A 58,223-nucleotide genomic window follows, 5' to 3' on the forward strand; every position below is an offset into this window, starting at 1 on the left:
AGTAGGACAGCACAGTGTAGCTAAAGTAGGACAGCACAGTGTAGCTGATGTAGGACAGCACAGTGTAGCTAAAGTAGTACAGCACAGTGTAGCTAAAGTAGAACAACATGGATTAGCTAAAGTAGGACAGCACAGTGTAGCTAAAGTAGAACAGCACAGTGTAGCTAAAGTAGAACAACATGGATTAGCTAAATTAGGACAGCACAGTGTAGCTGATGTAGGACAGCACAGTGTAGCTAAAGTAGGACAGCACAGTGTAGCTAAAGTAGGACAGCACGGAGTAGCTAAAGTAGGACAGCACAGTGTAGCTAAAGTAGGACAGCACAGTGTAGCTGAAGTAGGACAACATGAATTAGCTAAAGTTGGACAGCACAGTGTAGCTAAAATAGAACAACACGGAGTAGCTAAAGTAGGACAGCACAGTGTAGCTAAAGTAGGACAACATGGATTAGCTAAAGTAGAACAGCATGGAGTAGCTAAAGTAGGACAGCACAGTGTAGCTAAAGTAGGACAGCACAGTGTAGCTAAAGTAGGGCAGCATGAAGTAGCTAAAGTAGGACAGCACAGTGTAGCTAAAGTAGGACAGCACAGTGTAGCTAAAGTAGGGCAGCATGGAGTAGCTAAAGTAGAACAGTCTTATAGGCTTTTCCATTGGAGGAAAGAGATCCAGTTTACATCAGGAACCCCCTGTACTTAGGTTAGGCAGGGACCGGGATCTTGTAGTACTATATACAATGTTGTTGTACTGTTATTAATACTATTATTAATACTGTTGAGTGCATTCAGAATAAGTGGGGCACTTTTTTAATTTCCATCTTCTGCAACCTCTTCAGACATCTATCCAACATATTAGCCCGATACATTTCTGAAATCCTCAGATGTTTCCTAATCAATCACAAATTGAATTGAATTGTCATTGGGGTACACACCCATTTGCGTACGCTGAGTCAAAACCATATTTTCTGTTTTGCATTTGGTAGATTGGGACAACAGGTACATTATGTATGGATATATAGACACCCCAGACCAGGATGCAGGTACATTAAGTATTGAATTATAGACACCCCAGACCAGGATGCAGGTACATTAAGTATGGATATATAGACACCCCAGACCAGGATGCAGGTACATTATGTATTGAATTATAGACACCCCAGACCAGGATGCAGGTACATTAAGTATGGATATATAGACACCCCAGACCAGGATGTAGATACATTATGTATTGAATTATAGACACCCCAGACCAGGATGCAGGTACATTATGTATTGAATTATAGACACCCCAGACCAGGATGCAGGTACATTAAGTATGGATATATAGACACCCCAGACCAGGATGCAGGTACATTATGTATTGAATTATAGACACCCCAGACCACATTATGTATGGATTTACGGATGTGTGTATAGACATAGCCATCATGGGATTTCACCTCTGTTATACTAGCTGTGTGAACAGTTTTCCCATGTGGAGCTATTTACAGACTTCATATTGCATAAGGAAGCTATAGACATTATTTTCTCTCCAATTCTTCCACTATTCTTTGAAATTTGCAACAACAAAATAAATAATAATAAGTCTTTCACAAAGGACCCAACGGTAGTGGAAACTGCTGCAGTTCCTAAACTGCTGGTGAGGAGTACGCTTGTATAACAAAGATCACTCAAAGAGGAAGAATATTTTTTAAAGAACTGCAAATTCAAGCTTTTTTATTTTCTCAAATCCAACATGACTTTAGTAGATTTATTTTCTATCATAAATTAGAAAAAAAAGATTAGCAAAGGAAGATGTTAATATCTAAAAACCGACACACTATCAGAAACATTTAATAAACATTGAATTGCGTCTTAGGAACAATTATTTACATATAATCACATGAACTTTATTTGTACACATTTTTCTTTAACCTGAGTATAAAGTTAAAGGAGGACACACACGCTTTTCCCAGTACACAGTGAATTCCAGTAGACAGTGAATTCCCAGCCTAAACTCAGCAATCAAATACAAGTGGAATTACAAGGATAAAAACAACCCTATTAAATTAATTATTAAATGAATTACATTTAAAAGCGATATGTACTGTATACACTTGAGTGTACAAAACATTAAGGAGACCGTCCTGATATTGAGATGAAGGTAACATGTCTCCTCCCCTTCATCTACAGTGATTGAAGTGGATTTAACAAGTGACATCAATAAGGAATCATAGCTTTCACCTGGTCAGTCCATGTCATGGAATGAGCAGGTGTTCCTAATGTTTTGTCCACTCAGTGTACATTTGTAGATACAGTTTTTATACTGAACAAAAATATAACCGCAACATGCAACAATTTCTACGATTTTACTGAGTTACAGTTCATAGAAGGAATATTCATTAGGCCCTAATCTATGGATTTCACGACTGGGCAAGAGCACAGCCATAGGTGGGCCTGGGAGGGCATAGGCCCACCCATTTGGGAGACAGGTCCACTCACTGGGGAGCCAGGCCTAGCCAATCAGAATGAGTTTTTCCCCACAAAAGGGATTTTTACAGACAGAAATACTCCTCAGCACCCCCCCTCAGACGGTCCCTTGAAGAAGCCGGATGTGAATGTCCTGGGCTTGCGTGGTTACACGTGGTCTGCGGTTGTGAGGCCGGTTGGATGTACTGCCGAATTCTATCAAATGACATTGGAGGTGGCTTGTGGTAGACAAATTACCATTCAATTCTCTGGCAACAGCTCCAGTCGACATTTCTGCAGTCAGCATGCAAACTGCACGCTCCTTCAAAACTTGGGATTGTGCTGTGTGACAAAACTGCACATTTTAGAGTGGCCTTTTATTGTCCGCAGCACAAGGTGCACCTGTGTAATACTCGTGATGTTTAATCAGCTTCTTGATATGCCACACCTGTCAGGTGGATGGATTATCTTGGCAAATGAGAAATGCTCACTAACAGGGATGTAAACAAATTTGTGCACAATTTGAGAGAAATACGTTTTTTTTGTACATATGGAACATTTCTGAGATCTTTTATTTCAGCTCATGAAAAATGGCAACAACACCTTCACGTGTTGCAATTATATTTTTGTTCAGTGTACATGATGTAGGACAGTAGATACAACCTATAGTGTCTGTAGTATTTACACATGGACATTATAAGGTCTAAGAGCACACATTGATCACTGAAAGGCATCGCACCCAATTCTCCAGGGACCATAACAGTAAGTGCCTTCATTTTCTCACTCGGTCATGGCCTAGGTAGAGCTGTGTGAGTGGGGCATCTTCCTCACACCCGTCTCTCCTCACCTCGCCTGAAGGAACAAACAGTAACATGATTACGATGTGGTGTCTGATTTGATTCCATTTTAATATCTAAACTGGGTTTATCATCACTAACGTCTAGCATTAGGAGATCAGCTCAAACTGATCTTTTGGTAATGAGTTATTTATTGAACCCTTATTTCTGCAGTTGACAGTGAGTGTAACACCAGTGACTATGAGAGTCAGGGGTGTGTATGTACCATGTGGGGTTTACTGATCACTGGTGCTGCAATGGATGGCCCCCCCTTCAAGGCTGACATCAGTCCGAGAGGCTTTTGGCCGGTGAGCTGCATTACAGACAAAACATCACAAACAGATTTGAGTTATACAGCAGATCCTCCTGATCCCCAGAGCTTTATGGACTCGTCATAATACTTGTGACGTAGCCAAAAAATACATAGAAAATACACACAGACACACACACTTGAAACAGTGAATTTCTAAATCGGCACGAGACCTCCGTAGCCCGTAGCTACCGACAAACCATCGGTCAAACTGTGCTTCCTCCTCCTGACGTGTGGTTGTTATCGTCTGTCCATCCCTTCATTTATCTAGGCTGTCTGTCTCTTCCTGTGTCCCCCCCTCCCGACACCACTATTATGCTGACTGAGTCTTTCTCCTCAGCTATGCACCGGGACAACCATTATTGAAGGCTGTGTTTCCTTGGGTTACATTGCTCAACTGTTAACGTAGGGTTGTAGTGGGCTGGTAATGTAGTTCACTCAATACCATAGGGTCCCCACTGATAACAAGCTTCTTTGGTTGGATCTGCTTGCTATCTAAAGTTATTTACAGTTCTGGTAGTGTGCGCAATTATTATTCTCTTACCTTAGGGTTGCAGTTGGTTAGAGCGGTGGTGAGTGACTCGACATTCCCGTTGAGTGTTTTGACCTCAGCCTCCCTCAGAATCAGTCTCTCTCCCTGCAGGCTCTTCTCCTCCCTCAGCCGGTTCTGTTCCTTCAGCAGGGTCTCTACCTGCCTGTCGTGGTTCTCCCGGATCTCTAACAGCAGCCTGCTGCCCTCCGCCGCCATCGCGCTGCGGTTTTGGACACACTGCTGGAGGTCAAGGGTCAGATGGCTGTTCTGGACCTCCAGGCGACTGGACAGGGCCTGGATGTTTGCCACCTGGATGAAGAGGATAACATATTGTATCAAATTCTTGGGGTATCCCCAACAGGGACTTGAACCAGGGGTCCAGAGACTGTCAAGCCAACACCTTAACTGTTATACTAAGAGGTCCGAACCTCTTGAAAAGGTCGCTAGGTGTTGGCTTAATTAAGATGCTCTACAGAGCCAGGTTGCTGGATGTTTGTTTGTAGAAAGCGATATGCAAATATACTTGTATTGATTAATTGATTGATACTGTAGGCAGTTGGGTAGAGCAGAAACAGACTGGGAACACTGGCTAACCTGTAAACTCCATGCTAAATTGAACATACCAATACTTTCAAAGTTTGTTACATAAATATTTGACCCAGGTCTGGTTCTTCTACATACCTTGTTCCCCACGTTGTCCAGGTATCTCTGGAACTTGTCCTCAACCTCCTTAGACAGGTTGGAGCATCTGGCCCTGATGTTCTCCATCTGCTCTGTCTGCTTCTCACAGGTCAGGTGAAAGGTCATGGAGTGGGGGAACAGGTTGTCGATGCGCACCAGGAAGTTACTGGTCACCATTTGGATCCCCTCCAGAGACTTGGCAAAGTCCTCTTTACACTTCTGGGTGTAGAGTTTCAGGTGTTCCTTCAGGTTGTTGTTCTCCCTACGCAAAGAGATGGTCTCAAGGTTGTGGGCGTCACGGTCCTTGATGGCATTGTCCCTCTCGATGCGGATGTACTGGTTGGTCTGGGTGAAGTTGGCTTCGATCAGTTTGATTATTGCTGCCTGCTGGGAGTTCAGAGACTGGAGGGTTTTTACCTCAGCTGAGGAGAAAAGATATTACAGCAGAAATTGTTGTGACTTGTTGTTATTAGATTGAAATGTTTGGGTCAATGTACTGTGTCACTGTGTCAGGTCTCTATCCCAGTATTAGAAGAGAACGCTCTGCCTAAGCCTGAGGGACAAAGGGGAAGTAGTAACGTACTGTTAGGAGTGGCGAAGATGAAAGGGGTGGTGGGTCCCCGGACATGGGTAGCACGGCTCATCTCTATTTTCCTCTTGTCTGTTTCACACTGGCTCTGTGGAGGACAGAAAGTGTCAGGTTTATTCTTCATAAATGTTAGCTGTGCTCCTCTAATTGAAATAAACTGTCACTTTTTGGGAGAAATGTTAGTGTGCAGATATTCTTGCATTATAGTCATGTAAAAACATTTGTTTTTATCTAACCTTTTTATCTAACCTCTGAGATAAAACATAAATAAATTTCACAAGAGAAAACTGATATAATTTGCAGCAGAAACAGTTAAAAAAGAAATTCATAAATGTATAATTGTCTCTGTATAGTAATTATTTCTCAGATCTAATGTCAAAATAATTCCTGCACACTAAATGCTTCTAGTGCTGTACATCAGCTCACAAAATCAAAATGAACAAAACATGAGCTAGTATCTATTTATATTACATCATAATGTTACAGTCTCATCTCCTCACCGCTTTCAGTATGAGGGCTCTGATCTGCTCCCCGGAGGCATTCGCTGCTTTCTTTAGCATGGCCACCTCTCCCTCCAGGGCTGTCTTCTCAGCCTTCCTGGCCCCCAGCGCAGCTCCCAGGTCAGCTTTATCCTTCCTCAGGTTAATGTTGTTCTCGCTGATCCTGTTCAAACTCTGCTCCAGCTCCACTACCCTCCTCTCTTCAGCAGACTTCTCTGGCTGGCCGTAGACCAGGAACAGCACCAGGCTCACGATGATGAGGGACTGGATCAGAGAGGAGAAGAAGAAGACCACCCTCATGTAATAGCCGCAGCTCTTTCCCTTTGCCTTGTGGATGTCCTTGGCCTCCAGACCAAACTTGGCCTGTGAGTAGCTGTTGCCACTGTACATCGCTGCTGGATGTCGATGTGGTCAAGAAGAGGGTATTGAAAAGTCAATGGAGGTCTCTTTGGTTTCTCAGGGGAATTTCCCTCCTTCAAAAAGCTCTCTTGGTGCTCTCTCAAAAAGTGCTGAAGCCTCAAACTGAGTAAACTCTTAGGTTGCTAATGTTTAAAACGAACCAGAGTCAAATTCTCTTTGTCAGTAGTCCTGTATCTATGTAAAGGGTGACCCTGACGACCATGTTTATAAACGCGGAGGCACACTTCCTACACTGTGACTCCTTCCTGGCCCTCCCCTGGCCCCTGGGTAGCCCGGCCCAGCCAGCGCACCGCTCCAGAGGTTATCATAACTTCACCCTGCCCTGCGGGTCAGCAGGGACGTCTGGGCTGACATCACTTTCACATTGCTAGGACTGCACAGCCCTCCTACAACTGTCAGAGACTATCATTACAGAATAACATATCAAATATATTGAAATAAAAAACGACAATGTACAAAGACATATCAAATCCATATAGTAATGTCATGAGATATTTGCAGATGAGGCATGGCTGAAGGACTGATCCATCTATCTTGGTATGTTAGTGTGAACATCTATCTAATTGTTTTATGTCAACCCAACAGGAGCTGAGATACCAGTCGTTTCATTTGAAAATAAAAAGCATTACAAAATAAATATTAGAAATGAGGTTGAGATATCATGTTGGGAGATACTTTGCGTCCTAGACACCAGAGCAGGCTCTGTGTATTCTTCCTCTCTCACCCCTCCCAGACACCAGCCCAGGCTTCTCACAGGGACCTCTCTCACCCCTCCCAGACACCAGCCCAGGCTTCTCACAGTCAGACCTCTCTCACCCCTCCCAGACACCAGCCCAGGCTTCTCACAGTCAGACCTCTCTCACCCCTCCCAGACACCAGCCCAGGCTTCTCACAGTCAGACCTCTCTCACCCCTCCCAGACACCAGCCCAGGCTTCTCACAGTCAGACCTCTCTCACCCCTCCCAGACACCAGCCCAGGCTTCTCACAGTCAGACCTCTCTCACCCCTCCCAGACACCAGCCCAGGCTTCTCACAGTCAGACCTCTCTCACCCCTCCCAGACACCAGCCCAGGCTTCTCACAGTGACCTCTCTCACCCCTCCCAGACACCAGCCCAGGCTTCTCACAGGGACCTCTCTCACCCCTCCCAGACACCAGCCCAGGCTTCTCACAGTCAGACCTCTCTCACCCCTCCCAGACACCAGCCCAGGCTTCTCACAGTCAGACCTCTCTCACCCCTCCCAGACACCAGCCCAGGCTTCTCACAGTCAGACCTCTCTCACCCCTCCCAGACACCAGCCCAGGCTTCTCACAGGGACCTCTCTCACCCCTCCCAGACACCAGCCCAGGCTTCTCACAGGGACCTCTCTCACCCCTCCCAGACACCAGCCCAGGCTTCTCACAGTCAGACCTCTCTCACCCCTCCCAGACACCAGCCCAGGCTTCTCACAGTCAGACCTCTCTCACCCCTCCCAGACACCAGCCCAGGCTTCTCACAGTGACCTCTCTCACCCCTCCCAGACACCAGCCCAGGCTTCTCACAGGGACCTCTCTCACCCCTCCCAGACACCAGCCCAGGCTTCTCACAGTCAGACCTCTCTCACCCCTCCCAGACACCAGCCCAGGCTTCTCACAGTCAGACCTCTCTCACCTTTCCCAGACACCAAATGTGGACGTGGCCCGTGCAGCACTGTGGGGAATAGTTGTTATTTTGTGATCCCTGAGAGGAGGACAGTTCCTTATTGTTGTTCTGTTAACTCCTCTATCATAGCTGCCCCTGTGTCTGCGTGCTGCCTGGGGAACAGGAAATAGCATCTGCATGTGTGGATCACATTGTTCATTCATTTGTGGATGGAATGTGATCAGGAATTTGGCATTTGGGTTGTTTAGCATGATAGCACTGCGTTTTACTCCGAAATGGGATTTTCTTTTAATTAATCAGAAGTTACTGGAATTTCTGTTTTGTTATATATTTTTGTACGATTGTTAACATATTTTACAATATAAAACATACCAACTACAACATACAGATGCACATCTACATGCCCAGACCCACCTGCTCACAACCCCCATCTCCTCTCTGCCAAATGGCCTCAAACTGCGCAATTGTGTTTCTCTCTGTTGCCCATGCACTTTCAACATTTAATTTCAACATTTAATAATAGATAATAAAGCATTTGACTTTTGGTTGATTTCCAGTGTTTAAGTATATGTTATTTCAAGATGATTGAAGAGAATGTCTGTGTCTGGGGGGCTGCTGTGAACACTGTGAGTGAAGTGCCGAACGATTTGTTTTTAGAAGCATTGCGTACAGTCATTAAACTTGGTCTAATATACTCGAAAGTCTACTAAAGTGAGACTTTGTTCTTGTGTTTCTTGGTTATTTACATAGATTTGTTCTCAAGCTAGGTTGCTTTTCAATGTTTGAGTTTGCTTCCACTGCTAGCAGAAAGAGACCTCTACTAGTGAGACTCACTGGACGACCCAAGTGGCCCTGTTACCAAGGTAACATGTTTTATTTAACCAGGTAAAGTTGACTGAGAACACATTCTCATTTACAGCAACAACCTGGGGAATAGTTACAGGGGAGAGGAGATGAATGAGACAATTGTAACCTGGGGATGATTAGGTGACTGTATGAAGGCCAGATTTGGGAATTTAGCCAGGACACTGGGGTTAACACCCCTACTCTTACAATAAGTGCAACGCAATCTTTAGTGACCACAGAGTCAGGACACCTGTTTAACGTCTAATCCGAAAGACAGCACCCTACACAGGGCAATGTCCCAAAGTACTGCCCTGGGGCATTGGGAAATTTGTTTTAGACCAGAGGAAAGAAATAGTGCCTCCTGTTGGCCATCCAACACCACTTCCAGCAGCATCTGGTCTCCCATCCAGGACTAACCCTGCTTACCTTCAGAGGCCAGCCAGCAGTGAGATGCAGGGTGGTATGCCGCTGGCTCAATGCAGCAGCCGAAACATTTTGTATGGGACATTTTGGTTAGAAGACTCAGGTCACAGAATATTAAATTAAATCGAGCAATATAGCACATTACTTCTTACTAGTAATACATTTCATATTTTAGAAATATTGCTAAGCGTGCTCATTTATTTTTTGGAATTAATTATGGTGGAAACATATTTTGACTGGTAGATTATAGTGTCTGGTAGATTAGTGTCTGGTAGATTATAGTGTCTGGTAGATTATAGTGTCTGGTAGATTATAGTGACTGGTAGATTATAGTGTCTGGTAGATTATAGTGTCTGGTAGATTATAGTGACTGGTAGATTATAGTGTCTGGTAGATTATAGTGTCTGGTAGATTATAGTGTCTGGTAGATTAGTGTCTGGTAGATTATAGTGTCTGGTAGATTATAGTGTCTGGTAGATTATAGTGACTGGTAGATTATAGTGACTGGTAGATTATAGTGACTGGTAGATTATAGTGTCTGGTAGATTATAGTGTCTGGTAGATTATAGTGTCTGGTAGATTATAGTGACTGGTAGATTATAGTGTCTGGTAGATTATAGTGTCTGGTAGATTATAGTGTCTGGTAGATTATAGTGTCTGGTAGATTATAGTGTCTGGTAGATTAGTGTCTGGTAGATTAGTGTCTGGTAGATTATAGTGTCTGGTAGATTATAGTGTCTGGTAGATTATAGTGACTGGTAGAATATAGTGTCTGGTAGATTATAGTGTCTGGTAGATTAGTGTCTGGTAGATTATAGTGTCTGGTAGATTATAGTGACTGGTAGATTATAGTGACTGGTAGATTATAGTGTCTGGTAGATTATAGTGTCTGGTAGATACATTTTAATCTACCTCTGCCAGTGCCTGGTATACAAAAAAAGTTAGTTTTAGGCCCTGATTCCACTTCACAATACGTTGACAAATGACAGTGATTGAACCAGGTTGTGCCGAGCGGGTGGCTACTGACATATTTTATTTCTGTTCTTTAATCCGTTTTAGAGAGGCTGTTGATGTTTTTGCCATAACCTCTCAAGATAGATGCTTGTAAAAACATATATTTTTTGAAGCGTTATGAGATACAGGTCAGAGGGACTGACATCTCTGAAACAAAAACAGTCTAAGCTGCTTTTGTCTCCATAACTCTAAGATAAAGACTGTGGTCCTCGAGGGATGTTTATCCTCGCTTTTTAAATCAAATATTTAATTATACCTGGGTCTCTAATCTCAATAGATGCCCCTACAAAGCAGTATATTACCAGTGAAACATTAAAAAGAGACCGTAGCCCCACGAGTACGGGGGCTGTCAACCATTGCTTGACTAAACTTTCTAAAAGGACACATATATATATATACTGCCACCTAGTGGTGAAAAGACATACTGGGTCTGGGACACAAAAACAACATGTAGATTTAACCGAACATTTATCTTTTAATCATCAGATACAGATCAACGCAAGTACAATTGACAAGACAAGCAACATAAGTGGGAATATAGACAGCCGATCTGACAAGGCAAACGTACCCATCAGAGGGTGTACGGATGGAAAAACAAGAAAACGAATCAGTTTACAACCTTTCCCAAACAGCCCATGACAACAACCTTGCTCCTGACAGTGTATATAGCTATATTTAGTTATTTCAATGTAGGTTTTCCACAAGCCAGCCATGGAAATGGGTGACATCTATTGTGTAGGCCTAGAAGTGCCACCATGGATTTCACTCTTTAAGACTTGTAGGGAAAACACTGTCCCCAGATCAGGTTTAAAACAAAATGGAATACATACACACATGCTTCTTAATTTCCCCATTGTTATCTCCTAGCAACCCATCTCCTAGCAACCCATCTCTTTGTCCAGTTAGAGCAGTGTTCTCCAAGCCTGGTTCTGGAGAGCTACAGCGTGTGCAAACGCTTAGTCCAGCGCCGGGCACTAACACACTTGACTCGGCAGGCTTTTGCTCCAACCCTGCACTACTAACACACCTCTTGATTCAGTGTCAAAATAGCAAAAGCCTGCAGACCCTGTAACTCTCCAGGACCAGGGTACTCTGAAGACCCCCAAGTTAAACACTGGCCTCCCCTGGGGGTCCGTCGCTCTACCAGGCACCTCCAGTTAGACGGTGGCCTCTACGTCCTGGGGGTCATCTCCCTCTATCAGGCTGTAGGAGGCATGGCTCTGGAAGGGTCTCTGGAGGGGGTGGGACAGCAGCTTGGCCATGCAGTTGTGGAGCTCGATGGCCGGCCCACACAGAGATACCTCGAAGTGGTAACAGGTGCCTTTAGAGTCCAGGTTACAGAACGATGTGTAGATGTCCTACAGAGAGATAAGAAATTACAGTTAAAGTGAAACGATATCTCCTCTAGGTGGAACAGTTTTTCACGTTTCAGTGATAGAACAGGAAGTGAATTCGGAAAGTATTCAGACCCCTTGACTTTTTCCATTTTGTTACGTTACAGCCTTATTCTAAAATGGATGAAAAAAATAAATAAAATGTTTACGTTATATATATATATATATATATATATACACACACATACATACATACATACATACATACATACATAGATAAGTATACAGACCCTTTGCTATGAGACTCAAAATTGAGCTCAGGTGATTGTGTTGAGGCACAATCTGGGGGAAGGGTACCAAAACATTTCTGCAGCATTGAAGGCCCCACAAAACCCAGTGTCCCCCGTCATTCTCAAATGGATGAAGTTTGGAACCACCAAGACTCTTTTAGCTGGCCACCCAGCCAAATTGAGCAATCGGGGGAGAAGGCCCTTGGTCAGGGCTCCAGAGTTCCTCTGTGGAGATGGGAGAACCTTCCAGAACGACAACCATTTCTGCAGCACTCCACCAATCAGGCCTTTATGGTAGAGTGGCCAGACGGAAGCCACTCCTCAGTAAAAGGCACGACAGCCCACTTGGAGTTTGCCAAAAGGCACCTAAAGGACTTTCAGACCATGAGAAACAAGATTGAACTTTTTGGTCTGAATGCCAAGTGTCACATCTGGAGGAAACCTGGCACCATCCCTACGGTGAAGCATGTTGGTGGCAGCATCATGCTCTGGGGAGGTTTTTCAGAGGCAGGGACTGGGAGACTAGTCGGGATCGAGGGAAAAATAAAAGGATGAAAGTACAGAGAGATCCTTGATGAAAACCTGCTCCAGAGCGCTCATGACCCTAAGCACACAGCCAAGACAAAGCAAGAATGGCTTCAGGACAATTCTCTGAATTTCCATGAGTGGCCCAGCCAGTGCCCGGACTAGAACTGGATCAAACATGGACCTGGAAATAGCTGTGCAGCAATGTTATTTATTTATTTATATATTTGCAAAAATGTAAAAAAAAAAATGTTTTTGCTTTGTCATTATGGGGTATTGTGATGTCATTATGGGGTATTGTGATGTCATTATGGGGTATTGTGATGTCATTATGGGGTATTGTGATGTCATTATGGGGTATTGTGTGTAGATTGATGAGGAAAAAAAACATTTAAATCAATTTCAGAAAACTGCTGTAAAGTCAAAGTCAAGGGGTCTGAATACTTTCCGAATGCACTGTATATACAAAAGTATGTGGACACCCCTTAAAATGTGTGGATTTGGCTATTTCAGCCACACCCGTTGTTGACAGGTGTATAAAATCGAGCACACAGCCATGCAATCTCCATAGACAAACATTGGCAGTAGAATGGCCTTACTGAGAAGCTCAGTGACTTCCAACATGGCACCGTCATAGGATTTCTGCCCTGCTTTAACTGCCCCGGTCAACTCTAAGTGCTGTTATTGTGAAGTGGAAACGTCTAGGAGCAACAACGGCTCAGCCGCAAAGTGGTAGGCCACACAAGCTCAGAGAACAGAACCGCCGAGTGCTGAAAAACCGTCTGTCCTCGGTTGCAACACTCACTGCCAAGTTCCAAACTGCCCCTGGAAGGAATGTCAGCACAAGAACTGTTCGTCGGGAGCTTAATGAAATGGGTTTCCATGGCTGAGCAGCCGCACACAACCCTAAGATCACCATGCACAATGCCACGCGTCGACTAGTGGTGTGAAGCTTGCCGCCATTGGACTCTGGAACAGTGGAAACACGTTCTCTGGAATGATGAATCCCTCATTGTGATCAAGACAAAGGAGATGATTGTGGACTACAGGAAAAAGAGGACCGAGCACGCTCCCATTCTCATCGACGATACTGTAGTGGAGCAGGTTGAGAGCTTCAAGTTCCTTGGTGTCCACATCACCAACAACCTAACATGGTCCAAGCACATCAAGACAGTCGTGAAGAGGGCACGACAAAACCTATCCCCCCTCAGGAAACTGAAAAGATTTTGCATGGGTCCTCAGATCCTCAAAAGGTTCTACAACTGCACCATCGAGAGCATCACTGATTGCATCACTGCCTGGTATGGCAACTGCTTGGCCTCCGACCGCAAGGCACTACAGAGGGTAGTGCGTACGGCCCAGTACATCACTGGGGCAAAACTTCCTGCCATCCAGGACCTCTACACCAGGCGGTGTCAAAGGAAGGCCCTAAAAATTGTTAAAGACCCCAGCCACCCCAGTCATAGACTGTTCACTCTGCTACCGCACAGCAAGCAGTACCGGAGGGCCAAGTCTAGGTACAAGAGGCTTCTAAACCCTCAAGCCATAAGACTCCTGAGCATCTCATCAAATGGCTACCCAAACAATTTGCACCCCCCCCCCCCTTTTTAACACCACTGCTACTCTCTGTTATTATCATCTATGCATAGTCACTTTAAATAACTCTACCTACATGTACATATACCTCAATTACCTTTTTATTTATTTGAAACTGCATTGTTGGTTAGGAGCACGTAATTAAGCATTTTACTGTAAGGTCTACTACACCTGTTGTATTCAGGATTTCACTGTAAGGTCTACTACACCTGTTGTATTCAGCATTTTACTGTAAGGTCTACCTACACCTGTTGTATTCAGCATTTTACTGTAAGGTCTACTACACCTGTTGTATTCAGCATTTCACTGTAAGGTCTACTACACCTGTTGTATTCAGCATTTCACTGTAAGGTCTACTACACCTGTTGTATTCAGCATTTCACTGTAAGGTCTACTACACCTGTTGTATTCAGGATTTCACTGTAAGGTCTACTACACCTGTTGTATTCGGCATTTCACTGTAAGGTCTACTACACCTGATGTATTCAGCATTTCACTGTAAGGTCTACTACACCTGTTGTATTCAGCATTTCACTGTAAGGTCTACTACACCTGTTGTATTCAGCATTTTACTATAAGGTCTACTACACCTGTTGTATTCAGCATTTTACTGTAAGGTCTACTACACCTGTTGTATCCAGCATTTCACTGTAAGGTCTACTACACCTGTTGTATTCAGCATTTCACTGTAAGGTCTACCTACAGCTGTTCTATTCAGCATTTTACTGTAAGGTCTACTACACCTGTTGTATTCAGCATTTTACTGTAAGGTCTACTACACCTGTTGTATTCAGCATTTTACTGTAAGGTCTACTACACCTGTTGTGTTCGGCCCAAGCGACTAATAACATTTGGTTTGATGAATCACGCTTCAACATCTGGCAGTCCAACAGACAAATCTGGGTTTGGTGGATGCCAGGAGAAACCTACCTGCCCGAATGCATAGCACTGCCAACTGTAAAGTTTGGTGGAGGATTAATAATGTCTGGGGCTGTTTTACATGGTTCGGATTAGGTCCCTTTGGTCCAGTGAAGGGAAATCTTAACGCTACATCATACAATGACATTCTAGATGATTCTGTGCTTCCAACATTGTGGCAACAGTTTGGGGAAGGCCCTTTCCTGTTTTAGCATGACAATGCCCCCGTGCACAAAGCGAGATCCATACATAAAAGGTTTGTTGATATCTATGTGGAAGAACTTGACTGGCCTGCACAGAGCCCTGACCTCAACCCCATCGAACACCTTTGGGATGAATTGGAACGCCGACTGCGAGCCAGACCTAATTGCTCCAACATCAGTGCCCAACCTCACTAATGCTCTTGTGGATGAATGGAAGCAAGTCCCCACAGCAATGTTCCAACATCTAGTGGAAAGCCTTCCCAGAAGAGTGGAGGCTGTTACAGCAGCAAATGGGGACCAACTCCATATTAATGCCCATGATTTTGGAATAAGATGTTCAACGAGCAGGTGTCCATTTACTTTTGGTCATGTAGTGTATTTGTGGCCGTAAACACTATTGTGAGGGAGGGTGTCCATTTACTTTTGGTCATGTAGTGTACATGAGCTGTAAGGTGCCACTAAAAGATGGAATTGTGTTTTTTCAGCAGGCTTCACAATCTCACATAGTAACATTTCAGAGCTTGGATGAATGTTTGTGCCGTTGTTCTCCTTGAATCCCTCCCATCTCCTCGACCACTCACCCTCCAGCTGGCCTCATCCCCCTGCTCCTCAGCCCCGTTGTGAAGGTAAACCACATCAAAGAAGAAGTAGGGAGACAGCAGCATGCTCTGCAGGATGAGACAAGGATAGTTAGTGTATCTGTTCAAATAATACCACAAACACTGAAAGAGCTAGGTCTCACCACAGATATAAGACACGTGATACACAGCTGTACAAAATAGTATTCAGTGAAGTCAGAGCAGTAGACGTCTGATAAGGTGATGGACACAGTGGTGGTATAGTAGTAGAGTTAACAGTAGTAGGTTGATAGTGTTGGTATAGTAGTAGAGTTAACAGTAGACAGTAGTAGGTTGATATTTGGTATAGTAGTAGAGTTAACAGTAGTAGGTTGATAGTGTTGGTATAGTAGTAGAGTTAACAGTAGACAGTAGTAGGTTGATAGTGGTGGTATAGTAGTAGAGTTAACAGTAGTAGGTTGATAGTGGTGGTATAGTAGTAGAGTTAACAGTAGACAGTAGTAGGTTGATAGTGGTGGTATAGTAGTAGAGTTAACAGTAGTAGGTTGATAGTGGTGGTATAGTAGTAGAGTTAACAGTAGACAGTAGTAGGTTGATAGTGGTGGTATAGTAGTAGAGTTAACAGTAGTAGGTTGATAGTGTTGGTATAGTAGTAGAGTTAACAGTAGTAGGTTGATAGTGGTGGTATAGTAGTAGAGTTAACAGTAGACAGTAGTAGGTTGATAGTGGTGGTATAGTAGTAGAGTTAACAGTAGACAGTAGTAGGTTGATAGTGGTGGTATAGTAGTAGAGTTAACAGTAGTAGGTTGATAGTGGTGGTATAGTAGTGGAGTTAACAGTAGTAGGTTGATAGTGTTGGTATAGTAGTAGAGTTAACAGTAGACAGTAGTAGGTTGATAGTGTTGGTATAGTAGTAGAGTTAACAGTAGACAGTAGTAGGTTGATAGTTGGTATAGTAGTAGAGTTAACAGTAGTAGGTTGATATTTGGTATAGTAGTAGAGTTAACAGTAGTAGGTTGATAGTGTTGGTATAGTAGTAGAGTTAACAGTAGACAGTAGTAGGTTGATAGTGTTGGTATAGTAGTAGAGTTAACAGTAGACAGTAGTAGGTTGATAGTGTTGGTATAGTAGTAGAGTTAACAGTAGACAGTAGTAGGTTGATAGTGGTGGTATAGTAGTAGAGTTAACAGTTAACAGTAGTAGGTTGATAGTGTTGGTATAGTAGTAGAGTTAACAGTAGTAGGTTGATAGTGTTGGTATAGTAGTAGAGTTAACAGTAGTAGGTTGATAGTGTTGGTATAGTAGTAGAGTTAACAGTAGACAGTAGTAGGTTGATAGTGGTGGTATAGTAGTAGAGTTAACAGTAGTAGGTTGATAGTGTTGGTATAGTAGTAGAGTTAACAGTAGACAGTAGTAGGTTGATAGTGGTGGTATAGTAGTAGAGTTAACAGTAGTAGGTTGATAGTGTTGGTATAGTAGTAGAGTTAACAGTAGTAGGTTGATAGTGGTGGTATAGTAGTAGAGTTAACAGTAGACAGTAGTAGGTTGATAGTGTTGGTATAGTAGTAGAGTTAACAGTAGACAGTAGTAGGTTGATAGTGGTGGTATAGTAGTAGAGTTAACAGTAGTAGGTTGATAGTGTTGGTATAGTAGTGGAGTTAACAGTAGACAGTAGTAGGTTGATAGTGGTGGTATAGTAGTAGAGTTAACAGTAGACAGTAGTAGGTTGATAGTGTTGGTATAGTAGTAGAGTTAACAGTAGACAGTAGTAGGTTGATAGTGTTTGTATAGTAGTAGAGTTAACAGTAGTAGGTTGATAGTGCTGGTATAGTAGTAGAGTTAACAGTAGTAGGTTGATAGTGGTGGTATAGTAGTAGAGTTAACAGTAGACAGTAGTAAGTAGTAGAGTTAACAGTAGTAGGTTGATAGTGGTGGTATAGTAGTAGAGTTAACAGTAGACAGTAGTAGGTTGATAGTGGTGGTATAGTAGTAGAGTTAACAGTAGTAGGTTGATAGTGTTGGTATAGTAGTAGAGTTAACAGTAGACAGTAGTAGGTTGATAGTTGGTATAGTAGTAGAGTTAACAGTAGACAGTAGTAGGTTGATAGTGTTGGTATAGTAGTAGAGTTAACAGTAGACAGTAGTAGGTTGATAGTTGGTATAGTAGTAGAGTTAACAGTAGTAGGTTGATAGTGTTGGTATAGTAGTAGAGTTAACAGTAGACAGTAGTAGAGTTAACAGTAGACAGTAGTAGGTTGATAGTGTTGGTATAGTAGTAGAGTTAACAGTAGTAGGTTGATATTTGGTATAGTAGTAGAGTTAACAGTAGTAGGTTGATAGTGGTGGTATAGTAGTAGAGTTAACAGTAGACAGTAGTAGGTTGATAGTGTTGGTATAGTAGTAGAGTTAACAGTAGACAGTAGTAGGTTGATAGTGGTGGTATAGTAGTAGAGTTAACAGTAGACAGTAGTAGGTTGATAGTGGTGGTATAGTAGTAGAGTTAACAGTAGTAGGTTGATAGTGTTGGTATAGTAGTAGAGTTAACAGTAGACAGTAGTAGGTTGATAGTGTTGGTATAGTAGTAGAGTTAACAGTAGTAGGTTGATAGTGTTGGTATAGTAGTAGAGTTAACAGTAGACAGTAGTAGGTTGATAGTGTTGGTATAGTAGTAGAGTTAACAGTAGACAGTAGTAGGTTGATAGTGTTGGTATAGTAGTAGAGTTAACAGTAGACAGTAGTAGGTTGATAGTGTTGGTATAGTAGTAGAGTTAACAGTAGACAGTAGTAGGTTGATAGTGTTGGTATAGTAGTAGAGTTAACAGTAGTAGGTTGATAGTGGTGGTATAGTAGTGGAGTTAACAGTAGTAGGTTGATAGTGGTGGTATAGTAGTAGAGTTAACAGTAGACAGTAGTAGGTTGATAGTGTTGGTATAGTAGTCGAGTTAACAGTAGTAGGTTGATAGTGGTGGTATAGTAGTAGAGTTAACAGTAGTAGGTTGATAGTGGTGGTATAGTAGTAGAGTTAACAGTAGACAGTAGTAGGTTGATAGTGTTGGTATAGTAGTAGAGTTAACAGTAGTAGGTTGATAGTGGTGGTATAGTAGTAGAGTTAACAGTAGTAGGTTGATAGTGGTGGTATAGTAGTAGAGTTAACAGTAGTAGGTTGATAGTGTTGGTATAGTAGTAGAGTTAACAGTAGTAGGTTGATAGTGGTGGTATAGTAGTAGAGTTAACAGTAGTAGGTTGATAGTGGTGGTATAGTAGTAGAGTTAACAGTAGACAGTAGTAGGTTGATAGTGTTGGTATAGTAGTAGAGTTAACAGTAGTAGGTTGATAGTGTTGGTATAGTAGTAGAGTTAACAGTAGACAGTAGTAGGTTGATAGTGTTGGTATAGTAGTAGAGTTAACAGTAGACAGTAGTAGGTTGATATTTGGTATAGTAGTAGAGTTAACAGTAGACAGTAGTAGGTTGATAGTGTTGGTATAGTAGTAGAGTTAACAGTAGACAGTAGTAGGTTGATAGTGGTGGTATAGTAGTAGAGTTAACAGTAGTAGGTTGATAGTGGTGGTATAGTAGTAGAGTTAACAGTAGACAGTAGTAGGTTGATAGTGTTGGTATAGTAGTAGAGTTAACAGTAGACAGTAGTAGGTTGATAGTGGTGGTATAGTAGTAGAGTTAACAGTAGTAGGTTGATAGTGGTGGTATAGTAGTAGAGTTAACAGTAGACAGTAGTAGGTTGATAGTGTTGGTATAGTAGTAGAGTTAACAGTAGACAGTAGTAGGTTGATAGTGTTGGTATAGTAGTAGAGTTAACAGTAGTAGGTTGATAGTGTTGGTATAGTAGTAGAGTTAACAGTAGACAGTAGTAGGTTGATAGTGTTGGTATAGTAGTAGAGTTAACAGTAGACAGTAGTAGGTTGATAGTGTTGGTATAGTAGTCGAGTTAACAGTAGTAGGTTGATAGTGGTGGTATAGTAGTAGAGTTAACAGTAGTAGGTTGATAGTGTTGGTATAATAGTAGGGTTAACAGTAGACAGTAGTAGGTTGATAGTGTTGGTATAGTAGTAGAGTTAACAGTAGTAGGTTGATAGTGGTGGTATAGTAGTGGAGTTAACAGTAGTAGGTTGATAGTGGTGGTATAGTAGTAGAGTTAACAGTAGACAGTAGTAGGTTGATAGTGGTGGTATAGTAGTAGAGTTAACAGTAGTAGGTTGATAGTGTTGGTATAGTAGTAGGGTTAACAGTAGACAGTAGTAGGTTGATAGTGTTGGTATAGTAGTAGAGTTAACAGTAGTAGGTTGATTGTGGTGGTATAGTAGTAGAGTTAACAGTAGACAGTAGTAGGTTGATAGTGGTGGTATAGTAGTAGAGTTAACAGTAGTAGGTTGATAGTGGTGGTATAGTAGTAGAGTTAACAGTAGACAGTAGTAGGTTGATAGTGGTGGTATAGTAGTAGAGTTAACAGTAGTAGGTTGATTGTGGTGGTATAGTAGTAGAGTTAACAGTAGACAGTAGTAGGTTGATAGTGTTGGTATAGTAGTAGAGTTAACAGTAGTAGGTTGATAGTGGTGGTATAGTAGTAGAGTTAACAGTAGACAGTAGTAGGTTGATAGTGGTGGTATAGTAGTAGAGTTAACAGTAGACAGTAGTAGGTTGATAGTGTTGGTATAGTAGTAGAGTTAACAGTAGTAGGTTGATATTTGGTATAGTAGTAGAGTTAACAGTAGTAGGTTGATAGTGTTGGTATAGTAGTAGAGTTAACAGTAGACAGTAGTAGGTTGATAGTTGGTATAGTAGTAGAGTTAACAGTAGACAGTAGTAGGTTGATAGTGTTGGTATAGTAGTAGAGTTAACAGTAGTAGGTTGATATTTGGTATAGTAGTAGAGTTAACAGTAGTAGGTTGATAGTGGTGGTATAGTAGTAGAGTTAACAGTAGACAGTAGTAGGTTGATAGTGTTGGTATAGTAGTAGAGTTAACAGTAGACAGTAGTAGGTTGATAGTGGTGGTATAGTAGTAGAGTTAACAGTAGACAGTAGTAGGTTGATAGTGGTGGTATAGTAGTAGAGTTAACAGTAGTAGGTTGATAGTGTTGGTATAGTAGTAGAGTTAACAGTAGACAGTAGTAGGTTGATAGTGTTGGTATAGTAGTAGAGTTAACAGTAGTAGGTTGATAGTGTTGGTATAGTAGTAGAGTTAACAGTAGACAGTAGTAGGTTGATAGTGTTGGTATAGTAGTAGAGTTAACAGTAGACAGTAGTAGGTTGATAGTGTTGGTATAGTAGTAGAGTTAACAGTAGACAGTAGTAGGTTGATAGTGTTGGTATAGTAGTAGAGTTAACAGTAGACAGTAGTAGGTTGATAGTGTTGGTATAGTAGTAGAGTTAACAGTAGTAGGTTGATAGTGGTGGTATAGTAGTGGAGTTAACAGTAGTAGGTTGATAGTGGTGGTATAGTAGTAGAGTTAACAGTAGACAGTAGTAGGTTGATAGTGTTGGTATAGTAGTCGAGTTAACAGTAGTAGGTTGATAGTGGTGGTATAGTAGTAGAGTTAACAGTAGTAGGTTGATAGTGGTGGTATAGTAGTAGAGTTAACAGTAGACAGTAGTAGGTTGATAGTGTTGGTATAGTAGTAGAGTTAACAGTAGTAGGTTGATAGTGGTGGTATAGTAGTAGAGTTAACAGTAGTAGGTTGATAGTGGTGGTATAGTAGTAGAGTTAACAGTAGTAGGTTGATAGTGTTGGTATAGTAGTAGAGTTAACAGTAGTAGGTTGATAGTGGTGGTATAGTAGTAGAGTTAACAGTAGTAGGTTGATAGTGGTGGTATAGTAGTAGAGTTAACAGTAGACAGTAGTAGGTTGATAGTGTTGGTATAGTAGTAGAGTTAACAGTAGTAGGTTGATAGTGTTGGTATAGTAGTAGAGTTAACAGTAGACAGTAGTAGGTTGATAGTGTTGGTATAGTAGTAGAGTTAACAGTAGACAGTAGTAGGTTGATATTTAGTATAGTAGTAGAGTTAACAGTAGACAGTAGTAGGTTGATAGTGTTGGTATAGTAGTAGAGTTAACAGTAGACAGTAGTAGGTTGATAGTGGTGGTATAGTAGTAGAGTTAACAGTAGTAGGTTGATAGTGGTGGTATAGTAGTAGAGTTAACAGTAGACAGTAGTAGGTTGATAGTGTTGGTATAGTAGTAGAGTTAACAGTAGACAGTAGTAGGTTGATAGTGGTGGTATAGTAGTAGAGTTAACAGTAGTAGGTTGATAGTGGTGGTATAGTAGTAGAGTTAACAGTAGACAGTAGTAGGTTGATAGTGTTGGTATAGTAGTAGAGTTAACAGTAGACAGTAGTAGGTTGATAGTGTTGGTATAGTAGTAGAGTTAACAGTAGTAGGTTGATAGTGTTGGTATAGTAGTAGAGTTAACAGTAGACAGTAGTAGGTTGATAGTGTTGGTATAGTAGTAGAGTTAACAGTAGACAGTAGTAGGTTGATAGTGTTGGTATAGTAGTCGAGTTAACAGTAGTAGGTTGATAGTGGTGGTATAGTAGTAGAGTTAACAGTAGTAGGTTGATAGTGTTGGTATAATAGTAGGGTTAACAGTAGACAGTAGTAGGTTGATAGTGTTGGTATAGTAGTAGAGTTAACAGTAGTAGGTTGATAGTGGTGGTATAGTAGTGGAGTTAACAGTAGTAGGTTGATAGTGGTGGTATAGTAGTAGAGTTAACAGTAGACAGTAGTAGGTTGATAGTGGTGGTATAGTAGTAGAGTTAACAGTAGTAGGTTGATAGTGTTGGTATAGTAGTAGGGTTAACAGTAGACAGTAGTAGGTTGATAGTGTTGGTATAGTAGTAGAGTTAACAGTAGTAGGTTGATTGTGGTGGTATAGTAGTAGAGTTAACAGTAGACAGTAGTAGGTTGATAGTGGTGGTATAGTAGTAGAGTTAACAGTAGTAGGTTGATAGTGGTGGTATAGTAGTAGAGTTAACAGTAGACAGTAGTAGGTTGATAGTGGTGGTATAGTAGTAGAGTTAACAGTAGTAGGTTGATTGTGGTGGTATAGTAGTAGAGTTAACAGTAGACAGTAGTAGGTTGATAGTGTTGGTATAGTAGTAGAGTTAACAGTAGTAGGTTGATAGTGGTGGTATAGTAGTAGAGTTAACAGTAGACAGTAGTAGGTTGATAGTGGTGGTATAGTAGTAGAGTTAACAGTAGACAGTAGTAGGTTGATAGTGTTGGTATAGTAGTAGAGTTAACAGTAGTAGGTTGATAGTGGTGGTATAGTAGTAGAGTTAACAGTAGACAGTAGTAGGTTGTTACAGTGGTGGTCCAGTATTGTCCCTTACATTGACAGCGTCTGAGGGGCTGAACTGCAGCTGTCCAGCGTGTCTACTGTAGATGAGGAGAGTCCTGACTACAAACGGAGGGGGGATGGTCTGGATGTTGTCCATGAGAGGAAGATCTATCTTCTGACGGCTACAAGGACAGCAGAGGATACAGGACAGCAGTTACGACAACAGCAGAGGATACAGGACAGCAGTTACAGCCACAGCAGAGGATACAGGACAAGAGTTACGACCACAGCAGAGGATACAGGACAGCAGTTACGACCACAGCAGAGGATACAGGACAGCAGTTACAACCACAGCAGAGGGTACAGGACAGCAGTTACAACCACAGCAGAGGGTACAGGACAGCAGTTACAGCCACAGCAGAGGATACAGGACAGCAGTTACGACCACAGCAGAGGATACAGGACAGCAGTTACGACCACAGCAGAGGATACAGGACAGCAGTTACAACCACAGCAGAGGGTACAGGACAGCAGTTACGACCACAGCAGACGATACAGGACAACCGTTAGAACCACAGCAGAAGGGAAAAGGAGAGAAGTGATTAAAGGAGGAAGTGATGTAACTTACATAACACTAAGAAGATCCTCTAGATCTGGTGAAGGATATTAAGGAGACAACTTCCAGGATGTTTAGCCCCAACAGTAATACAATACCACACTAGACTACACTACAGGCTGAATGGCTTGTTGTTGTTGTGACAAAGGAAGGATACTGAAGGTTTCACACACGTTGGTGTCCAGGTCATAGAGACAGCTGCACAGCTCCCTGGGGTCAGAGGTGAAACCTGACAGCTAAGAGAGAGAGAGCAACACACACATGCATACGGAAATTATGGAATAGAATTAGACTCAAATTACAAATACAGTACCATGTGATAACTGAGCATAATAATAACAGTTTGGTTGTGGCCTTCAGGAAAAATACATTTACTTAAAGTGAATGGACCAACAACACTCACCCACAAGGCATCATCATTAACAACCACCAGGGCAAACTCATGGCGCTTGTCAATCTTGTGTTTTGTTCTCACAAACATCTCAATCATCTTCTGGGAAATATTGAGAGCGTTGGTCTTGGATCTGAAGGGAGAGGGGAAAGGATTCAGAACTTTGGACATAGTCAGAGAGTGGCCATTTCACGTGTCGTCAAGCAGATAAAAGATATGGGACGGCGGGCAGCCTAGTAGTCAAAGTGTTGGACTAGTAACCTGACAAGTTGCTTGATCGAATCCCCGAGCTGACAAGGTACAAATCTGTCGTTCTGCCCCTGAACAAGGTAGTTAACCCACTGTTCCTAGGCCGTCATTGTAAATAAGAATTTGTTCTTAACTGACTTGCCTAGTTAAATAAAGGTTAAATAAAAAATATGCCAACAAGACCAGAAGTAGAACTCACCCATTGAAGGACTCCAGTTTTTGTGATGACATCTCTTCAGAGAGATCCAAACAGATGATCTGTCATAAAACATATAGGATTACAATCTTAGAACAACACGGTCTGAGCCCATCCCTTCGCACGTCCTTACATCTAGCCTAAATCCCAGGAGTGAACTTCATTAGCCCAATATCTCTCACAATGACATCCCTTTGCACGCCCTTACATCTAGCCTAAATCCCAGGAGTGAACTTCATCAGCCCAATATCTCTCACAATGACATCCCTTCGCACGTCCTTTCATCTAGCCTAAATCCCGGGAGTGAACTTCATTAGCCCAATATCTCTCACAATGACATCCCTTCGCACGTCCTTTCATCTAGCCTAAATCCCAGGAGTGAACTTCATCAGCCCAATATCTCTCACAATGACATCCCTTCGCACGTCCTTTCATCTAGCCTAAATCCCAGGAGTGAACTTCATCAGCCCAATATCTCTCGCAATGACATCCCTTCGCACGTCCTTTCATCTAGCCTAAATCCCAGGAGTGAACTTCATCAGCCCAATATCTCTCACAATGACATCCCTTCGCACGTCCTTTCATCTAGCCTAAATCCCAGGAGTGAACTTCATTAGCCCAATATCTCTCACAATGACATCCCTTCGCACGTCCTTTCATCTAGCCTAAATCCCAGGAGTGAACTTCATCAGCCCAATATCTCTCACAATGACATCCCTTCGCACGTCCTTTCATCTAGCCTAAATCCCAGGAGTGAACTTCATCAGCCCAATATCTCTCACAATGACATCCCTTCGCACGTCCTTTCATCTAGCCTAAATCCCAGGAGTGAACTTCATTAGCCCAATATCTCTCACAATGACATCCCTTTGCACGTCCTTACATCTAGCCTAAATCCCAGGAGTGAACTTCATTAGCCCAATATCTCTCACAATGACATCCCTTCGCACGTCCTTTCATCAAGCCTAAATCCCAGGAGTGAACTTCATCAGCCCAATATCTCTCACAATGACATCCCTTCGCACGTCCTTTCATCTAGCCTAAATCCCAGGAGTGAACTTCATTAGCCCAATATCTCTCACAATGACATCCCTTCGCATGTCCTTACATCTAGCCTAAATCCCAGGAGTGAACTTCATTAGCCCAATATCTCTCACAATGACATCCCTTCGCACGTCCTTTCATCTAGCCTAAATCCCAGGAGTGAACTTCATTAGCCCAATATCTCTCACAATGACGTCCCTTCGCACGTCCTTTCATCTAGCCTAAATCCCAGGAGTGAACTTCATCAGCCCAATATCTCTCGCAATGACATCCCTTCGCACGTCCTTTCATCTAGCCTAAATCCCAGGAGTGAACTTCATTAGCCCAATATCTCTCGCAATGACATCCCTTCGCACGTCCTTACATCTAGCCTAAATCCCAGGAGTGAACTTCATCAGCCCAATATCTCTCACAATGACATCCCTTCGCACGTCCTTTCATCTAGCCTACATCCCAGGAGTGAACTTCATCAGCCCAATATCTCTCACAATGACATCCCTTCGCATGTCCTTTCATCTAGCCTAAATCCCAGGAGTGAACTTCATTAGCCCAATATCTCTCGCAATGACATCCCTTTGATTTCATTCCGTTTTTAGTCATCAACAATACAGGATCACGCACCACTTTCTCTGGACAGTTGACGCGGGGTGCTCGTAGCTGGAACTCTGCTGTGGGAGGGATGGGGGGCGTCAGAGGGGGAGGAGCCTGGGTGGGTTTGGGCCTGTCCTTGGCCACTGGCGTGGGGGTGGGCAGGCCTACTATGGCATTGACCGTAGCTGCCACTATAGGGGCTACGGTCTGGGCTGTGGTGGCAGAGACTGTGGTGGTGGTGGAGCTAGGAGGACTGTCGCTGGTCGAGGCCTCCCCCTCTCCCTCCACTCGGCTTCCCACTGCGGGCTGCGGGGTGCTGGGGTTGCTGTTGCCTAGGCTACCAGTGCTACTGCGCCTGTCCTCTGCACCCTCCGGGTTTGAGCGTGTTCTGGGCCGCAGCTCCACTGATCGCTCCTCTCCGTCTGCTGGGCCGGGCTGTGGGGTCTCCATGGATACTGGTTGCTGCGGGGATATATATTTCAGTTATTCGTTTATTTTAAAGGTTATTTGATGGAAACAGATGAGCTTAAAATATGGACACAATGAATGACACGTGCGATGCAGCCGAGTGGATTAGTGCTCTAAGGGATCCTTGAGACGTCCCTAAAGCCTAACCCCTACTCTAATCGTTTTAAATGTCGTTTTAAACTTCAATGGGGTGACGTCCCAAGGAACCTGTTTAGACATCAATCCGTGTGATGCATTGGCTGGCCTGCTACTGGATTTGGTGCTGGGGGGGAGAGGTGATATATTTGGCCTGTATCCCTAGTGCGAGTTTCGGGAACCAGGGCGCATCCTCTAGTCTAGACGTCCACAACCCTTTCTCAGAAATCCTCTCGGCTGTCAGGGGGCCAAATTAATCCATCCAGAAAATGAAATAAAAAGATACCAGGAGCAGGCAGTCAGTGAGGCAGCAGCCAGCCTCTCGACAGCAACAGTTAATCACATAGTTCACTTTTCACAAATAGTTCACTTTTCACTTCCCCGGACAGGGCAAAATGTGAGCCTAATATCAAAAACAGCGCGAGAGGCTGCATATTGAACACATACAGGGGATGAATCAAGATGAATCCATAGCTAGCAAACCAGCTAGCTAAATACTGGAACTAGCAATGTAAATTAACACAAACAAGACACCGGCTCAGGCAGCTGGCTGGCTAGCTAACGTTAGCAATCTCAGCATCGAAACTAAAGCATAGATATGCGTAAACATAGTTAGATTTAAAACGCCAACTTACATTTTTTTTCCAGGAAATACCTAGGTTAGACTTCTATAAAACGAAGAAAACGAATGAAATATAGTTCATATTTCGCAAACTATTTGTTGTGTACGGCCATCTTCCTGACCGGAAGAATGTCAATCAGGAATTCCGGCAGCGGGGAATTGAGGTTATTGTAGTCCAAATATGAAATGTCCTGTAAAATCATACAATACTGTATGTAATCAGATACATTGTTGCTAATATTATGTCAATGGGTCCACTTATTTTCAGCAAACAAGTAACTTCCCATTTTATGTGATGACACAATTCAAGTAAATAATGAAGCAACTTGAAGTTTATTAGTTCATATTTTTTATTTAACCAGGTAGGCTAGTTGAGAACAAGTTCTCATTTACAACTGCGACCTGGCCAAGATAAAGCAAAGCAGTGCGACACAAACAACAACACAGAGTTACACATGGAATAAACAAACGTACAGTCAATAACACAATAGAAATATCTATATACAGTGTGTGCAAATGTAGTAAGATTAGGGAGGTAAGGCAATAAATAGACCATAGTGACGAAATAATTACAATTGAGCAATTAAACACGGGAGTGTTCATAAACATGAAGTGGACTTGGACGCGCATTAAGAAGGATTACCAACCATTTCGTCACTCAAATGCTTATGCTTAGCTTCTGAAAGTGGGCACCTCAACTGAGATAAAAACACAGTACACAATCAGAGACAGACAGGAAGAGTTCCAATGCGAGGGAGAACAAGGGTTGGGTTGGGATCACTATCTGACTCCCCCCCCCCCCCCCCCCCCCCCATTTGCTACTAGATGCCAAAACGCCTTTATCTATGTATTGTGATTTCCTGGAGCTGGAACAGACAGAGTGATGTCACTGAACTCCTAAAACTAAAATACCAATACACCAGAGGCTTCACACAGATAGAGAGATACAGAAATAGATAAATAGAAAGAGAGAGAGAAATGGTGAGTGTCTGAAAGAGAGAGAGAGATGGGGGGGGGGGGCTCCCAGTCGAGCAGGGTAGGCAGCACACAGGCAGTCAGAAGTTTTACAACAGAGAGAAACGGAGGAACCATTGGAAGGTATAATTATACAAAACTACAGGCAACAGGATAGCAGTCTCTGGCTGCAGCAGCACCACAGAGGTTAGCTCAGTTCTCCAGTGTTTAATGGCAGTTAGTGGACAACAGATAGAAGCAGGAGAATCACAGTGAGCTTCTGACACATGGAAGCCATGGAGGTAAGTCTATCATGTCCTCTTTGTTAACTGAGGGGGGGGGGGGGGGGGGGGGGGGGGGGGTTGTCAATTTGATCTTGTACCAAACCAAGCATAACACACGTTCAAAGCTGCTGACTGCTGGCACGAAAACATTTGAGGGGTAGCCTTCCTAACAGTCATATTAGAGTGCTTTTTTCTTTACCATCAAGGCTACGTGTACCTGTACAGTAACCCACATTTTGCAATGAACTCACACCATTGATGTCTTTCATTGGACACTTTGGTGTGTCAGATAATGCAGGCACCAGCTTATTTTTATTACTTTGAAGTCTGTCTGTGTATCTATCTGGTTGTGTGATTGTCTTTGAGAGCTTGAGTATCATCTGTGGTTCAAACTCTAACTTTACACATCCTTCTGTCCACTGCTTACTGTGTGTTGTACAGGTACCACAGTCACTAATGTCCCTTATACGTTGCTTAAAAGACAACTGTGTTTTAACAGTTCAAGTAGGTTGATTTGTACATTTTATACACTATCAGAATTAAGGCAAGAAGTTGAAAAAGAGTGAGAGGTTGTTTTCAGTTGGGCATGACTTATACGTGTTTTTTTGGGCTACATATTTCTGAGCGGGAAGTGGTTTTGCAGGATGCTTCTGTTTCCTACACTTCCGCTTCTCAAAACAATGGTTGTCCAAAGAGAACAACAATAACCTCCATGTCACGAGCACAGCAGCTGTCAGTCATTTAATGGAGAGTTCTATGGAAGGGTCATATCAAATCCTTAGTGTTTGTTTACAGTAAAAAAACTAAGGTCATATCAAATCCTTAGTGTTTGTTTACAGTAAAAAAACTAAGGTCATATCAAATCCTTAGTGTTTGTTTACAGTAAAGTACAAAGGTCATATCAAATCCTTAGTGTTTGTTTACAGTAAAAAACTAAGGTCATATCAAATCCTTAGTGTTTGTTTACAGTAAAAAACTAAGGTCATATCAAATCCTTAGTGTTTGTTTACAGTAAAGAACAAAGGTCATATCAAATCCTTAGTGTTTGTTTACAGTAAAAAAATATATAATTGAATTGACTCAGGTCCAATATATTTTATGAAACAAAATGTTGTCAGAAAAAATGTCCATTATTTCCACACAGGAGTTCAAACGAGGGAGATCTGATACCCTGGACATACAGTCAGAGGGTGAGGAGATGACCCCGGTTACCCTGGTAACCACAATGACCCCTGACACCGAGGTGAACTCTGAGCCTTCCCAGGCAGAGCTGGCTCAGTGTGAGGCGGAGGTCGGAACTCTACTCAGCATCATTGCTGAACTCAACAGGAAAATGGGCGCATTACAAGCACCAAGGTGTGTGTTAGAGAAAGAGAACATTCTTCATGGAGCTGTAAAATATCACTAGACTTGCCCTGAGCTGCTGGTTCATAGAAAGATGTACTTCTTTCCTCTTCAGTGATCCAGATGACCTTAAACCACAGGAGCCAGTCATCCTCCCTCCGGCTCCAGCCTCCCTGTCCAGCCCCCCTCCATCCCTCTGCAACCCAGAGAAACACACTGGCACCGCATCTAAAGCCCCAGTAACCAACAGAGGTTGGCATAGGCTCCATGGCATGACTTCACAATTCACAATACCCACACATCCATCCATCTCTCTCTGTGTGTGTGTGCTGTGCTTTGTGGCAATGAACAGAAAGGGATGATGGTTGTAGTTCTGGCTACTGTGCCAGACCAAACATAATCTATTTGTGTGTCCAAAGAAAAGAACAGCCTCTATCATTTGGGAGGTTTTCATTTTCTTGATAATCCGCCTGTTTTTGTTTCTTGGTCATGATCTTCTGAATGCTTGTTTAGATACAGTAGAAAGCGTTCATTCTTGTTTCAGCTTACCCATATTCTAACTTCATCCCCAGGCTCAGTTTACCCATATCCTAACCTCTTCCACAGGCTCAGATTACCCATATCATAACCTCATCCACAGGCTCAGTTTACCCATATTCTAACTTCATCCCCAGGCTCAGTTTAACCATATCCTAACCTCATCCACAGGCTCAGTTTACCCATATTCTAACTTCATCCCCAGGCTCAGTTTACCCATATCATAACTTCATCCCCAGACTCAGTTTACCCATATCATAACCTCATCCCCAGGCTCAGTTTACCCATATCCTAACCTCATCTACAGGCTCAGTTTACCCATATTCTAACTTCATCCCCAGGCTCAGTTTACCCATATCCTAACCTCATCCACAGGCTCAGTTTACCCATATTCTAACTTCATCCCCAGGCTCAGTTTACCCATATCCTAACCTCATCTCCAGGTTCAGTTTACCCATATCCTAACCCCATCCCCAGGCTCAGTTTACCCATATCATAACCTCATCCCCAGGCTCAGATTATCCATATCATAGCCTCATCCCCAGGCTTAGATTACCCATATCATAACCTCATCCCCAGGCTCAGATTACCCATATCATAACCTCATCCCCAGGCTCTGTTTACCCATATCCTAACCTCATCCCCAGGCTCAGTTTACCCATATCATAACCTCATCCCCAGGCTCAGTTTACCCATATCATAACCTCATCCCCAGGCTCAGATTACCCATATCATAACCTCATCCCCAGGCTCTGTTTACCCATATCCTAACCTCATCCCCAGGCTCAGTTTACCCATATCATAACCTCATCCCCAGGCTGTTTACCCATATCATAACCTCATCCCCAGGCTGTTTACCCATATCATAACCTCATCCCCAGGCTCAGTTTACCCATATCCTAACCTCATCCCCAGGCTCAGTTTACCCATATCATTACCTCATCCCCAGGCTCAGTTTACCCATATCATAACCTCATCCCCAGGCTCAGTTTACCCATATCATAACCTCATCCCCAGGCTCAGTTTACCCATATCATAACCTCATCCCCAGGCTCAGTTTACCCATATCATAACCTCATCCCCAGGCTGTTTACCCATATCATAACCTCATCCCCAGGCTCAGATTACCCATATCATAACCTCATCCCCAGGCTCAGATTACCCATATCATAACCTCATCCCCAGGCTCTGTTTACCCATATCCTAACCTCATCCCCAGGCTCAGTTTACCCATATCCTAACCTCATCCCCAGGCTCAGTTTACCCATATCCTAACCTCATCCCCAGGCTCAGTTTACCCATATCCTAACCTCATCCCCAGGCTCAGTTGACCCATATCATAACCTCATCCCCAGGCTCAGTTTACCCATATCATAACCTCATCCCCAGGCTCAGTTTACCCATATCATAACCTCATCCCCAGGCTCAGTTTACCCATATCATAACCTCATCCCCAGGCTCAGTTTACCCATATCCTAACCTCATCCCCAGGCTCAGTTTACCCATATCATAACCTCATCCCCAGGCTCAGTTTACCCATATCCTAACCTCATCCCCAGGCTCAGTTTACCCATATCCTAACATCATCCCCAGGCTGTTTTCTACTGCAGAGCTGCCTGGGGACGGGATTACCAATATCCAAATGTTAGCAGTTGACTACAAAGAGTAGACAATCAATACGTTAACCACATCCTTTCACAACATTTATAATGAATAGAATGGTGTACAGATCTTTAGTGATGATCGTAATAGCGTGTTCTGCTCTGTGTTGTCCTGCAGAGGGTAGTGGTGAAGTATGGTCAGAACTCCAGGGAGTCATGTCTGTTCTGGAGGGTTCCATTAACACCAGGAGGGCCTGGGCTGCCTCTCACACTGCCTGTGGCCAGGACGGACAGATGGAACACCTCACAGCCGCCAGGGACGGCTGGGTACAAGTCACACAGGTGAGACACGGTCACAATGTCAGGTGACAAGGAATGATGTGACATCATTTTTTATTACCATGTAACAAGCTAGTTGGAATAACTCTTTATCAATGTGAATTATATTTAAACTTGTAACTTTATTTTTTACACACTAACAGGATATTTTCGAAACACAGGGTACAGTGCAGTAACTACCAGTTGAGTGACCTATGTAGGCTAATTACCACGTGGGCCTCAAAACCTAATTACCCTGGAATCATGCCTAACTAATTAAGTTATGTGTGACCTCAAACCTCTCCTCAGGTCTTAGAGGAGATGGAGAGAGAGTTTGGGATCTCGTACCCGTCTGGTCTGCCCCCCGAGGAGCGTCAGCAATACCAGAAGGACGTCCTGGCACTTCACCAGCGGAACTGTGACCTGCGCAGCAGCCTACAGAGCAGACAGGAAGAACTAGAGGGGGCAAAGGTCACGGTGGGAGACATAGAGGTTGAGAGGAACAGTCTACATGAGAGGGTAGGTGGAAGTGCAACAGGCTACATCTCAATAATCCTAGATCTAAAAGGATTTGTGTAATTAGTTTGGTGAAAACTCCACAAACTAGCCAATCAGAGCTAAGGAGAGCTATGACCATACAGTTTACTGTGTCTTTCTGATCTAGCATCATAATGCTTTGGCTGAAACCACAATGGTCAAACTATGTCTGTCTGCTGGCGAATGGCTAAACTCTCTTTGTCTATGGGTCTGGTGCCAGTTACTGGGCCTCCATAAGGCGTGGCGATCAGGCAGCCTCTCTCCTCCCTACAGCTCCTCAGGGAGCTCCAGTGGTGTGGTTCTGAGTCCTGGCTGGGCCTCCCCTGGTTCCCCTGGTTCCCCTTCATTCCTTGGCTCTCCTCCCTTCCCCGGGTCACCTCTGTTCCTCAGAAGACCCATTGCCATGGGGATCTTCCCGGCCCTCTCTACTGGGGGGGACATATCCTCCTCGGCCTCTCCATCACCCTCCCCCTGGCCTGGGAGTGTCCCACAAGGCAGCCCCTGTCGTAGCCCCAGCCCCAGCGTCAGCCTGGAGGGTGAGACAGACAGACTACAGAGGTACGTACAACTGAGAGGGTTAAATTACAGATTTACAACATGGAATAGATCCCAGATCTGCTGGTGTGGGTCAGTGTTTCCCAAGTGGTGTGTTGCGTGGTGTGTTGTGTGTTGTTGTGTGGTGTGTGTTGTGTTGTGTGTCGTGGCCTTGACCTCCCTCGTTAACCCCCACAGGTGTATAGAAAGGCTGAAGGCCCGGAACGAGCGTCTGACTGCAGCTCTGGACAAGAGAAAGGGAGAGTCTGAGCTGATCAGTATGACGCTCAGTAGACACGAAGCTGACAGCACAGCCCTGCAGATGGCTCTCCAATACTGGTACAGACACACACATGGCTATATACAGGGAGTAGACAATAACATGGCTATATACAGGAAGTAGAAAATAACATGACTATATACAGGGAGTAGAAAATAACATGGTAGAAAATAACATGACTATATACAGGAAGTAGAAAATAACATGGCTATATACAGGAAGTAGACAATAACATGGTAGAAAATAACATGACTATATACAGGAAGTAGACAATAACATGGCTATATACAGGGAGTAGACAATAACATGGCTATATACAGGGAGTAGACAATAACATGGCTATATACAGGGAGTAGACAATAACATGGCTATATACAGGGAGTAGAAAATAACATGGCTACACAAAGGAAGTAGACAATAACATGGCTATATACAGGAAGTAGAAAATAACATGGCTACACAAAGGAAGTAGACAATAACATGGCTATATACAGGAAGTAGAAAATAACATGGCTATATACAGGGAGTAGACAATAACATGGCTATATACAGGGAGTAGACAATAACATGGCTATATACAGGGAGTAGACAATAACATGGCTATATACAGGGAGTAGAAAATAACATGACTATATACAGGGAGTAGAAAATAACATGGCTATATACAGGAAGTAGAAAATAACATGGCTATATACAGGGAGTAGACAATAACATGGCTATATACAGGGAGTAGAAAATAACATGGCTACACACAGGAAGTAGACAATAACATGGCTATATACAGGAAGTAGAAAATAACATGGCTATATACAGGGAGTAGACAATAACATGGCTATATACAGGAAGTAGACAATAACATAGCTATATACAGGGACTAGACAATAACATGGCTATATACAGGGAGTAGAAAATAACATGGCTATATAAAGGAAGTAGAAAATAACATGGCTATATACAGGGAGTAGACAATAACATGGCTATATACAGGGAGTAGAAAATAACATGGCTACACACAGGAAGTAGACAATAACATGGCTATAAACAGGAAGTAGAAAATAACATGGCTATATACAGGGAGTAGACAATAACATGGCTATATACAGGGAGTAGAAAATAACATGGCTATATACAGGGAGTAGACAATAACATGGCTATATACAGGGAGTAGACAATAACATGGCTATATACAGGAAGTAGACAATAACATGGCTATATACAGGGAGTAGAAAATAACATGGTAGAAAATAACATGGCTATATACAGGAAGTAGAAAATAACATGGCTATATACAGGGAGTAGACAATAACATGGCTATATACAGGGAGTAGAAAATAACATGACTATATACAGGGAGTAGAAAATAACATGGCTATATACAGGAAGTAGACAATAACATGGCTATATACAGGAAGTAGAAAATAACATGGCTATATACAGGGAGTAGACAATAACATGACTATATACAGGGAGTAGTCAATAACATGGCTATATACAGGGAGTAGTCAATAACATGGCTATATACAGGAAGTAGAAAATAACATGGCTATATACAGGGAGTAGACAATAACATGGCTATATACAGGGAGTAGAAAATAACATGGCTATATACAGGAAGTAGACAATAACATGGCTATATACAGGGAGTAGACAATAACATGGCTATATACAGGAAGTAGACAATAACATGGCTATATACAGGGAGTAGAAAATAACATGGTAGAAAATAACATGGCTATATACAGGAAGTAGAAAATAACATGGCTATATACAGGGAGTAGACAATAACATGGCTATATACAGGGAGTAGAAAATAACATGGCTATATACAGGAAGTAGACAATAACATGGCTATATACAGGAAGTAGAAAATAACATGGCTATATACAGGGAGTAGACAATAACATGACTATATACAGGGAGTAGTCAATAACATGGCTATATACAGGGAGTAGTCAATAACATGACTATATACAGGGAGTAGAAAATAACATGGCTATATACAAGGAGTAGAATATAACATGGCTATATACAGGAAGTAGACAATAACATGGCTATATACAGGGAGTGGTCAATAACATGGCTATATACAGGGAGTAGACAATAACATGGCTATATACAGGAAGTAGTCAATAACATGGCTATATACAGGGAGTAGACAATAACATGGCTATATACAGGGAGTAGACAATAACATGGCTATATACAGGGAGTAGAAAATAATATGGTAGAAAATAACATGACTATATACAGGAAGTAGAAAATAACATGGTAGAAAATAACATGGCTATATACAGGAAGTAGAAAATAACATGGTAGAAAATAACATGGCTATATACAGGAAGTAGAAAATAACATGGCTATATACAGGAAGTAGACAATAACATGGTAGAAAATAACATGACTATATACAGGAAGTAGAAAATAACATGGTAGAAAATAACATGGCTATATACAGGAAGTAGACAATAACATGGCTATATACAGGAAGTAGACAATAACATGGTAGAAAATAACATGACTATATACAGGAAGTAGAAAATAACATGGTAGAAAATAACATGGCTATATACAGGAAGTAGACAATAACATGGCTATATACAGGGAGTAGAATATAACATGGCTATATACAGGAAGTAGACAATAACATGGCTATATACAGGGAGTAGAAAATAACATGGCTATATACAGGAAGTAGACAATAACATGGTAGAAAATAACATGACTATATACAGGAAGTAGAAAATAACATGGTAGAAAATAACATGGCTATATACAGGAAGTAGAAAATAACATGGCTATATACAGGAAGTAGACAATAACATGGTAGAAAATAACATGACTATATACAGGAAGTAGAAAATAACATGGTAGAAAATAACATGGCTATATACAGGAAGTAGACAATAACATGGCTATATACAGGGAGTAGACAATAACATGGCTATATACAGGGAGTAAAAAATAACATGGCTATATACAGGAAGTAGACAATAACATGGCTATATACAGGAAGTAGAAAATAACATGGCTATATACAGGGAGTAGACAATGACATGGCTATATACAGGGAGTAGAAAATAACATGGCTACACACAGGAAGTAGACAATAACATGGCTATATACAGGAAGTAGAAAATAACATGGCTATATACAGGGAGTAGACAATAACATGGCTATATACAGGGAGTAGACAACAACATGGCTACACACAGGAAGTAGAAAAATTGAGTCCATGTGCAGGGGGAGGGGAGGTAATTGAGGTAGCTATGTACATGACTAGGCAACAAGATAGATAATAAACAGTAGCAGCAGTGTATGTGGTGAGGGTGAAAGTGTGTGTGAGTGTGTGTATGTGTGATTGTGTGTGTGTGGCGTCAGTATAGATGCGTGTACGTGATGTGCATGCGTTTGTAGTCATTATGTGTGTGTTGAGGTGCCAGTGTAAGTATGTGTCAGTGTGTGGGTAGAGTCCAGTGTGTGTCAGTGTGTGGGTAGAGTCCAGTGTGTGTCAGTGTGTGGGTAGAGTCCAGTGTGTGTCAGTGTGTGGGTAGAGTCCAGTGTGTGTCAGTGTGTGGGTCGAGTCCAGTGTGTGTCAGTGTGTGGGTAGAGTCCAGTGTGTGGGTAGAGTCCAGTGTGTGGGTCGAGTCCAGTGTGTGTCAGTGTGTGGGTCGAGTCCAGTGTGTGTCAGTGTGTGACACCGCCTGGTATATAGATCCTGGATGGCAGGGAGCTCGGCCCCAGTGATGGGCGGGGCTGTAACCTCTGTAGCGCCTTGCAGTTGTCCTACCAAGTGGGTATGCAGCTAGTCAAGATGTTCTCATTGGTGCAGCTGTCTATGTGTTTGAGGATCTGAGGGCCCATGTCAAATCTTTTCCGCCTCCCGAGGGGAACAAGGCGTTGTCGTGCCCTCTTCACAACTGTGTGGGCATTGTTCATTTCTCAGTGATGTGGGCACCGAGGAATCTGTAAGACCCGCTCCATCACAGCACCATCGATGTGGATGAGGATGATGTTAATGGATGATGTTAATGGATGATGTTAATGGGGGTGTGCTCGCCCCTCCGTTTCCTGTAGTCCACCATCAGCTCCTTAGTCTTGCTGACGTTGATGGAGAGGTTGTTGTACTGACACCACACTGCCAGGTCTCTGACCTCCTCCCTGTAGGCTGCCTCTTTGTCATCGGTGATCAGTCCTACCGCCGGTCGTGTCGTCAGCGAACTTGATGATTGTGTTTGGAGTCGTTACGCTACGTCGTAGCACTTAATCTCGTCCGACCGGCCGGCTCTTTCTCTATCGAACATGAATATGTGGTAGCAATTGAGCCTGGGGATGAAGTCATGTAGCCCTGTAACCTACACGTGTATTAAATGTACATACATTCCGTGGTGACACCTGTTCCTCTATGACCATGTGCTCTGAGAGTGTTGTCCTGCTGCTGTATATGAAACGTTTTCCCTGTTTGATCGACAGTGAGGAGTGTGAGGAGGCCTACAGTGAGTTACTGTCTGTGTACGAGGGCAGGAGACAGCAGGTCATACCACACTGGAGACACATAGCAGGTGGCTAAATCACACACACACACACACACACACACACACACACACACACACACACACACACACACGCCTCAACTACTCTTTATGGAAAAGACACAAACACATTCGCAGTTTGCACACACACACACACACACACACACACACACGCCTCAACTACTCTTTATGGAAAAGACACAAACACATTCGCAGTTTGCACACACACACACACACACACACACACACACACACACACACACTCATAACAGTTCATTCCTCTTCCCAGGCCCGGTCATGGAGAGTCAGCAGCCCAACAGTCCCAGGCCGTCCCTTAGGAGTCTAAGAACTGAGGAGTTGTCAACCTCCTTCTCAACACCAGGGGGTGCTGATGAGACAGAAACACACATCCAGACCAGGTTCCATCTCTATTATACAGCCAGGTCTGTCTGTGGCAGATCAAATAGCATCTTCTGACTATAATAGAAAAACTGTTTTGTCCACAACATGTGGACATCTCCCTTTGGCTTCATGCAATAACATTGACAAACATTTAAAACTGAAACAACATCAAAACATTGTCTGATAAAACACAACCTACTTTCACCACAGGGGGTCCGAGGTAGAGGGGTGCGAGGCGGACATTCGGGAGCGTATCGAGCGGTTGAAGCAGGACAGGGCAGCAGTGTGTGTCCCTAAGCCAGGGCCTGGGGGAGAGGGGAATCTCAGCCCAGATACAGGCACCCTGGCTGGGCTTAGAGGGACCCGTGGAGGACAAGGGGGCCAGGACACCTCCAACCCCCAGAGCACCAAGAGAGAGAAGGCTGTTCTGCTCTATGACCTGGTCACTGTCAGGGTGGGTGATATATATTGTACTATATACTCTACTGTACTGTTTCGGCTTTACATTCAATTCATGAAATATTAATCTGAATACTAGAATTATGGACATACTATTTCTGTAGTATATTTCAACAGTATAACAATAACTTTGATTATCCAACAGTATAAAAATAACTTTGATTATCCAACAGTATAAAAATAACTTTGATTATCCAACAGTATAACAATAACTTTGATATATACATGTCTGTGTATAGTTTTGACCAAAGAGAGAAAGATTGACTGTCTTTTTTGTTTTACAATAAGCAACTACACAGAGATGAAGATATCAACATAATAATCATAGTGTAATGAGCATAGCCCAGAACCATAGTGTGGAATCAGAATAATCATAGTGTAATGAGCATATCCCAGAACCATAGTGTGGAATCAGAATAATCATAGTGTAATGAGCATAGCCCAGAACCATAGTGTGGAATCAGAATAATCATAGTGTAATGAGCATAGCCCAGAACCATAGTGTGGAATCAGAATAATCATCGTGTAATGAGCATAGCCCAGAACCATAGTGTGGAATCAGAATAATCATAGTGTAATGAGCATAGCCCAGAACCATAGTGTGGAATCAGAATAATCATAGTGTAATGAGCATAGCCCAGAACCATAGTGTGGAATCAGAATAATCATAGTGTAATGAGCATAGCCCAGAACCATAGTGTGGAATCAGAATAATCATAGTGTAATGAGCATAGCCCAGAACCATAGTGTGGAATCAGAATAATCATAGTGTAATGAGCATAGCCCAGAACCATAGTGTGGAATCAGAATAATCATTTCAAAATAATAATTGAGTTGTTTAAATTCAGAAGGCTGCTAAATTCATCCTCATTTGCATATAGCCAGGAGAGGCCAAACTATTTAAAGAGGCAGATATTTCCAGACAGCTATTTCTAGACAGATATTTCTGGACGGACCGATTGAGTCTACATTAGTGCTTGTCTTAACATTTTTAAAATGCTGTGAGCCCTTTGGAAGCTTCCTCTGATGCACAAAAAAAAAAGAAGCTATATTTATAGTCTTGACCCTAAAGGAATCATTTACTAACGACTAGTGTGTTCTTCAGGACATGTCTGAGATTGACTATGTGGTCATGTCTTGTCTTTGTGAACCTCTTTATCTCAGTTGGTAGAGTGTGACGCTTGCATTGTCACAATAGTGGGTTCTATTCCGGGACCCCCCCCCATAGGTAAAACATGTATGACTGACTGACTGTAAGACAAGACGCTTTGGATAACAGCGTCTGCTGAAGGGAATACATTATTATATGATCTATATATTATATATTATACAGGAGGAGATGTCGGAGCTGCGAGGTTTAATCCGTCTGACGGAGAAGGAGCGGAGGTGTCTGGACTGGAGTCTAATGGCCCAGAAGGCCCAGGATGCAGCTGGAGCCCTGATCTCTGAGAGCCTCGCTGAGGAGATAGAGGACAGGAGGACAGAACAGCAGGTAACAACCCTAACCCTAACTTAACCTAACCACCTGAGAGCCTCACTGAGGAGATAGAGGACAGGAGGACAGAACAGCAGGTAACAACCCTAACCTATCCCTAACCTTAACTTGAATCTAACCTAACCATCTGAGATTCTCGCTGAGGAGATAGAGGACAGGAGGACAGAACAGCAGGTAACAACCCTAACCTTAACTTGAATCTAACCTAACCATCTGAGATTCTCGCTGAGGAGAAAAAGGACGGGGACCGAACAGTAGATAGCAATCCCAACCCTAACCCTAACTTAACCCAACCACCTGAGAGCCTCACTGAAGAGATAGAGGACAGGACAGGACAGAACAGAACAGCAGTTAGCAACCCTAACCCTAACTTTAACTTAACCATCTGAGAGCCTCACTGAAGAGATAGAGGACAGGACAGGACAGAACAGAACAGCAGTTAGCAACCCTAACCCTAACTTTAACTTAACCATCTGAGAGCCTCACTGAAGAGATAGAGGACAGGACAGGAAAGAAAAGCAGTTAACAACCCTAACCCTAACTTTAACTTAACCATCCGAGAGCCTCACTGAAGAGATAGAGGACAGGACAGGACAGAACAGAACAGCAGTTAGCAACCCTAACCCTAACTTTAACTTAACCATCTGAGATCCTCACTGAAGAGATAGAGGACAGGACAGGACAGAACAGCAGTTAACAACCCTAACCCTAACTTAACCTAACCACCTGAGAGCCTCACTGAGGAGATAGAGGACAGGAGGACAGAACAGCAGGTAACAACCCTAACCTATCCCTAACCTTAACTTGAATCTAACCTAACCATCTGAGATTCTCGCTGAGGAGATAGAGGACAGGAGGACAGAACAGCAGGTAACAACCCTAACCTTAACTTGAATCTAACCTAACCATCTGAGATTCTCGCTGAGGAGAAAAAGGACGGGGACCGAACAGTAGATAGCAATCCCAACCCTAACCCTAACTTAACCCAACCACCTGAGAGCCTCACTGAAGAGATAGAGGACAGGACAGGAAAGAAAAGCAGTTAACAACCCTAACCCTAACTTTAACTTAACCATCTGAGAGCCTCACTGAAGAGATAGAGGACAGGACAGAACAGAACAGCAGTTAGCAACCCTAACCCTAACTTTAACTTAACCATCTGAGAGCCTCACTGAAGAGATAGAGGACAGGACAGAACAGAACAGCAGTTAGCAACCCTAACCCTAACTTTAACTTAACCATCTGAGAGCCTCACTGAAGAGATAGAGGACAGGACAGAACAGAACAGCAGTTAGCAACCCTAACCCTAACTTTAACTTAACCATCTGAGAGCCTCACTGAAGAGATAGAGGACAGGACAGGAAAGAAAAGCAGTTAGCAACCCTAACCCTAACTTTAACTTAACCATCCGAGAGCCTCACTGAAGAGATAGAGGACAGGACAGGACAGAACAGAACAGCAGTTAGCAACCCTAACCCTAACTTTAACTTAACCATCTGAGAGCCTCGCTGAAGAGATAGAGGACAGGACAGGAAAGAAAAGCAGTTAACAACCCTAACCCTAACTTTAACTTAACCATCTGAGAGCCTCACTGAAGAGATAGAGGACAGGACAGGACAGAACAGAACAGCAGTTAGCAACCCTAACCCTAACTTTAACTTAACCATCTGAGATCCTCACTGAAGAGATAGAGGACAGGACAGGACAGAACAGCAGTTAACAACCCTAACCCTAACTTTAACTTAACCATCTGAGAGCCTCACTGAAGAGATAGAGGACAGGACAGAACAGCAGGTAGCAGGACATCACAATCTGAGCTGATTCTTCTGATCAATGACCAGTCATCTTTTACTTGCATATGTATCCTCCTACTTTGAAGGGGTAAACGGAGAAGGTGCTTGAGTCTCTAGACGATCCTATCTACCAATCAGGGCTGTGTATGTAAATATATTTCATGTTTTTTTTTTCAATAACTTTGGTGATGTTTTCGCAAGTGTGTGGGGCATTTTCAAATCTCTTAGTACAAAACTCCAAACTGGTAATACCAACCTGGTCTCAGAGCATTTTGTATGAATCTGTATGTACAGTGCCTTCGGAAAGTATTCAGACCCTTGACTATTTCCACATTTTGTTACGTTTCAGCCTAATTCTGAAATTGATTCAATAAAAATACATCCTCAGCAATCTACACACAATACCCCATAATGACATTACAATACCCCATAATGACATCACAATACCCCATAATGACATCACAATACCCCATAATGACATCACAATACCCCATAATGACAAAGTGAAAACAGGTTTTTAGAAATGTTTGTAAATGTATTAAAACCAAAGAACAGAAGTACCTTATTTACGTAAGTATTCAGATCCTTTGATATGAGACTCTAAATTGAGCTCAGGTGCATCCTGTTTCCATTGATCATCCTTGAGATGTTTCTACAACTTGATTGGAGTCCACCTGTGGTAAATACAATTGATTGGAAAGGCACACACCTGTCTATATGTCCTACAGTTGACAGTGCATGTCAGAACAAAAACCAAGCCATGAGGTCGAAGGAATTGTCCGTAGAGCTCTGAGACAGGATTGTGTCGAGGCACAGATCTGGGGAAGGGTACCAAAACATTTCTGCAGCATGGAAGGTTCCCAAGAACACAGTGACCTCCATCATTCTTAAATGGAAGAAGTTTGGAACCACCAAGACTCTTCCTAGAGCTGGCTGCCTGGTCAAACTGAGCAATCGGAGGAGAAGGGCCTTGGACAAGAACCAGATGGTCACTCTGACAGAGCTCTAGAGTTTCTCTGTGGAGATGGGAGAACCTTCCAGAAGGACAACCATTTCTGCAGCAATCCACCAATTAGGCATTTATGGTGAGTGGCCTGCCTGAAGCTCCTCCTCAGTAAAAAGCACATGACAGCCCGCTTGGAGTTTGCCAAAAGGCACCTAAAGGACTCTCAGACCATGAGAAACAAAATTCTCTCATCTGATGAAACCAAGATTGAACTCTTTGGCCTGAATGCCAAGTGTCACGTCTGGAGAAAGCCGGGTACCATTTTTCAGCGTCAGGGACTGGGAGACTAGTCAGGATCGAGGCAAAGATGAACGGAGCAAAGTACAGCGAGAGAGATCCTTGATGAATACAATTTGTATATGTTACGAATTTGATAAATGTACAATATGTTACGAATTTGTGAAACAAACTCTAGCTAGGTGCTAACATTAGCTAGGCTAGGGGTCAGGGTTAAGGTTAAGTTTTGGAGTTAGCTTAAAGGGTTAAGGTTAGGGGAAGGGTTAGCTAACAGGCTTAAGGTTAGGGGAAGGGTTAGCTAACAGGGTTAAAGTTAGGGGAAGGGTTAGTTAACAGGGTTAAGGTTGGGGGAAGAGTTAGCTAACAGGGTTAAAGTTAGGGCAAGGGTTAGGTAAAAGGGTTAAGGTTAGGGGAAGGGTTAGCTAACAGGGTTAAGGTTAGGGGAAGGGTTAGTTAACAGGGTTAAGGTAGGGGAAGGGTAAGTTAACAGGGTTAAGGTTAGGGGAAGGGTTAGCTAACAGGCTTAAGGTTAGGGGAAGGGTTAGCTAACAGGGTTAAGGTTAGGGGAAGGGTTAGCTAACATGGTTAAGGTTAGGGGAAGGGTTAGGTAAAAGGGTTAAAGACTTATATCCAAGGTACTAAACAATATCAGAACCACCATTGATAAAAGACAGTACCGTGCAGCCGTCTTCATCGACCTGGCCAAGGCTTTCGACTCTGTCAATCACCGTATTCTTATCGGCAGACTCAACAGCCTTGGTTTCTCAAATGACTGCCTCGCCTGGTTCACCAACTACTTTTCAGGCAGAGTTCAGTGTGTCAAATCGGAGGGCCTGTTGCCCGGACCTCTAGTAGTCTCAATGGGGGTACCACAGGGTTCAATTCTCGAGCTGACTCTTTTCTCTGTCTATATCAACGATGTCGCTCTTGCTGTGGGTGATTCCCTGATCCAGCTCTACGCGGACAACACCATTATGTATACATCTGACCCTTCTTTGGACACTGTGTTAACTAACCTCCAAACGAGCTTCAATGCCATGGCCTCCAACTGCTCTTAAACGCTAGTAAAACCAAATGCATGCTTTTCAACGTTCGCTGCCCGCACTCACCCGCCCGACTAGCATCTCTACTCTGGACGGTTCTGACTTAGAATATGTGGACAACTACAAATGCCTAGGTGTCTGGCTAGACTGTAAATTCTCCTTCCAGACTCATATTAAACATCTCCAATCCAAAATGAAATCTAGAATCGGCTTCCTATTTCGCAACAAAGCCTCTTTCACTCACGCCACCAAACATACCCTCGTAAAACTGACTATCCTACCGATCCTTGACTTCGGCAATGTCATTTACAAAATAGCTTCCAATACTCTACTCAGCAAACTGGATGCAGTTTATCACTGTGCCATCCGTTTTGTCACAAAAGTCCCTTACACCACCCACCACTGCGACCTGTATGCTCTAGTCGGCTGGCCCTCGCTACATATTCGTCGCCAGACCCACTGGCTCCAGGTCATCTATGCTAGGTAAAGCTCTGCCTCAGCTCACTGGTCACGATAACAACACCCACCCATAGCACGCGCTCTAGCAGGTATATCTCACTGGTCATCCCCAAAGCTAACATCTCCTTTGACTGCCTTTCCTTCCAGTTCTCTGCAGCCAATGACTGGAACGAATTGCAAAAATGGCTGAAGCTGGGGACTTATATTTCCCTCACTAACTTTCAACTATCTGAGCAGCTATCTGAGCAGCTAACCGATCGCTGCAGCTGTACATAGTCCATCTGTAAACAGCCGACCCAATCTACCTACCTCATCCCCATATTGTTTTTATTTACTTGTCTGCTCTTTTGCACACCAGTATTTCTACTTGCACATCACCATCTGCTCATCTATCACCCCAGTGTTAATTTGCTAAATTGTAATCACTCTGCTACTATGGCCTATTTATTGCCTTTTATTGCCTCACGCCATTTGCACACACTGTATATAGACTTTTTTTTCCTATTGTGTTACTGACTGTACGCTTGTTTATTCCATGTGTAACTCTGTGTTGTTGTTTGTGTCACACTGCTTTGCTTTATCTTGGCCAGGTTGCAGTTGTAAATGAGAACTTGTTCTAAACTAGCCTACCTGGTTAAATAAAGGTGAAAAAAAAAATATTAATATAAATAAAAGGGGAAGGATTATCTAAAATGGTTACAGTTAGTGGAAGGGTTAGCTAACAGGGTTACAGTTAGTGGAAGGGTTAGCTAACAGGGTTACAGTTAGTGGAAGGGTTACCGTTAGTGGAAGGGTTAGCTAACAGGGTTACAGTTAGCTAACAGGGTTACAGTTAGCTAACAGGGTTACAGTTAGTGGAAGGGTTAGCTAACAGGGTTACAGTTAGTGGAAGGGTTACCGTTAGTGGAAGGGTTAGCTAACAGGGTTACAGTTAGCTAACAGGGTTACAGTTAGCTAACAGGGTTACAGTTAGTGGAAGGGTTAGCTAACAGGGTTACAGTTAGCTAACAGGGTTACAGTTAGTGGAAGGGTTAGCTAACAGGGTTACCGTTAGTGGAAGGGTTAGCTAACAGGGTTACAGTTAGCTAACAGGGTTACAGTTAGCTAACAGGGTTACAGTTAGTGGAAGGGTTAGCTAACAGGGTTACAGTTAGTGGAAGGGTTAGCTAACAGGGTTACAGTTAGTGGAAGGGTTACCGTTAGTGGAAGGGTTAGCTAACAGGGTTACAGTTAGCTAACAGGGTTACAGTTAGCTAACAGGGTTACAGTTAGTGGAAGGGTTAGCTAACAGGGTTACAGTTAGTGGAAGGGTTACCGTTAGTGGAAGGGTTAGCTAACAGGGTTACAGTTAGCTAACAGGGTTACAGTTAGCTAACAGGGTTACAGTTAGTGGAAGGGTTAGCTAACAGGGTTACAGTTAGCTAACAGGGTTACAGTTAGTGGAAGGGTTAGCTAACAGGGTTACCGTTAGTGGAAGGGTTAGCTAACAGGGTTACAGTTAGTGGAAGGGTTACCGTTAGTGGAAGGGTTAGCTAACAGGGTTACAGTTAGCTAACAGGGTTACAGTTAGCTAACAGGGTTACAGTTAGTGGAAGGGTTAGCTAACAGGGTTACAGTTAGTGGAAGGGTTACCGTTAGTGGAAGGGTTAGCTAACAGGGTTACAGTTAGCTAACAGGGTTACAGTTAGCTAACAGGGTTACAGTTAGTGGAAGGGTTAGCTAACAGGGTTACAGTTAGCTAACAGGGTTACAGTTAGTGGAAGGGTTAGCTAACAGGGTTACCGTTAGTGGAAGGGTTAGCTAACAGGGTTACCGTTAGTGGAAGGGTTAGCTAACAGGGTTACCGTTAGTGGAAGGGTTAGCTAACAGGGTTACAGTTAGCTAACAGGGTTACAGTTAGTGGAAGGGTTAGCTAACAGGGTTAAGGTTAGGGGAAGGATTAGCTAACAGGGTTACAGTTAGTGGAAGGGTTAGCTAACAGGGTTACAGTCAGGGGAAGGGTTAGCTAACAGGGTTACAGTTAGTGGAAGGGTTAGCTAACAGGGTTACAGTTAGTGGAAGGGTTAGCTAACAGGGTTACAGTTAGCTAACAGGGTTACAGTTAGTGGAAGGGTTAGCTAACAGGGTTACAGTTAGTGGAAGGGTTAGCTAACAAGGTTACAGTTAGGGGAAGGGTTAGCTAACAGGGTTACAGTTAGCTAACAGGGTTACAGTTAGTGGAAGGGTTAGCTAACAGGGTTACCGTTAGGGGAAGGGTTAGCTAACAGGGTTACCGTTAGGGGAAGGGTCAGCTAACAGGGTTACAGTTAGTGGAAGGGTTAGCTAACAGTGTTACAGTTAGTGGAAGGGTTAGCTAACAAGGTTACAGTTAGGGGAAGGGTTAGCTAACAGGGTTACAGTTAGCTAATAGGGTTACAGTTAGTGGAAGGGTTAGCTAACAGGGTTACAGTTAGTGGAAGGGTTAGCTAACAGGGTTACCGTTAGGGGAAGGGTTAGCTAACAGGGTTACCGTTAGGGGAAGGGTCAGCTAACAGGGTTACAGTTAGTGGAAGGGTTAGCTAACAGGGTTACCGTTAGTGAAAGGGTTAGCTAACAGGGTTACCGTTAGTGGAAGGGTTATCTTGGCGAATCCAAACTTGATATTGGTCTGAATTGATGTCATCATCGCGTGCCTCATCAATGGCCAGAAGGAGGGTGGCTCATTGGGGATGGAAAACATGATCCTTTCACATCTATAGTAATCCTATATTTATATTTTACCATATTGTATTGTACTTGTATATTGTCATGGACCTGTCTGGCTCAATTAGTAAGAGCATAGCAGTAGAAACGGCAAAGTTGTGGTTTCGATTCCCACTGGGGTCAAATAGGACAAAAGTATTGTCATCACTTTGGATAAAGTGTGACGTCTGCTATGTAAAGGACACATATTATGGTGTTACAGTACAGTATTGGCCAATGCAATTTTATTAAAGCGGTGTGAAACCCTCTATCAAGAAGACACCAGCAACTTCATGTTGGATACATGTTTACTGTACAGGCCATTTGTAACGTACAGTGTATCTCATCTCGTCAATATCATAATAACACATTACAGCATGTATCACACTTAATATCTTTATACTTTATAAACATACATTTTCATTATGTAGTTCTCAATCTGTGGTAGACAAACTAGTTTAAAATCTATAGGCATAAATTATTCATAAATTATTATAAAGTCATAGTAAAATGCATTTTAACAAATAACAAGACAATTATATAAAGAGTAATGTGAGCTTTGCGAAAGGAAATGACTTAAAATAATTACTTCATATGTCTTGTAATGTGAACTGTGTATTTCTAGATGAAACGTTTGATAGAAATGCAACTTTATGATTGTGTGTGTTGTACTTAGTCAATTGAAAATCAGCTTATGGTCTTGAAATAACTGCCCTTTTAATGATCTGTTATGAGTTTTGTACTAAGAGTTGTGAAAATGTACCAACACCCACAAAATCAGACTGAGCATTTCAAAAGGAGGCTCAGGGAAACACAGTTATAAAACATATATATTCCGAGTTGTTTTCATGAAATAAACACAGCGATTTATTAGACATACGGAGATGATTTAAAATCTGAATTTCTCGTCAATCATCTTGGGAAAACACGTATACTTAAGTGGAAATCAACCAGTCCTCCATCGTTAACACAACGGAAAGGTCACATGCTTTATTATCTAAATGTTGACAGTTTGTGGGCGACAGAGACACAAAATGGTGTAGTTTGAGGTCATGTGGCGGAGATTGATGCAGGCGCTGGAGATGGAGGGGGTGAGCAGGTGGGTCTGGAGATGAGGGTGTGAGCAGGTGGGTCTGGGCAGGTGTGATGTTGTTGATGTTGGTGTGCGTCTCTATGCTGTTTACATGTGTATGTTTTCTATTGTTTAAACAACAAACAACGTACCAAAAAATTATTAATAACAGATGGGTAGCCCCTCCCTCCCTCCCTCCCTCCCTCCCTCCCTCCCTCCCTCCCTCCCTCCCTCCCTCCCTATGTAACTGACTGTCTGTCTGTCTACTGTAGAATCACTACATCTTACCAATGCTTTGCGTCTGTTGTGTAGCAGGTTCAAACCCTGCTCTGGGAATTCCCCCTTAATCACATCCTTTAACTTTAACCGAAGTCATGAGTTCAATGACACAGGCCCAATGACACAGGCCCAATGACACAGGCCCACTGACACAGGCCCACTGACACAGGCCCAATGACACAGGCCCAATGACACAGGCCCACTGACACAGGCCCACTGACACAGGCCCAATGACACAGGCCCAATGACACAGGCCCAATGTGTTTCTGTCGCCGTTATTGTAGACGACCTATGACACCACATTGCATCAGAGGGATATACAGCTTAGCACGCTAGGAGCTAATGAGGATCTAAATACCTGTCATCTATTTGCCTGTTGTGTGTTCCAGAGGACTTCTGAGAACGAGGATAAGCTAAGCAGCGATGGAGACATCCCTGGGCCTCAAAACCGTGCCATCCTTCGAGAGCTACAGGCTGTCCTGCAACGGTCAGAAACACTTAAAATATATATATATAAGGGAATATTTTCATACGGTTTCCAGGTTATGGGATAACATTTTAAGATGACACAACTTTGAAGTCAAGTGTGAAGTTACAGAAATGTTCCAAACAATGTCAAATAAAAATTGCTCCATGAATCAAGGTTAAAGTAACATCACCCAAATGTTACTGCTCTGGAATGTTCTCTAAGGGACATTCTCAGAACACTGAGGACAAATAGAACACTGAGGACAAATAGAACTCTGAGGAACACAATTCCCAGAGACGGGTTCAGGGATCCAAACTAGCTGTGTCTCTCCGCCATCTCACAACCTTCCCTGAAAGCCTATCTGTTTGTAGACCATATAGTATTGGTACTTTGCATTGAATGTAGAACGTATAACGAGAAAATATGTCCTTAACTGACTATACCCTAAAGGCATGTTTATCATCATGGGGTACTAGCATTACTTGCATTGAGCATGTATCTTAAACAAAAGGCATTCTGTAGTGTGTGTGTGTGTGTGTGTATGAGAAGGTGTGTGTGTGTGTGTGTGTATGAGAAGGTGTGTGTGTGTATGTGTGTATGTGTGTGTGTGTTTGTGTTTGTACTTACAAAGAGGCTGATCACAATCACCTCAGCCCATACAAGCCATCTCTCAGGGCATCTGTTGCCGGGTGTTAGACTGTTGCTTAGGAACGCTATCAGCAGAAATGCAGACTGAGGATGTAAATTGTTAATGGCTGTCTGCTGGGGCTTACATGGGGTTATACCTTCCAGATTGGCACTGAGGGTCCTTGAAGTTGGGTGTGTGTGGAATGAGAGAGAGTGTTTTGTTGTGCCTCAGGCTTTGTTCTAATACTTAAAAAATGCACCCTGCCTTACTTGCAGTAATGGGGCTGGGTGGTCATGTTGAGGGAAATGAAGTACCACATCCACTACGAAGCTTTGTGGAACAGGAAAGTCACCCCTGTGCTGTGGTCTCCCAGGGAGCAGGTGCTGAAGAGGAGAGTGTCGGCGGTGAGGGAGTCTCTGGACTTGGTTCTCTCCGACAGCGCCTCTCGCAGGAGAGACAACGATGAGCAGATGGCTCGGCTCGCACAAGCTCACAGGTAACCAGGAAACACACTTCCTACTTATATGACCACTTCCTGTCCACTACTTACCTCTATGACTACTTCCAGTTCGCTCTCTGTAGTATCTCTTTGACATACAGAGAGTGAGTGGGTGTGCAGGTTTCTTGCTGTATCCCTACACTAAAACACCTGATTCAGTTATTCAAGGTCTTGATGTGCAGCTGATAAGTGGAGTCAGATGTTAGCTAGATTGGGGCTGGAGTTAAATCCGGTTCGCTTGACTCTGTACATCTTTCTCTGTTTTATAATGTTGTCTCCAGCTAGAGCATTCTGTAACTTTTAATGAGCTAATCAATTCAATCAATCAATAAATTTAGTGAGTGGCTCTGACAGCCATCTGTCTCTGTTTTGCAGCAAGGCCACAGGGTCGTACCGGAACGCTCGCAGGAAGTACAGGGAGAAGCTGTGGAGGCTGGAGAGTCAGGTGTCAGCAATGTCAGATCGTCACATGACCCAGATCGGGGCCCTGAAGGCCACGCTGGAGGCCATGGAGTGCAGGAGGGAGGAGACTGTACTCTGACTGAGCTGAGGTCAGCTTCTGGGGACATTGGTCCTAACTTCTGGTACAGGGTCAGATATTATAATCCAAAATGGTTCGGATGAATTTGGGATTTGAGAGTTAGGATTAGCCTCGTACTACCATCCTGATCTCACGAGTTTACATAAAATATGTTTTACTATCCCTACTTTACTACACCTACTTTACTACATCTACTTTACTACACCTACTTTACTACATCTACTTTACTACACCTACTTTACTACATCTACTTTACTACATCTACTTTACTACACCTACTTTACTACATCTACTTTACTACATCTACTTTACTACACCTACTTTACTACACCTACTTGACTATAGCTACTTTACTACACCTACTTTACCACCTCTACTTTACTACACCTACTTTACTACACCTACTTTACTATTGTTACTTTACTACCGCTACTTTACTACAGCTACTTTACTACACCTACTTTACTACACCTACTTTACTACACCTACTTTACTACACCTACTTTACCACCTCTACTTTACTACAGCTACTTTACTACAGCTACTTTACTACCACTACTTTACTACATCTACTTTACTATTGTTACTTTACTACCGCTACTTTACTATACCTACTTTACTACATCTACTTTACTATTGTTACTTTACTACCGCTACTTTACTATACCTACTTTACTACAGCTACTTTACTACAGCTACTTTACTACCACTACTTTACTATACCTACTTTACTACATCTACTTTACTATTGTTACTTTACTACCGCTACTTTACTATACCTACTTTACTACACCTACTTTACCACCTCTACTTTACTACAGCTACTTTACTACAGCTACTTTACTACCACTACTTTACTACATCTACTTTAGTATTGTTACTTTACTACCGCTACTTTACTATACCTACTTTACTACATCTACTTTACTATTGTTACTTTACTACCGCTACTTTACTATACCTACTTTACCACACCTACTTTACTATAGCTACTTTACTACACCTACTTTACCACCTCTCCTTTACTACATCTACTTTACTACACCTACTTTACTACACCTACTTTACTATTGTTACTTTACTACTGCTACTTTACTACAGCTACTCTACTACACCTACTTTACTACACCTACTTTACTACACCTACTTTACTACACCTACTTTACCACCTCTACTTTACTACAGCTACTTTACTACAGCTACTTTACTACACCTACTTTACTACACCTACTTTACCACCTCTACTTTACTACAGCTACTTTACTACAGCTACTTTACTACCACTACTTTACTACATCTACTTTACTATTGTTACTTTACTACCGCTACTTTACTACCGCTACTTTACTACATCTACTTTACTACCGCTACTTTACTACAGCTACTTTACTATCCCTACTTTAGGTTTTGGCCTTTCTAGGGAGTTTTTCCTAGCCACCGTGCTTCTACACCTGCATTGCTTGCTGTTTGGGGTTTTAGGCTGGGTTTCTGTACAGCACTTTGAGATATCAGCTGATGTACGAAGGGCTATATAAATACATTTGATTTGATTTGATTTACTACCGCTACTTAAGACAGCTACTTTACTACAACAACTTTACTATCCCTACTTTACTACAGCTACTTTACTACAGCTACTTTACTACACCTACTTTACTACAGCTACTTTACTAAGCTGCTTTACATTACTAATCTACTTTACTACAGCTACTTTACTACAGCTACTTTACTACACCTACTTTACTACAGTTACTTTACTAAGCTACTTTCCATTATTAATCTACTTTACTACATCTACTTTACCATCCCTACTTTACTACAGCTACTTTACTACACCTACTTTACTACAGCTACTTTACTACAGCTACTTTACTAAGCTACTTTACATTACTAATCTACTTTACTAAGCTACTTTACTAATCTACTTTACTAAGCTTGCGGAATCAGGATGGTAGTACGAAGCCAAGTAAGGATTGGACTGATGATCAAATAATCTGATCCTTGATCTGTGGTTAGTGGCAACTACTCTTGCCAGCCGTGCCTCCATTCTGGCCATATAGAGACGATGATGTGTTATCTTCATTCAAGAAAATGGCAGCATTATCCACATGCTCAGATCCAGAGAGCTGTAAGCATCTGAGCCTGGTTAGGATTTGACCCTGAGGTCTAGGGTTATTTTCCCACACAGCCTGACTCTATGAAGCCTGGCCCTGCTCCTCTGATCTGACAGTGGAGAGGTGATGAGGTCTGATGTGTCTACGCTCACCGCTCGTCTTGTTTCTGGTGCTTTTTCACAACCTATATCTCTCTCTTCCCTCTTCCTCTCATGCTCTCTCGCTCTCCTTTTCCCTCTCTTCATCTTTCTCCATCTTCTTGCCCCCCCTCCATCTCATTCACTATCTCCTTCTCTCCTCTCCCGTCCTCTCTTCATTCATCTCCCTCTCTCCCCCTCTGCCCTGTCTGAGGCGTCTGGCCAGCTGCAGCTGTGACCAGCGGTCAGGAGGTTAAGGCAAAGGTTGAGTGTCACACCCACCGGGTCACAGCGGTGCCTGGCTGTTGTGTCAACCTCTGAATGGAGGGTTAAGGGGGCCAGAGTAGGAGGTGAGCCCCTGCTACCCTGACTTTTGCCTGAGCTTGCCCTCTGTGGCAGCAGGGGTCATCAGGGTGGATCTGCTGCCCTGTTCCCCTCTCCCTGGGTCTCCCTGTGTCTCCCTGTGTCTCCCTGGGTCTCCCTGTGTCTCCCTGGGTCTCTCTGGGTCTCTCTGGGTCTCCCTGTGTCTCCCTGTGTCTCCCTGTGTCTCCCTGGGTCTCTCTGGGTCTCTCTGGGTCTCTCTGGGTCTCTCTGGGTCTCCCTGTGTCTCCCTGTGTCTCCCTGTGTCTTAATGACCATTGTTATAATAGCTGCTATTAGAACATAGTATACAATTATCATTCCATTTTGCTTTCTCTCTCTGTCTCTCTTTCTCTCTCTCCCTGTCTATCCCTCTCTCTCCCCTGTCTATCCCTCTCTCTCTCTCCCTCTCTCCCCCAATCTCTCTCTCTGTCTCTCTCTCCCTGTCTCCCCCTCTCTCTCCACCCTCTCTCTCTCCCTCTCTCCCCCGTCTCTAACTCTGTCTCTCTCGCTCTCGTTCTCACTGCTGTGCGTTTGCCTCCAGCTCATCAAAGGGTCTCAATCCAGGTTCTAACCTCTGGTTGACTCTGCTTTCCTGGCAAAAGATGTCACGAGAAGGGGGAAAATAGAAGGAGACATTGATGCACTCACCCATGTCTATAGCGTTGTTACAGTAAACATCATGTGCTTATGTCCTTATAGTAATGTGTGATTTCTCTACAGTCTCAGGACTCAGCGTCTGTATGATTAGGGTCCAGCTGATGATCATGTATTTACATCAACTGAAATGTGTTTCCAAATGACTGTTTTGAATTATTGAATGAACTTATCTCCTTCGTTTGGAATGATATCATGCTACTGAAAGACATATAGAATCTATTTTTTAAAAAAGGACAAGTTTAATATAATCCTGGTGTAACGATCTAACGCAGGAAATGTGGATACGAAGTGTGTTTGCTTTGCATAAGGGGTATATCAAAAATGATCTGTGAACAGATTGAGGAAACAGCGGATCTGTAGATGCCTGGGAACAAGTCCCCTTGCCATTATTACACAATAACAGAGGCTGTCAATCACACACACAGAGGGCAATGACCCTAGGGTTGAAGGTCACCTCATTTACTCTCTGCATCCGTATCTCATTTAAATAAATTGTCCTGCTAAGCCGTATAAAGAGATCACCGGCTGTTCCCTGCTCCTTTATTTCTCAGGCTATCCCTCTCTCTCTCTCCCTGTACCCTCTCTGTTCTCTCCCTGTAACGTTACAATACCCTGACTAGTGATATGATGACACAGCCTGCCAGGGCAGAGCACTATAGAGGGGTCAGAGATTTCCTCTCCGCTGTTGATTTAAAATGACCCATCACGTCGGCTTTGTGCTCTCGCCCACGCGTGCAATGACGCCCGACCATCCACATCGCCAGCAGCCAAACGATCCCGTCATCACTGAGCCCAGACAGATAGGGTGACCCAGGCAACTCCACAACACAATCACACACACACACATGTCTGTTCAGAAACACAATGGCCGACCGTTGTAATAGTCACGAATGGGTCTCGCCACATCCTTATCAGACACACCGGACTGGACACAGTGCAGCCGACAACAACAAGTTGCTTTTGTAGGGTGTAGTAGGATTTAGCCTACATTCAATGACCTAAAGGGCTTTATGAACAAATTGTTTGTCCCTACTGGCACCCTATTCCCTATATAGTGCACTACTTTTGGCAAGATCCTTATGGCACTAAGTGGTGCACTATATGGGGAATAGGGTGCCATTTGGGATGGAACCTAAGCCCTGATCATGTCGGGTCCCAGATAAGGCCATCACGGAGAGCAACCAACCTAATTAAGGTCATTTAGCGCTTCAGCCTCTCTGTAAAGAGGGGGATTATGGGACTAAGGTCTGGAGAGGTGAAGGCCGTGGAGGGGAGTGGTTCATGTCTGCTGGGCTGGATGATAATCCAGTTAGTTTAACTCGGAGATGTCTTAGACCCGTTAGCCAGGGCCTCTGTCTGCCTGGCCTCAGCTAACCCGCTCTCCACCGTCTTGCCTTCTGCTCCATCCGTCCACAGTAACTAGCTGAACAACAGATTTAACAGGAGACAGGAAATGGAGATGGACGCCGATGTCCAAACTGTTGTGACTGCCTCAGTGTGGTAATACTTGGTCTTAAAACGTAAAGCTTGTTAGAAGATGGTACAATGTTATTTTAAATAACGTGTTGGGGACGTGTGTTTTCTTATCTGCAGAGAGCAGTCTTCTGTTATGGCGCTATTTAATGTGTTAAAATGTTTTTAACAAATATACAACTGTATAGATGGAGGTAGATCAGTTTCATTTGTTATTTGTTGAACAAGATATTTAGTTGATTGGAAACACACTAGTAATGTTTCTTCTTTTAGTTCTACATTATTTTATTTGATTTTGATTTTACACCCTTTTTTCTCCTCCAATTTCGTTGTTTCCAATTGGCAGTTACAGTCTTGTCTCATCGCTGCAACTCCCGTACAGACTCTGGAGAGGCGAAGGTCGAGAGCCATGTGTCCTCTCACAACCCAGCCAAGCTGCACTGCTTCTTGACACAACGCCCACTTAACCTGGAGGCCAACCGCACCAATGTGTCGGAGGAAACGCCGTACACCTGGCAACCGTGTCAGTGTGCACTGAGCCCGGCCCGCCACAGGAGTCGCTAGTGCGCGATGGGACAAGAACATCCCTGCCGGCCAAACCCTCCCCTAACCCGGGCGACGCTGGGACAATTGTGCGCCGACACATGGGTCTCCCGGTCATGGCCGGGGGGTGGATGATGTTCTGAGGCAGGTTCCACTGCCCTGTTTAGAGGAAGAGGGAGGAGGTTCTACAGAGGTCAAAGGCTCTGTGGAGAGGAGAGCAGGAAAGGAGAGAAGGAGAGGCGATCAGAAAAGAGAAAAATAGAAATAGATAATGATGGAGTACAGAATTAGAGAAGAGAGAGAGAAGAGAGAGAGAGAAGGAGAGAGACAGAGAGAAGGAGAGGGAGAGAAGGAGAGAGACAGAAGGAGAGGGAGAGAAGGAGAGAGAAGAGAGAGAGACAGAAGGAGAGGGAGAGAAGGAGAGAGAAGAGAGAAGGAGAGGGAGAGAAGGAGAGAGACAGAAGGAGAGGGAGAGAAGGAGAGAGAAGAGAGAGAGAGAGAGAGAGAGGAGAGGAAGAGAAGGAGAGAGAGGGGTGGGTGAGAGAGGGGTACAACAGAGACAGGCACTGGGTGGGTGAGAGAGGGGTACAACAGAGACAGGCCCTGGGTGGGTGAGAGAGGGGTACAACAGAGACAGGCCCTGGGTGGGTGAGAGAGGGGTACAACAGAGACAGGCCCTGGGTGGGTGAGAGAGGGGTAGAACAGAGACAGGCCCTGGGTGGGTGAGAGAGGGGTAGAGAGGGGAGGAACAGAGACAGGCCCTGGGTGAGTGAGAGAGGGGTACAACAGAGACAGGTCCTGGGTGGGTGAGAGAGGGGTAGAACAGAGACAGGCCCTGGGTGGGTGAGAGAGGGGTACAACAGAGACAGGCCCTGGGTGGGTGAGAGAGGGGTACAACAGAGACAGGTCCTGGGTGGGTGAGAGAGGGGTACAACAGAGACACAGACCCTATTATAATAATCTTGTTAGCTATAGAAGTATAGAGGTATAGAGGTATAGAGCTATAGAGGTATAGAGGTAGAGAGCTAGAGGTATAGAGGTATAGAAGTAGAGAGGTGTGTGTGTCTGCTCCTCTCTGTTCTACTCTGCTCCTCTCTATTCTACTCTGCTCCTCTCTGCTCCTCTCTGCTCTACTCTGCTCCTCTCTGCTCCTCTCTGCTCTACTCTGCTCCTCTCTGCTCTACTCTGCTCCTCTCTGCTCTACTCTGCTCCTCTCTATTCTACTCTGCTCCTCTCTGCTCCTCTCTGCTCTACTCTGCTCCTCTCTGCTCTACTCTGCTCCTCTCTACTCTACTCCTCTCTGCTCCTCTCTGTTCTACTCTGCTCTACTCTGCTCCTCTCTGTTCTACTCTGCTCCTCTCTGCTCTACTCTGCTCCTCTCTGTTCTACTCTGCTCCTCTCTGCTCTACTCTGCTCTACTCTGCTTCTCTCTGCTCTACTCTGCTCCTCTCTGTTCTACTCTGCTACTCTGCTCCTCTCTGTTCTACTCTGCTCCTCTCTGTTCTACTCTGCTCCTCTCTGTTCTACTCTGTTATGGGCTTCTGGACGTGTTGAGAATGTACAGACCCTAACTCAGCAGACTCCATGCAGAGAACAGATGCATTCCTGACCTGCAGTTCAAAGAGCAAGGG

The 58,223-nt window shown here is 43.3% G+C and overlaps 3 protein-coding genes across 5 annotated transcripts; 1 reads left to right on the forward strand and 2 right to left on the reverse strand.

Moving 5' to 3' along the window:
* Positions 1-2,912: 2,912 nt before the first annotated feature.
* On the reverse strand, positions 2,913-6,380 carry plvapb (plasmalemma vesicle associated protein b). Its single transcript, XM_021604712.2, has 6 exons — positions 5,894-6,380; positions 5,388-5,481; positions 4,805-5,226; positions 4,136-4,432; positions 3,508-3,594; positions 2,913-3,297 (listed from the first exon to the last, which is right to left on the reverse strand). The coding sequence occupies exons 1-6, from the start codon at positions 6,281-6,283 to the stop codon at positions 3,289-3,291; spliced, it is 1,299 nt and encodes a 432-aa protein (XP_021460387.2). The 5' UTR covers positions 6,284-6,380; the 3' UTR covers positions 2,913-3,288.
* Positions 6,381-10,688: 4,308 nt separating this feature from the next.
* babam1 (BRISC and BRCA1 A complex member 1) lies at positions 10,689-27,451 on the reverse strand. The gene is made up of 9 exons (XM_036978784.1): positions 27,298-27,451; positions 26,090-26,521; positions 24,428-24,486; positions 23,992-24,112; positions 23,746-23,824; positions 23,601-23,625; positions 23,025-23,154; positions 15,685-15,771; positions 10,689-11,595 (listed from the first exon to the last, which is right to left on the reverse strand). The coding sequence occupies exons 2-9, from the start codon at positions 26,507-26,509 to the stop codon at positions 11,395-11,397; spliced, it is 1,122 nt and encodes a 373-aa protein (XP_036834679.1). The 5' UTR covers positions 26,510-26,521; positions 27,298-27,451; the 3' UTR covers positions 10,689-11,394.
* Positions 27,452-28,144: 693 nt separating this feature from the next.
* ushbp1 (Usher syndrome 1C binding protein 1) lies at positions 28,145-51,562 on the forward strand. Of its 3 annotated transcripts, none has more exons than XM_036978785.1 (14): positions 28,145-28,540; positions 29,667-29,878; positions 29,982-30,118; positions 32,183-32,346; positions 32,632-32,841; positions 33,080-33,417; positions 33,592-33,732; positions 38,144-38,232; positions 38,492-38,645; positions 38,815-39,058; positions 40,397-40,555; positions 49,558-49,655; positions 50,639-50,761; positions 51,140-51,562. In XM_036978785.1, the coding sequence occupies exons 1-14, from the start codon at positions 28,526-28,528 to the stop codon at positions 51,303-51,305; spliced, it is 2,250 nt and encodes a 749-aa protein (XP_036834680.1). In that variant the 5' UTR covers positions 28,145-28,525; the 3' UTR covers positions 51,306-51,562. The 3 variants fall into 3 exon arrangements, with proteins under 3 accessions (XP_036834680.1, XP_036834681.1, XP_036834682.1); XM_036978786.1 differs by having other exon boundaries at positions 38,492-38,621; XM_036978787.1 differs by lacking the exon at positions 51,140-51,562 and having other exon boundaries at positions 50,541-50,659.
* Positions 51,563-58,223: the final 6,661 nt, after the last annotated feature.

Source organism: Oncorhynchus mykiss, chromosome 5, assembly GCF_013265735.2.
Source record: "Oncorhynchus mykiss isolate Arlee chromosome 5, USDA_OmykA_1.1, whole genome shotgun sequence".
Taxonomy (NCBI): Eukaryota; Metazoa; Chordata; class Actinopteri; order Salmoniformes; family Salmonidae; genus Oncorhynchus; species Oncorhynchus mykiss.

Coding starts and splice junctions, on each gene's coding strand:
- plvapb (XM_021604712.2), bottom strand. CDS start 6,283: ATGTACAGTGGCAACAGCTACTCACAGGCCAAGTTTGGTCTGGAGGCC. Junction 5,482..5,893: donor GAGCCCTCATACTGAAAGCG/GTGAGGAGATGA, acceptor TGTCCTCCACAG/AGCCAGTGTGAAACAGACAA. Junction 5,227..5,387: donor CATCTTCGCCACTCCTAACA/GTACGTTACTAC, acceptor TTTTCTCCTCAG/CTGAGGTAAAAACCCTCCAG.
- babam1 (XM_036978784.1), bottom strand. CDS start 26,509: ATGGAGACCCCACAGCCCGGCCCAGCAGACGGAGAGGAGCGATCAGTG. Junction 24,113..24,427: donor AAACTGGAGTCCTTCAATGG/GTGAGTTCTACT, acceptor CTCTCCCTTCAG/ATCCAAGACCAACGCTCTCA. Junction 23,155..23,600: donor GAGGATCTTCTTAGTGTTAT/GTAAGTTACATC, acceptor CTGTCCTTGTAG/CCGTCAGAAGATAGATCTTC.
- ushbp1 (XM_036978785.1), top strand. Junction 29,879..29,981: donor GGCGCATTACAAGCACCAAG/GTGTGTGTTAGA, acceptor TTTCCTCTTCAG/TGATCCAGATGACCTTAAAC. Junction 50,762..51,139: donor CGGCTCGCACAAGCTCACAG/GTAACCAGGAAA, acceptor TCTGTTTTGCAG/CAAGGCCACAGGGTCGTACC.